The 71,149-nt window shown below is 37.6% G+C and overlaps 5 protein-coding genes and 1 long non-coding RNA gene across 11 annotated transcripts; all 6 read right to left on the bottom strand.

Moving 5' to 3' along the window:
- Positions 1–23,492: 23,492 nt before the first annotated feature.
- LOC113284326 lies at positions 23,493–26,546 on the bottom strand. The gene is made up of 2 exons (XR_003328091.1): positions 24,970–26,546; positions 23,493–23,673 (listed from the first exon to the last, which is right to left on the bottom strand). It is a non-coding gene; the product is annotated as an uncharacterized LOC113284326 (long non-coding RNA).
- Positions 26,547–36,439: 9,893 nt separating this feature from the next.
- On the bottom strand, positions 36,440–38,353 carry LOC113278465 (peroxidase 47-like). The gene is made up of 4 exons (XM_026527292.1): positions 37,789–38,353; positions 37,490–37,678; positions 37,220–37,382; positions 36,440–36,972 (listed from the first exon to the last, which is right to left on the bottom strand). The coding sequence occupies exons 1-4, from the start codon at positions 37,981–37,983 to the stop codon at positions 36,575–36,577; spliced, it is 945 nt and encodes a 314-aa protein (XP_026383077.1). The 5' UTR covers positions 37,984–38,353; the 3' UTR covers positions 36,440–36,574.
- Positions 38,354–39,330: 977 nt separating this feature from the next.
- On the bottom strand, positions 39,331–41,714 carry LOC113284324 (luc7-like protein 3). 2 transcript variants are annotated; one of them, XR_003328090.1, is made up of 5 exons: positions 41,429–41,714; positions 41,004–41,318; positions 40,683–40,892; positions 40,135–40,596; positions 39,331–39,950 (listed from the first exon to the last, which is right to left on the bottom strand). XR_003328090.1 is itself a non-coding variant. In XM_026533763.1 (4 exons), the coding sequence occupies exons 2-4, from the start codon at positions 41,199–41,201 to the stop codon at positions 40,213–40,215; spliced, it is 792 nt and encodes a 263-aa protein (XP_026389548.1). In that variant the 5' UTR covers positions 41,202–41,318; positions 41,429–41,714; the 3' UTR covers positions 39,331–40,212. The 2 variants fall into 2 exon arrangements, 1 of the variants encoding a protein (XP_026389548.1); XM_026533763.1 differs by having other exon boundaries at positions 39,331–40,596.
- Positions 41,715–42,970: 1,256 nt separating this feature from the next.
- LOC113284323 (luc7-like protein 3) lies at positions 42,971–45,354 on the bottom strand. 2 transcript variants are annotated; one of them, XR_003328089.1, is made up of 5 exons: positions 45,069–45,354; positions 44,644–44,958; positions 44,323–44,532; positions 43,775–44,236; positions 42,971–43,590 (listed from the first exon to the last, which is right to left on the bottom strand). XR_003328089.1 is itself a non-coding variant. In XM_026533762.1 (4 exons), the coding sequence occupies exons 2-4, from the start codon at positions 44,839–44,841 to the stop codon at positions 43,853–43,855; spliced, it is 792 nt and encodes a 263-aa protein (XP_026389547.1). In that variant the 5' UTR covers positions 44,842–44,958; positions 45,069–45,354; the 3' UTR covers positions 42,971–43,852. The 2 variants fall into 2 exon arrangements, 1 of the variants encoding a protein (XP_026389547.1); XM_026533762.1 differs by having other exon boundaries at positions 42,971–44,236.
- Positions 45,355–46,062: 708 nt separating this feature from the next.
- Positions 46,063–50,887, bottom strand: LOC113284322 (luc7-like protein 3). 4 transcript variants are annotated; one of them, XR_003328088.1, is made up of 8 exons: positions 50,707–50,887; positions 50,436–50,604; positions 48,592–48,667; positions 48,286–48,486; positions 47,965–48,174; positions 47,417–47,878; positions 47,050–47,228; positions 46,063–46,293 (listed from the first exon to the last, which is right to left on the bottom strand). XR_003328088.1 is itself a non-coding variant. In XM_026533761.1 (6 exons), the coding sequence occupies exons 1-6, from the start codon at positions 50,747–50,749 to the stop codon at positions 47,495–47,497; spliced, it is 1,083 nt and encodes a 360-aa protein (XP_026389546.1). In that variant the 5' UTR covers positions 50,750–50,887; the 3' UTR covers positions 47,278–47,494. The 4 variants fall into 4 exon arrangements, 1 of the variants encoding a protein (XP_026389546.1); XR_003328087.1 differs by lacking the exon at positions 46,063–46,293 and adding an exon at positions 46,695–46,939; XR_003328086.1 differs by lacking the exon at positions 46,063–46,293 and having other exon boundaries at positions 46,695–47,228.
- Positions 50,888–63,028: 12,141 nt separating this feature from the next.
- On the bottom strand, positions 63,029–65,449 carry LOC113284321 (axial regulator YABBY 3-like). Its single transcript, XM_026533760.1, has 7 exons — positions 65,076–65,449; positions 64,782–64,961; positions 64,533–64,668; positions 63,910–63,958; positions 63,732–63,807; positions 63,488–63,565; positions 63,029–63,392 (listed from the first exon to the last, which is right to left on the bottom strand). Exons 1-7 carry the CDS (start codon positions 65,166–65,168, stop codon positions 63,312–63,314), a joined length of 693 nt encoding a protein of 230 aa, XP_026389545.1. The 5' UTR covers positions 65,169–65,449; the 3' UTR covers positions 63,029–63,311.
- Between the last annotated feature and the right edge of the window lie 5,700 nt (positions 65,450–71,149).

Below are 71,149 nucleotides of genomic sequence, written 5' to 3'. Positions count from 1 at the left end.
AATATGAATAGAGGTTATCTAATTGGTTATATTGATCCATCAAAATTTATTTATCAACACGGGCTTCTTCAACAGCAGATTCAAATTAGTATCTCTCCAATATTCGTTTCTGGTTTAAAGTTTAACATACGAAAGAGGGATTTCAAGGATAGTTAAATATGGGAAGGATAAAACCATTAAAAAGGCAAATTCAAGACACAGATAAGAAAATTATAGCTCTCAATTCATCATTCTTCTTTCGAAGATTGTCACGATCCAGTAAAACATTCTGAAGCTTCTGATTTTCGAGACGAAGAGCATTATATTCTTTTTCCAAAGCTGTCTGTGAAGCAGCTCTATCAGAACCCAAATGCTTGCTCAGAATTTCGCAAACATTAGACTTGATAGGATCAGTAGAAGACTTCTTGACATCATCCAGAACCTCAGATAAGACTTTGAAGGCAATATCTATCCCTTCCACAGTTGCTTTCGAAAGAGGAAGAGACTGAGGTAGAGAACTGATAGAGATAGAAGGTTGAGAAATATTCTCAATGGGAAGAAAAGAGGTTTCATTCACAGCAGGGTCAACAGGGGGAGTTTCAATCATTAAAAATTCAGCTGAAGAAATGAAGTCTGAGGCAGCTTTTTCGCGAATTGGAGATAAAGGTTTATCTTGCAAAGATGTCGCAGAAGATTTAGAAGAGATGAGTAAGTGGAAGGGAACAAAAGTTGGAACAGTTTTAAGGTGGCGAGATTTCTTGATTGGTTTATTAACATCTTTATCACCCTGCGAATTACAATCCAGATAAGAAACAGACGCAACAATATTGTTATTAGAAAATGATAGTGTTTCTTACTACCTTTTCATTCACAGACTTTCTTTTATGCGCAACAACTTTATGCTGCGATTTGGGAATGCTAGGGTTCTGAACTGTAAATCTGGTGTTGGAGGCGCTTTTGCTGAAATAACAAGAGTATGTGAATCACATAAACAACATCAAATAAGGCAATAAACAAGATCAATTTCAGCAAAGGCAATAAACAAGATCAATTTCAGCAAAATTCATAAAGAAGAAAAAAGAAAACTAACCTTGATGAATCCATGGAAGATAATAGCAGGGAGATTGTTTCGAAGAAAATTATGAACTATGAAGATTTGCAGAACAAATAGTATGAAGATGAAGAAAAACTTAAAAAGGTTGAAGAAGAAAGAAGAAAAGTTGCAATAATGGAATTTGCAGAAGAACGATGAAGTTGCAGAGAAAATAAAAAGAAAGAAGAAGAGAGTGAAAAGGAATATATATAGACGAATTTCTCCTCGAGAAAATAAACACGATTAATACGGAAAGATATAAGCCGTTAAAAAGTAACGATTACAAAAGACGTATCGAGAAATAAATGGAAGAAAGAATACGTGTAATAAATGCAAAATATTAAGAGGAGAACAGCTGCGATATTTCTCACATTATTCTCTACTTCGCAGAAAAGATATGAGAAGAGGCAAGATGTAGGATCAGAATCTCGCAACAACAATATTTCAGCGAAATTATCAACAACATAATACAATATCGTCGCAGAACAATTTCAGGAAGAATATAATAAATGACATCACCTAAGATCATGAGAAATATGTGATAGTCCTGCGAAAATTAGAAAGCTTGCGAAATTAATATTTGTAAGGTTGCGATAATATCGCATACTATACCCGAAAATAAAGGACAGATTAGCTGTCATCCACTATATATTTCCTTATAAATAGTCGTTCGAGTTGTAAAGAGAAGAGAGATCTTTTTTGAGTAAGAAACAAGTAAATAGGAGAGAGAAAGTTTAGAGCAGAGATCATTCTTGAGTTCTTTATATTTTCTTGTAAGAACATCCAAAGATTAATCAATAAAATTAAGAATATAAACCTAAAATGAGTTGATCAATGATGAAATCACATGAAGAGTGTGGTGTAGGATTTCCTACAACTACAAGTTTAGTCTTTCTTTATGCAATATATGACCTCACGTTTTTAATCCTACCTGATATGTCTTATATTAACTATTTGGCTTAAACAGAAAACATACAATCCTAATTTGTTATTAGTTAACCTTGCAAGATTTAACCATAGATATACACTAATAATTTTCCACAGCTATTTAGTCGTAATCATTCTTTTATCGTTATACATTTGTTAATGAAATTTTAGTTAAAATTATGCTCAATATAGTACCAATTTAAATTCTAACAGTTTAAGTTCGTCATACTAATTTTCTATTTCAGAAGATGACTGAATCTATTTACGAAGAAGGATCCTATCAATATATGAATTTATTTTCTTTTAATTCTTATATTACACTAAGCATCCGGATACCATTATTACTACTTCACGAATATTTTTTTTCATTTTAAAGATTTACTAAATTATTTGTTAGCCCAAATATGATTTCGGTACAAGATTTCTAACAAGTATCTTTTTATCTTATATATTATATCCTCGCTTCCTTAAGCCTAATGCCTAATATGTATTATATTCATTATCTAATTTAGAAGAAAAATATATATCTCTAATTTATAATTAGTTTAATTTACTTAACTTAATCGTAAATAAGCGCCATCAAATTCCCATAACTATTTACTCATAATTATTACCTTTTTATCGTTGTATGTCTTCAATGAGATTTTAGTAAAATTATTTTCAATATAATACTAATTGATAAATGTTATTCATTACTTTATTAAAATTATTATTATTATTATCGTCATCTATAATTATTGTTTTAATATTCTTATTATGACATTGATGGTTTAACTATTACTCTAACTACTCTTACAAATATTATTGAGTCCCGAAAATATTAATAACATTTACGTAATTATAATTTGTTGACTCTACGTGTAATTCAAGGTACTAAATAAGTTTTTATATGACTTTCAAGATCTATCCATAATTCTAATCTCACAATTATTTATTTTTAGTATTGGATTGTCTACGTATTCATGCTTTTTTTAGACTTATTATTCTCTAAAACTTTATTAGCTAGAGTTATCCGTGTACCCTACAATTTTTACTTCATTACATTTACAAACAACCAAACAAACAAATCAATCAATCAAATAATTCTTTTAATTATTGATACTTTTAGTGATTAAGATTTATCTCACAAACCCAACCCAGTTCTAAAATAATCTATTTCACTAACTGGCACTGGTTATTCCTATTATTTCTCATATAAGATTTAATAGTGAGCTCTGATACCAACACTGTAGCGCCCCCTAAGCTAGCAACTGACTAATCCAAGAAATTAACTAAATAAAAGGCACTAAAATCTAAATAATTTACTTAAACATTAAATGAAGAAATCTGTTACAAAACTTAACCCAAAACTAGCCATGCTCAGAAATATATATATATATATATATATATATACATGTGACTACTCGTTTTCCCGTAGCCTACGTGATGTGTACATCTTAAAGGATCTGATACTAAGGAGTATCGATACCTCTGTTGAACTGATTAAGCTAAGCAATAAATGGTATCTAATATCACAATAATAACAAAGAACATAAGAGTAATGTAAAAGCCTCTAAGTTATCATGAAACACAAGATGTAACGTGGTTCGACATTTTTCTACGTCCACGGGGTAATGAGTGGTAGAATCGTATTAAGTATGTGGTGGTTACAAAGATCTTAAATGCCTCCCAAAGTAATAGAGAGAACTCAAGTTGAAGTAACTACTTAAGTTCTAAACATTAAAGAGGTATAATCTTAAGACTAGATCTTCTCTCCTAGATATTGAATTCCCTTAGTTTTTTGGTGAAGTTATAACCCCTTCCGCTCCTGGTATATCTTTGCTGCCTCTGGGTCCATCGTCTGCTGATAGACTTTCCGTACCAGTGGTACCTTCGTCCACCGCATGCTTCTCAAGTTGTATCTCGCCACCTCAGCTGACCCACGTTCCTTTGGGAACTACCCAGCCTCAGTGCGTGTTGTACCTTCGTTCACCGCTTGCTTCCGCCAATCGGGTTCTGACACGCTTCCTCTCTCCACGTGCTTTGAATCATGCGTGTAGATAAGAATCAGAGCATTTAATGCTGATTGGATGCGTCATCTACCTCTGTCCCTTTGCCAGCTGACCCTATGTAGACTAAGCCTTTTTCTTCCTTTATCTTGACTGTTCACGTCCTTTCTCTTGGGATGATATAAAGCAGATCTGTGGAGGTATCCCTTGCTACTCAGGCGTCTCTGTCTAGCGAAGGCTATACAGTTTTAGACATGTATGAGGCCACTAAGATCGTGACACGTGCTCTGCAAAATATTAGTATTCACAGTTTGCCCCTTTTCTTTCATCTTCTACCGTTTGGTAGAAGTGGAAGGAAACTTCTGTTACGCCGCCAATTTTGCATGTACCGATCGGGTGGCCCTACATGTCCTTTCATGCACTAACTTCCCCTTGAATTTCGGGAGATCCAAATTTTTTTGGATTTTCCAGCCGCCTATAAGAGGAGAACAAAGAGAAGGGAATTTCATTAACTCCCTTTCCTTCTTTTCTTCCGAACTGTCGCTCTCCATCACTTTCGTGGAGATGTTCTTCTGCTGTTAACTGCTCTTCCTCCTGTTTTCTTCTTCGATTCTCCTTGTACGTTGGCTTCACTGTGTCGATCGTACAAGTAAGTGATACTCACTTTCGATCATGATTTTCTTCTTGTAGTTATTGTTATACTTGCATGTGAGAATTTTCTCTCATTCTTAACTGCTTGTGATGATTGGGAACTTGGGTTTTGTTCCAATTTGGCTTTTGATGTTAATTTTGCCATGATTGTTTCTTCGCCTGCCAGTTTGGTTGTGTGGTCAAAGATTTTCGCTTTTGCGTCATGATATGTTCAAACGGGTCTTTTTGGTTGGTTTATAAAACCCATGCCCAAAATTTCCCGTTTCTGCCCCTTTATTTGCCTTTTGGAGGTACTGTAATTTTTCTGCCGCCATTGTTGATAATGAAGTTTTTCCTGATGGTGTTAGGTATAATGAGGCTTCCGAAGAAACCTACGTGTAAAGGGTCGAGAGTGTCTTCGTCGACTGATCCTCCTTCGCGGATGGATCATCCTGATGCTACGCCATCCCCTCTTCCTGAGGATACTGACGTGCCTGCGATTGCTGATATATCTACGGTTGTTGAGGAGGCCACGGAGTCTGGGGATGAAGAGTTTGATGTTGAAGATATTCTTCCTCCTCCTCCTCCTCATTATGAGCTGCAGAGGCTTCAATTACGTGACAAAGATGGCTACGGTCACTTGTCCCTTGCTGATATTGCAAAGAACTTTCGTCTTCACAAGTTTGAGATCTTTTTTTGTTAACGGCCCTAATGTCCTCACCGAGTCTCTCATTCGAGATTTTCCTTACGATGAGAACAACCTTTTGATTAGTGTTGGTCAGCTGGCCGCTGGTATGTTTCTTCCTCTTTATAGTAGAAAGGATTCTTTCTATTATGATGTCTTATCCACTAGGGATGACCCGGCGAACAAGACTCAAGTTCGAGGAATCTACCAGTATATTGGTAATTACTGGCATGCCCTTCGTGAGTGCTGGTACCGTAGTAGGGGAAAGACTACCTTGGAGTCTTATGATCTCTTTGCTGAGGGGAGATCTAAGCGAGAAGACTATACTCCCGCCAACTTCAATGCTACCTATGTTGATGCTATTCAAAAGACTAACCTTCTTCCTTGGAGCGTTGGCCCTCGTCGAATCCATGTTACTGCTAGGCAGATTAGGGAAGGTAACAGCCTTCGTTTGCTCGAGGAAATTGACAAGACTGGTTTGACTACAATCCCATACTCTGCTAGGCTGTCTCTGCCAAAGTATGACCGCATTCGTCTTGATCATGATAACCGCTGGGATCGTACTCCCCTTCGTGTGGTTGGTCCTTGGGCCTATGGTTTTACCATTGCAGACCCTTCGGTTCCTCGCTCAGCTCGTTTTCTGCCTGAGAAGTATGATGGTTATCAGCCTTGGGTTTTCAATCCTGCTGCTTCTCACGAGGAACCCTTGTTGTAGCGCCTTTTTCCTGCTTAGATAGCTTCGTCTCCTATGGTATCTTTGCTAACTTTAGCGTCTTTATTTCGATGGCTTCCAGTATGCCCCTGCTTCTTCTGCTGGGACTGCTCAAGGCTCTGCTGGTAATTCCCTGGCCACCAGGACTAGGAAGAGGAAGGCTTCGTCTGGTACACCTGCGGAGGTAAGGATCATACCTTTGTGTTTATATATTCCTTAGTACCTTTCCCATGATTCTTAGCTGTCGCATGTGTTTCTTTGCAGTTTTCTCAGAGGAAAGGAAAGCTGAAGATCGTGGTTGATCTTGATGCCTTGGACGATGACCCTAAGGCCGCCGTTGAGGAACCTGTTGACGAAGATATGGAGGATATCGAGGATACTGGCTTTAGTTCTCACTTGGATGACATTGAAGAGGATTTTTCCAAGGATAACCCTAGCCCAGTCTGAGCTGCTTCCGTTGAGGGTGAGAACCTCCCTGCTGGTGCCGGTCCTCAGTTGATCGAGCCTGTTAGTATTCAAGCGCCTGCGCCTAAGTTTTCTTTGAAGATGACTTCGCTTTCTTCTCCCTGCAAGGCTTTTCCCACCGTTTCTGCTACTGTTGGAGCTGCTGTTGTAGCTTCGAAGAGCCTTCCTTCGTCTCCCGCTACTTCCCTCTAATCTAGTGGTTCATTTGCTAAGGTTGTTGCCCCTTCAGCGAGGGCTGGTAGCTCAGATTCTCAGCATAAGAAGAAGGTTATGATTTCACTAGCCAGCTTCTCCTTCGATGCTGCTCCTGCTTCACTAGGGAGTGCTCGGTCTGTTTCTACTGCCCCTGCTAGCAAAGCTGTTGGAGTTCCACGTTCGTCACCAGACTGGGCCGTAATGGGAAATCTTCCTTCTGCTAGTGATATGGATTTGGGCGGCTCTCAGGATATTCCTTTTGTTCCTAGCTCTTCCACCATGCCATCCCTCCTTCGTGGTGAGGGTTCAGCTGTCGTGCCCCTTGCTCGCGTGTAAACGAACGAGGGTGCAGTTGTTGAGTCTAGCCAAGGTCGAATGTCGGAGAGCTTGATCTTAGGTAGCTCTGATGATGATATTCTTGAGGCCATCCTTCGTAATTCCAAGGGTCCCTTTGCTGTTAAAGTTGACCATCATCATCTTGGTAGTTCTTTTGAGATAGCTTCGCAGTTGGATGTCTTGTATGCTCAGTACCGTGCTGCCAAAGACTTGTTCTTTGATCCTGATTGTCTTCACTCTATTCAAAGCTTTGGTGAGATCCGCCGGGGTAATTCAAGAAATGGAAGCTTTTATGGATACCTACGCCAGCTTTCTCCCTCGTCTCTCGGCATTCTCGGTATGTGATTCTTACTTTGTCTCCTTTCTCCTTGATTTACTCCCTCGCCTGCTCTCATACTTCCTTGTTTGCAGCTCTGCAAGCAAATCGATGTTAGTTATACCTTGTTTAAGGTATATAGGGCTAAGTGTACTCATCTGAGTGCCCTGCTGGAGCGTGCTCGTCAAGACTATGCCCTTGCTATTGCTCAGCAGCCTTCGTCTAGTGATGTTGCTTCAATTGCTAGGATATGTTCGTTGGAGGGTGACTTGAGGAAGACGTAGAGGTCCATGGAAGCTTGCTTATTGGCTTTTGAGAGAGCTAATAACGCTGCTAACGTTGCCGAGGAGGGTCGTAAAGCTGTTGATTCTGCCTTAGCCACTGAGTCCTCCAAATCTATTGGTTAGTTTTTTCCTTCTCCTTAGCTTGTTTCTTTACTTTGTGGTTGCTTGGTTCTGAGACAAACTTCGTCTGCCAGCCAGTAGTTCTAGTGAACTTATATATCTCCAAGATCAAGTGGCTAAGCTAACCTCCGACGTTTGGTATTACCAAAAGAAGTCTGATAGGTTGATGAATGTGACCGTTCATAATGAGGCCCAGCTTTCCGTTGAGTCTTCCCATAATGCTGATTTAGTGAAGCAGATGGCTGCACTTCGTAAGGAGTGTGAAGAAGCCCTTAGATGGAAAGAAGGTCTTATTTTAAAGCAAAAGGAGGATATTGCCTTAGTTGAGAAACGTCTCTCTGCTCAAGAAGTTATTCGTAAGAAATATCAGGCTGATTTTGAAGATGCTTGCGCTTCTTTAGCCAAGGTCACTGCAGAGCGTAATGTATTGACTTCCGAGGTCTGCTCCCTTAAGAACATACTTGTCGACGCCGGCTCCGTGCCTTCTTCTATGTCTCATGCATCCTTAGTAAAAAGATTTGAAGAGTTAGAGAATGTGTACCGAGCTTTATCTTCTGAGAATGCGTCGCTCCGCATAGATGTTGGTGATCTTCGGACTGAAATGGATACCCTTTTGGATGATCTTGATACGGATGAGGTGGACCTTGCTGAAGCTCGGCATAGTTTAGAAGAGTCTCATATATGTGTCGGAGGTAGCTTAGGATGACTATTCCCTTCGTATTATTCCTCGTATCTTTAGTTGCTTTGCATTGTCTCTAATATCCTTCGTATCTGTAGGTCTCCAAGAGCAGCTAGTGGGTGAAAATGCTAAGATCAGCAACCTCGAGGGTCAGATATCCCAGTTGGAAATATCTCGCCAGTTTGATGTTGCTGCTAAATTTAATGATGAGTCTCTTCAGCGAGCTAACGATCAACTCAGTGCTCAGCTTAGGGAGCTTCGTCAGAAGTCGGCTTCTGACGAAGTTCAGGCTTCTGAGATGGAGACGCGGTTTAAGCGTTCTGCCATCAATTATATCAATAGTGCTTTTGCGGAGGCTGAGCTCCAAGCGAAGGGTGTCACCTTTCCTCGTCTTCCTTATCCTTGATTGTGTTATGCTGACTTCGTTTTTAACCGAACTCCTTTGTTGTACTATGCCCCCAGCTGAGGGGTCTTCGTTGTCTCCTTTCTTTTGAAACAATGGTCCGTTATTTGTAACTGTCGGACCTTTGTCACTTGCAACTTTTGGGGTGCGTTAGTCTTCTTTTGGTAACTCTATTATGGTACCTTTAAATTCATATATATATATATATATATAGAGAGAGAGACGTATTGTGTCTGATTATTTGCAAGTTCGAGTCATCACTAGGTGCTAAGGTATTTTTATCTTTTTAACTTTGGTGAAACATTCATCGTCCTACGTTAGTATCCTTTGGCCATAAGGTACCGTGGTGGCGAGGGTTCCTACGTGGTCAATATTTTTCCTTTAACCCTACGCGTTCAGCGTGATTGCTGCTTTACTTCGACAAGGTGGGATATATTGCTTATTAATTGTTGGAGGGATTCGTTTGCCCTTAGGATCCGAGATTGACACATGCGCAGTTATGTCGTGCCTTGTCTCATCGTCAATTCTGACGGAGGGTGTCTATTCTAACCCACTTTGTTTTAATCAACATAAACTTTCTCTTATCAAAAAGTTTCTTTCATTGATTAGTTAGGTTTATAATACCTTTGATCAGGGATAGAACATGGTGGGATTCCTCCCCTTCCCTTCTTCTCCTGAGTGATAACCATTCTCTTACGGGTAATACTTCTTTAGGTACATTGCGTTCCAAGGGTGTTGTAATACCTCCCCTTTGAGGTTCCTTAGGTAGTATGAACCTTTCCCAGCAATGTCTTGTATGATGTAGGGACCGTCCCACGTTGGAGCTAGCTTTCCCCATTCCTTCTTCCTTTGGTATGGTGGTGTTTGACGTGACACATATTCTTCTATCACAAAGTTTCTAGGGATTACCCGCTTGTTGTATTCACGAGCTAGCCTTCGCTGATAATTCACCATCCTTTGCAAAGCTACTTCCCGCCTTTCTTCGAGGTCGTCGAGCTTTTACAGCATGAGGTCAGTTGTTAGGTTCTTTTCCCACGCTTCTGTTTTTATCGTTGGAAGTATTATCTCCGTTGGAATGACTGCTTCGGCTGCCCTTCTTGTAGCGCGGTAGGCCCATAGGACATTGTGTAGCTGTTCGCACCATATCTTCTTGTATGCCCCCAGCTTCTTCTTTAAGTTCACCGATATCGTCTTGTTAGTGGCCTCCGCTTGTCCATTGCTCTTAGGGTATATCAGAGTGGACTTGTTTTTCTGAATGTTGAAGGCGTTAAAGAGCATATCTATATTCTTTCCCTCCAATTGTTTGCCATTGTCAGAGACTATGGCTGCTGGAATTCCGAACCTGCAGATGATTTGCTCGAACAAGAACTTGAAGACATCTGTGTCCCTAATTCTTACCAAAGCCCTTGCTTCCACCCATTTGGTGAAGTAATCCGTAGCTACAATAAGATATCTTCTTTTTGACGACCCTTCTATCAAAGGTCCAACGATATCAACACCCCATTTGGCGAATGGCCAAGGGCTGATGACTGAGTTAAGCTCCGTTGCTGGATCTGATTTTTCTTACATAGCATTGGCATCTTTCACAACGCCTTGCTACATTCTTCGTACATGCTCAACCAATAGTACCCTTGCATTTTAGCTTTTATTGCTAGTGACCTTCTTCCGCTATGATTGCCGGCCTCTCCGCTGTGTATATCATGCAATATCCTTTTACCTTCGGTTTGTGAGAGGCATCACATCAAAGGTCCAAGAATTTACCTTCTATACAATACCCCGTATCGCAAGCTGTACATTGCTGCTTTTGACGTGAGTTTTCGTGCCTTCTTGACATCTGCTGGTAAAGTACCTTTGTCGAGGTATTGGTGAATTGGAATTCTCCAATCGTCCTCAACTTTATCTTCATTGTTTTCATCTGACATGGGTTTATATTCGTCAGACTCCTCGGCTTCATTGTCTGGTTCCTCCATTCTTTCGTCTTTTTCTTTTTGCTGCTTCCCTCATAGCCCTGGTTTGGACAGCTAAGGTACCTTCGGTAGCGGAGGTTAATCCATCTATCGAAGGTTCGTAAATTCTCCCAATTTGGATTGAGGTAGTATTTTTTTCCTTCAGCATTGATGATATGAATGCTAAGGCATCTGCGTGTCTGTTGCCTTTTCGGCAGACGTGCCTAAACACGACGTTGTTGATCTTCGCCGCATGCTCCTGTGCCAGCTTTAGGTACGAAGATAGTATTGGATCCAAAGTTTGATACTTGAGTTCTATTTGTCTAATGACCAGCTGCGAGTCACTAGTTAAACGAACATCTGACAAGCCCAACTCCTGTGCCAATCGTAGGACATGTATGACTGCCTCATACTCCCTGATGTTATTGGTGTATTGCTCGAATTCTAACCTGAATGCATAGATGAGTCGGTCTCCAGTAGGGGTCGTTACCACGATCCCTATGCCTGCTCCTTCTCCGTTTGAGGAGCCGTCTACGAATATTTCCCACCTTCGTGCGTTCTGCGGTTCCAAGAGGTCTTCTGGTTCCTGCTTTTCTTCCTCCATTCCTGGAATGTCGTCTATATCCGCTTCGTCGTTTAGAGGTAAGTCCGCCAAGAAGTCTTCCAAGATTTGTGATTTCTCCGCTTTCCTGGTTTCGAAGATTATATGGAACTGTTTGATTATGGCATTCCATTTTGCCACTCTTTCGATCTTCTCCGTGCTGTCAAGGATTTGCCTTATCTGAGCTTTTGTGAAAACTCTGATGGTGTGCGCATCGAAATATATCCTTAGATTTTTTGTTGTTACTACTAAGGCATATATGAGTTGCTCCACCTTGGTGTAGTTACGCTCCGCCGAACTGAGTGTCTTGCTAACATAGTATATGGGCTTTTCTCCTTGCCCTTGGTCTCTTACCAACACTGCGCTTACAGCGTAGCTCGTTTCTGCTAGGTATAGGGTGAGTATCTCACCTGGTCCGGCTTTTGCAGGATGGGTACTGATGCTAAGTATTCATTGATCTTGTGAAGAGATTGCTCACACTCTTTGGTCCATGTAAACCTGCTTCCTTTCCTTAGCGTATCGAAGAACGCTTTGCACTTATCTGACGACCTGGATATGAATCTTCCCATGGAAGCTAAAATTCCATTTAGCTTTTGTACTCCTTTTAGCGTTTGCGGGGATGACATCTCCATTATTGCTCTGAACCTTTCAGGATCTACTTCGATTCCTCGTTTGGTGACCAAGTAGCCTAAGAATTTTCCTGAGGTAACTCCGAACGTACATTTGTCCGGGTTTACCTTCATGTGAAATTTTATCATAGCTTCAAATATCTCCCTTAGGTCTGAGAGATGGTTTTTTGCTTCTTTGCTTTTGACAAGCATGTCGTCTACGTAGACCTCTAGTATCTTGCCTATCCATGGCTTGAAGATTTTTTCTACTAATCGTTGGTATGTTGCCCCCGCGTTTTTTAGTCCAAAAGGCATCCTTATATAGCAATACAAGCCTCGTGGGGTAAAGAACGCAGTGTTCTCCTGATCTTCTTCTGCAAGGGCTATTTGGTTATAGCGTGAGTATCCATCCATGAAGGATAATCTTTGATGACCATCTGTTGCATTGACCAGTTGGTCAATATTTGGCAGTGGGTAACTGTCTTTGGGGCACGCTTTGTCAAGATTGCTGAAATCGATGCAAATGCGTACGCCTCCGTTCTTTTTTGGAACTATGACCATGTTGGATATCCACGTGGGATATTTGACTTCTCGTATAAATCCTGCTTTAAGTAACTTTTGAAATTCCTTTTCTACCCCTTCATGGTAGATGCGTATGCGTTGCTTGAATGGTGGTATCTCCGGTTTGAGCCGAAGGTGGTGTGAGACCAAGTTCGGATCAATTTCTGACATGTCTTCCGTTGACCATGCAAAGACATCTGTGTATTCCTTTAGTAACCTTTGTATTTGCACTTCCTTTTCATCTTCAAGCAACGTTCCGATGCTTAACATCTTTGGTTCTGCCTCCGTTCCGATGTTGATTTTCTTTGTTGGTTCAATTGGCGAGGATATGTGAGGAGTGCTTTTCTGTAATTTTTATTTGGTGGAGACGTCTACACCTGGATTAGTGGCAGTGTTTGCTTCTGGTGCTGAAACATCCTTGTGTGCGGGGGCGTCCTTGTGTGCGGAGGGTGCTGCGTTCTGCACTTCCTTAGTATTTACTTTACGCCTCTTTCTTTCATGCTGCAGAGCAGCAGCTCTTTCTTCGTTGAGTCGAATTTCTGCTAGATTGCATAGCCTCGCGTCTTGCTGGTCACCTTTGATCTCCATTTCTCCTGTAGGTGTGGGGAAGCGTAGGTACTGATGATACGTTGAAGCTGTTCCTCGTAATGTATGGACCCATAGTATGCCCACGATCACATTGTAGGGCGAAGGTGCGTCTACCACGCAGAAGTGTGTGCTGGTTACTAAGGGTCCTTCGTGTACCTGCGAAACAATTTCTCCTTTTGGTCTAGAGACTGCTCCGTTAAACCCATATATCGTGCAAGTGGAAGAATCCATCTGCTCTGCTGTCAGTCCCATACGTAGGTATGGTTCGTAAAATAACACATTTAACGAACTGCCTCCGTCAACTAGGACCTTCGTAACATTCCATCCATGTATTGGGAGGGTGATTACTAGTGGATCGTTGTGCATTTCCACTTCTTGGTTGACATCTGTTGTTGAAAAGGTTAATGGTGTAGCCATCCAGTCCTCCCAATTGCTAGAAGGTGGTCCGCTTAGCTTGAATACTCCGTGGGTTTCGACCTTCTTTCTGTTTCGAGCTAATTCGAGGATATCTTCGAGCATCTCTTCTTGACCTCCGTTGGAGAAGGTGATCATGTTGATGTATTTACCATCCTGGGGTAGTTCAACCCTTTTCTTTGGGATGTCCTCCGTCTCTGTTTGATGCAGTTGTACGTACTCCATGAATTTACCTTCATCAATGAATCTTTGAATCACATTGTGGAGGTGGTAGCATGAATCAGTGGTATGCCCATAGTATTGGTGGTATGCGAAGTACTCCTTAGATTCCTTCGTTCTGTCAGGATGCTTCCCCTTAGTATTAAGGTAAGGAAAGCCCGGCTTTGCTCCCTCCTTGCTGAGGATGTGAGAAAAAGTTGTGTTCAGCTTCGTGTACACTTTATCTGCAAATTCTTCTCTTCCTTTGCCTATTTTTCCATCTCCGTGTTTGGATCGCTTGTCTCGAGAGCTGGCTCTGCCCCCTGCTTCGTCGTGTCGCTTGGGTATCTCCGGAATTGGTTCCATAGAGTTGGTCCTTTGCGGAGCTGCTACTGTCTTTGTTTGTGCCCTGGGGTTTTCCTTCTGGATTTCTTAGAGTCTGATGTATCGGTCTTGGACAACTCTGAGCTCGCCTTTAGAATCTAGGTCTTTGTTGTGGAGCTCCACGAAGATGGCTGAGGTTATGTCAAGTCCGTAATTATAGCAGTTTATGCTTATTTATGGATTGACTTTCCCAAATTCTTGGCATGTCTTTTGCCATATGTATGTGTATTGCATCAGTGTTTCGTGGGGTCTGATGGATAAAGCAAATAGCCTATCTAACCCAGCCTTTGTTGATTTTTTATACATGTACGTCTCCAAGAAAACCGTGGACAATTGCTCTAAGGAGTCAATTGAGTTTGCTGGTAAGTTTTCATACCATGCTAGGGTTGATCCTGTTAAGCTTGCTGGGAAGTATCTGCAAAGTACTACCTCGTTTTTCTCCCAATGGGCAAGAACACGAGTGTAATACCGTAGGTGTGCTGCGGGATCAGAGGTACCATTGTATGCTTGGAACGTAGGTATATGGCATTTCGGAGGGATGAACTCCCTCAAAATGTGAAAGGATAGCAGAGACGTGGTTGCTTCCTGTAGTACCTTTTCCAATCGCGCGCCTGCGTGACCAATTTTTAAGCCTTGGATCTCCTTCCTCATTTTATCCATTTGTTCCATGACCATGTTCACATTGTGAGCATCTTTAGAAAATGCTTCGTCGTAGTAGTTTTGGGATGGCTTGTATGTTGAATCTGTCTCGTCTGGATCGTGATGTGCTTTATTTTCTCCTCTAGGTTGAGTCTCCTTTGGTGGGTTGGTATCCACCCTTCGTATTCCTGAGATAGCTTCGTTGTCACGCCTCCGTTGCGGAGGGGTGAGTTTGGGAACCTTCGATCTATGTGTTTAACATACCTTTGAGGTTCTGATTCTCCTGAGCCATATTGTGTATGGCATCTTCGTTTTCCTTGTTACGGAGTAACAAAGATGCTATTTGTACCGCCATTTGATCTTCATTGTGAGTTCCACCTTTCTGAGGAGTGTTGTCGTCTGGATTTTCGGAGTTTTCCACTCCTTCTTCTATAATTGGCGCGTCTGGATCTATCTGAATTGGATTTAGGTTTCCCAACCCTCGTCCCCTAGGGGCTAAGGTTCTGGACAACCCTGCGTTGGCCGCAGGTGGCTTTGTCGTAGTTGCATGCTCCGGTAACGGCATGCCGTAGATTGGTTGAGCTCCTGATGTTTGCCTCATCCCTTCAGAAGGAATAGGTGATTTGTTAGCAACTGTTCTTCTTGCTATTTCACTTTGGCCGTCCTCCGTTTCATTTCTTTGGTTTGCTTGAGATGGCTTTTGGGATCTCCCTCTTGTGATAGTTGTTCGTGAGTTTGTTGGTGCATCGGTTGGTTTCTGCATACCTTTGATTCTTGGTAACCTGCGGTGACAGAAAAGACGAAAAATTTCTGTTACTTGGGGCCTTCGTTAAAAGTAGAAATTAATGCTCTGACACAGAAGAATGTTAAGCAGCTTTTTCAGAAAAGGACTGAAATAAGGCTTTTGAAAGACGGGTATTAAATGCTTATGACACCCTTGGGAAAAACAACCTTAAAACGTCGAAAACCAATGAAAAAGGGGTGTCAGATCTTGCGAAAAACAGGGCTATTAAATGTGTTAGAAGATCTTTTATCCTTAAAATCTTACTGAGATTCCTCTGTCAGTCAAAAGTTCTCAGATCTGAAACGTGGTGTGTTGTTTTAGTAAAAAAACAAACATTTTGGCGTTTTGTGAGTGTGTTTTTTGTGGATCTGTAGTGTGGCACGGTTTTAGAGGCTATGAAATCTAAAAACATACACAAGAAATAGATGAATGAATCACTAGAGAGTGAAATTCATCGCTGAAACACAGACCCCTTCGTTTCAGAAGATATATAAGTAAAATATAAACTGTGTCTAAACTCGGTGCGTGAGCAAAACACGGTGGGCGCCAAACTGTGACTACTCGTTTTCCCGTAGCCTACGTGATGTGTACAACTCAAAGGATATGATACTAAGGAGTATCGATACCTCTGTTGAACTGATTAAGCTAAGCAATAAATGGTATCTAAGATCAGAATAATAACAAATAACATAAGAGTAATGTAAAAGCCTCTAAGTTATCATGAGACACAAGATGTAACGTGGTTCGACATTTGTCTACGTCCACGGGGTAATGAGTGATAGAATCGTATTAAGTATGTGGTGGTTACAAAGATCTTAAATGCTTCCCAAAGTAATAGAGAGAACTCAAGTTGAAGTAACTACTTAAGTTTTAAACATTAAAGAGGTATAAGCTTAAGACTAGATCTTCTCTCCTAGATATTGAATGCCCTTAGTTTGTTGGTGAAGCTTGGTATTTATAGCCCCTTCTTCTCTTGGTATATCTTTGCTGCCTCTGGGTCCATCGTCTGCTGATAGACTTTCCGTACCAGTGGTACCTTCGTCCACCGCATGCTTCTCCAGTTGTATCTCGCCACCTCAGCTGACCCATGTTCCTTTGGGAACTACCCAGCCTCAGTGCGCGTTGTACCTTCGTTCACCGCTTGCTTCCGCCAATCGGGTTCTGACACGCTTCCTTCTCCACGTGTTTTGACTCATGCGTGTAGATAAGAATCAGAGCATTTAATGTTGATTGAATGCATCATCTACCTCTGTCCCTTTGCCAGCTGACCCTATGCAGACTAGCCTTTTTATTCCTTTATCTTGACCGTTCACGTCCTTTCTCTTGGGATGATATAAAGCAGATCTGCGGAGGTATCCCTTGCTACTCAGGCTCCTCTGTCTAGCGAAGGCTATACAGTTTTAGACACGTATGCGACCACTAAGATCGTGACACGTGCTCTGCAAAATATTGGTATTCACAATAAAAGAACTCCTCTCAAATGATACATATACAATAGTCATTTGGTTTACAAATAAAACATACAATATAATAACATAGCCGAAGTTAATCAAACTAATAAACTCAACTCCTCGAAGCTTCCGCTGCGCAACTCTGATCCGTCTCTGAAACTGAAAGTGGGAATGGGTGAGCACATCATCCCTAAAAGGGTTACCCCGTAGGAATAACATTTAACTTTCATGCAATCATTGGAAATGAATTGAAAACAATTCTTGTTTTCCCTAAACACTAAACACAACCAATTCACATAGATAAACAATCATGTATATGGAACTAACTCCTTCTAAACAATGTAATAATATGGTGACTCGTCCCGCACCTAGATAATAATATGGTGACTCGTCCCGCACCTAGATAATAATATGGTGACTCGTCCCGCACCAGTAAATGAAGGATCCGTATCCTATATACCACAGATGGAAATTCTTATTTCCAAACAATCAAATGAAAATTCTTATTTCCCAAACAATTCATAAAGATGAACAAAGCATTACGATTCCTTTCCAAACAATGGAAAGATTAAAAGAAATAACAGAACTTTTGTAAATCAAAGTTAAACAATGCAGAGAAAGCACAACCAGACAATGCGTGAATTTCTTAAACATAAACTTTGGTAAAAGAAAACAACAATAATCAGAAAAGAGTTAAATAAAGATTCCCACCTCTTTTGATGACAAGCCACGCCTACCTCGAGATCCACGATCCACTGGTTCATCCTTTGAATCGATCGTTGTTAATAACTAACTGTTAATCACACAAGATCTCTAAGATTCTAGCCATAATAGCTCACACAAGAATCGTACAGTTTTATCTAATGGTTCTAGGCCCATTTAAGGTTCTACACATCTTCGTTATCCATCTCTTGCATATTTAAAGGTTTAATAATTCAATTAGGTTGTTTCTCTAGTCCACTAGATAAGTCTTATGAATATCTACAACTTTGTATAAGAAGTCAAAGTCTAATTCGGACCATAAGAGTCCAATTAACATTAATTGAGAATTCTGGCATAAATCCCAAAACAACTAAGCAAACCCATTAAACTAAGGCCTGGTCCATCTGGTCCTCTAACAGTCACTAACAGTCAACAGGGTCAACTAACAGTCAACGTCGGGTCAGAGTCCAAGGTCAATGGTCAAGTCTAAATCGGTCAACTGAGTCCGCTAAGTCAGATACTGACTAGGATAACTAATAGGTCTAAAAAGAAATACAGATTCACTTCAACTCTATTTCTTACAACTCTAATCTTCTTGTTTAACATTTCAACTTAAATCTATTTCATTACAACAAATCATTCATATAAATTTACAACTCTAAATTGATACAAAAGCAATACAGGTTACCTGAAATTGCAGTCCTAAGCAAGCCTCCACTGAGACCATCAATAACCCTACATTACCATTCCAAAACTCTAAGTACTCATCTGTACTTCACTTCAGACACACAACTACCATCACATACACCCAAACCAACTTTAACCCAGTTGTTCTTCTCCCACTTCCAGTTCAACTCTAATATCCTCAGCTATTACACAATGCACTTCAGTTAATCACCATCACCTTCAACATCTCATCATAGCAATACCAGCACCTATATCCCCTGCAACTACAACCGCACCCTGTAGATCCATCATACGTCATTCAACTTCATAACTAGTTCATGCCTTCAAGAACACTCTGATCCACTCATACATCTATAACAATTTCATTACCAACTGTAATTACATAACCACCTCTAGGGGTGCACATACCCTACCCATACCCGCCTACCCGCCAGTTTTTTAACCGTATCCTATCCTATCCACTATTTGGCGGGTAGGGTGGCGGGTAGAGATTTTCTTAACCGCTAGTAAACGGGTAGGGTGGAGGGTATAGGCCATATCCTACCCACCCTACCTATGGGTGCACATACCCTACTCATACCCGCCAACCCTACCCTACCCGCCAGTTTTTTAACCGTATCCTACCCTATTCATTATTTGGCGGGTAGGGTGGCGGGTAAAGATTTTCTTAACCGCCAGTAAACGGGTAGGGTGGCGGGTATAGGCCATATCCTACCCACCCTACCCGTTGTGCAGCCCTAACCACCTCCACCAACAAAAAGTGAATCTACTGCTCCACTAGAATTACAACAAACGCCACCATCCAAACACATAATAAAATATCTAAACACAGTTCACATGCAACTCACTACTAACACCATCAGTTCAATTCAAACAACATCTTCAATAACTCAATCCAATTATCATCGATTCCGTTTTAACTGCAACTGAAATAACAACTCAACAACATCAAATATTCCTAGCTACACTCCTAACTGAGATAATAACTTCATCAACATCTCATAGCCCATCTCAAACTCAGACACAATCACATATTCTCAATAATTATGATTATTCAAATCAAAATACCAAAATTGAGACAATTAGAGACTTACCCAACAATTAGTATTCTCTGAATTGCTAAATCACTCAACACCCATCTTCTATCTCCTTCATAGAACATTTCTTTTAACTTCTAATCTTCTCTGAATTCTTCATCAGCTTCACAACCTTCATCTTCACATCATATCAGTACAACCCAACCTTTAATTTCTTGTTATTTCACTCATTTACTTCATCATCAACCCACAGAAATCCTAACTCATAAATTGGGGAAGAACCGAACACCATCCCTGATTCACTGATTCATCACCGAATCAACTTCAAAACCTCAATTCAATCAAAAAAACCATCTTTAATTCATCACTTGAACTCTCAATTTCATCTTCCAGGATCTAGTTAACTCAAGAACCCTAAATCCTAATTCTGTTTAAGAACCCTAATTTTCAATTCTGCAATTCTTCATCCAAACAATCCTGAAATATCAATTCATCAACCCATTTATTCTCTGACTATCACTATCTCAACCTACTGATCAATTCCAAACAACTTCAAAACTAATTCTACAAACCCTAATTCCAAAATCATCTACCAAATCATCTTCTTCTTTGTTTGATTCCACCGCAGCCTTCAATGGATAATACCCTTCTCCTATTTCCTCTGATTCATCTATTTCTTCCCCAAATAAAACCATAAATTCAACTTACAGTAACCTAATTCTCTTCTCCTGGTTCTCAATCAACTTCAATACTAACAACTTCTCCATCGATACCACTACAAGCTTCTACGAATCACCCACATCATATCAATCTCGCTTCATCGACTTGAATTCGAGAGAAAGAAGAAAATAAGAAATAACAGAAGAGAAAAGAGAGAAGGACAAGATGAAGAAGGAAGAGAAAGAAATAAATGGAAATGGTTATCTCGATATGTTTGGGTAGACCAACGAATGACACGCTCAGCTGGATAAGGGAAGCCACCTGGCTAACTGCGAAAAGACTAATTTGCCCTTCAAACAAAGTTGATGATATATTCTTCATCTGGTATCCGAATGACAAGCTCGAGTAGTCCATTCTGCGTAACTTTTCGAGATCTAACTAGAGATACTAGTTTCGTATTTAAATCGTTGTTAGATTAATTTCTATTAATTAACATTCGTCTCTAATTAATCGATTCACTAGCGGCTAAATGTCTCTTGATCATCGCCAGACCAGTCAAATAGCGTTGACGAGCTTAAGGGTCCTTACATTCTCCTCACGTTATACATTTTCGTCCTCGAAAATCAAACCACCCTTCTGGTCTTTAAAAACTCCCTATCTTATAAAATAATTATATGCCTTGTCTAAGTGCAAATCAACAAAAACAAGACACAAACCTATAAGGATTTCTACAACTAAAATTTGTGGCTCTAGGTTCAGTAGATTAGTTTATATTTCAATAAGTCACTGGTTCTAATTACAAGAGAAAATATTCTATAAGCTTCTAAATAAAATTCTGGATCTATAAGTTCACTATCAGAAGCAATTTTTCCTTTTATGCCTAGTGATACAAGAATGCAGTTACCCTGTCTAGGTTCGCGACGCCTGACAATGGCTACCTACGTAACAAGTATCACCCGAACACATCATAATTACAAACCTCATTATTCCCAAGTGCTGGATTAACTAAATTTTAATTTATTAAGATTTAATTAGTCTCTAAACTTTTATCTTAACTGGTGTAATTTCAAAGTTCACTTCATAAACAGTTCATATCATTTTAAGCAATTTAATCCTCAAATTTTATTTTATTTTATTTTTATTTATGATTTTCATTATTTATTTCTTTTAATGAAATCAAATTTTAATTACAAATGAAACTGTACTATTATAACTAAATAAATTTTTTTTAATCATGTACTATTTAAGAACAACTTAATGTTATTACCATTATCCAAATATAACATTATATCTATTTGTTTATTTCAGTATCTGACTTGATATGAGTAAATAACCGCTAACAAATTTTCATAGTTGTTTGGTATTAACATTTTATTGTTGTATTACATTTATTTCTTATTTCTTAGACCGATAAACATTAATCGTAATTAATCGTAATTCCAAATTTAAATTTTATTAGTAATACTAAACTTGATTTGATCTAATTTTATTTCCTTAAATTTGTATTATCGTTAAATAATCCTTAAGTTGTACTATTAATAAAAATTACATTTTGCTATTATTATCCAACAATTATCATCTAAAAGACATTTAGAATAACTCTAAATTTTATAGTAATTAACATTATATAGTATTATTATTTGCGTATCTTATCAAAAATTATTGTCTTAATTATATTATCATTTTCATTATTCTTAAGTTTAATTAATCCAGTTGATACACTAAGCCTTAATCTTCTAAATATAACTCTCTATTTACGTAAAGATTTATATAGCAGATTTTATTTATTCATATTGAATTTGTATATCTTCTTAAATTTTGGCGTTGGTAATTATATATCTGAGCCTGCATAAAATTTAACATGTCTTGGATTTTGGTATTAACAATAAGTATCTTATTCATATGTAAATGTATTGTCCTGTAAGTCTAATATTGTGCTAAACATTCAAGTACTATAAATATCACTTTATGTGTATAATTTAGTGTTTAGTGAATCATTTACTGGACTAAAGATAATCCGGGTATAAGATCGTTAACTAGTTTAGTCTTTATTTTATGCAATATATGACCTCACGTTTTTAATCCTACCTGATATGTGTTATATTAACTATTTGGCTTAACCAGAAAACATACAATCCTAATTTGTTATTACTTAACCTTGCAAGATTTAACCATAGATAAACACTAATAATTTTCCATAGCTATTTAGTCGTAATCATTATTTTATCGTTATACATTTGTTAATGAAATTTTAGTTAATGTTATGATCAATATAATACTAATTTAACTTCTAACAGTTTAAGTTCGTCATACTAATTTTCCATTTCAGAAGATGACTGAATCTATTTACGAAGAAGGATCCTATCAATATATGAATTTATTTTCTTTTAATTCTTATATTACACTAAGCATCTGGATACCATTATTACTACTTCACGTATATTTGTTTTCATTTTAAAGATTTACTAGATTATTTGTTAGCCCAAAGATAATTTTGGTACAAGATTTCTAACAAGTGTCTTTTTATCTTATATATTATATCCTTGCTTCCTTAAGCCTAATGCCTAATATGTATTATATTCATTATCTAATTTAGACGCAAAATATATATCTCTAATTTGTAATTAGTTTAATTTACTAAACTCAATCGTAAATAAGCGGTATCAAATTCCTATAACTATCTCATAATATTACCTTTTTATCGTTATATGTCTTCAATGAGATTTTAGTAAAGTTATGTTCAATAATACTAATTGATAAATGTTATTCATTACTTTACTAAAATTATTATTATTATTATCGTCATCTATAATTACTATTTTAATATTCTTATTATGACATTGATGGTTTAACTATTACTCTAACTACTCTTACAAATATTATTGAGTCCCGAAAATATTAATAACATTTATGTAATTATAATTTGTTGACTCTACGTATAATTCAAGGTATTAAATAAGTTTTTATGTGACTTTGAAGATCTATCCATAATTCTAATCTCACAATTATTTATTTTTAGTATTGGATTGTCTACGTATTCATGTTTTTTTTAGACTTATTATTCTCTAAAACTTTATTAGCTAAAGTTATCCGTGTACCCTACAATTTTTACTTCATTACATTTACAAACAACCAAACAAACAAATCAATCAATCAAATAATTCTTTTAATTATTGATAACCATTAGTGATTAAGATTTATCTCACAAACCCAACCCAGTTCTAAAATAATCTATTTCACTAACTGGCACTGACTATTCATATTATTTCCCATATAAGATTTAATAGTAAGCTCTGATACCAACACTGTAGCGCCCCCTAAGCTAGCAGCTTACTAATCCAAGAAATTAACTAAATAAAAGGCACTAAAATCTAAATCATTTACTTAAACATTAAATGAAGAAATATGCTACAAAACTTAACTCAAAACTAGCCCCGCTCAGAAATATATATATACAAGAACTCCTCTCAAATGATACATATACAATAGTCATTTGATTTACAAATAAAACATACAATATAATAACATAGCCGAAGTTAATCAAACTAATAAACTCAACTCCTTGAAGCTTCCGCTGCGCAACTCTGATCCGTCTCTGAAACTGAAAGTGGGAATGGATGAGCACATCATCCCTAAAAGGGGTGCCCCGTAGGAATAACATTTAACTTTCATGCAATCATTGGAAATGGTTTGAAAACAATTCTTGTTTTCCCTAAACACTAAACACAACCAATTCACATAGGTAAACAATCATGTATATGGAACTAACTCCTTCTAAACAATGTAATAATATGGTGAATCGTCCCGCACCTAGATAATAATATGGTGACAAGTCCCGCACCTAGATAATAATATGGTGACTATTACCGCACCAGTAAATGAAGGAGACGTATCCTATATACCACATATGGAAATTCTTATTTCCAAACAATCAAATGGAAATTCTTATTTCCCAAACAATTCATAAAGACGAACAAAGCATTACGATTCCTTTCCAAGCAATGGAAAGATTAAAAGAAATAACAGAACTTTCGTAAATCAAAGTTAAACAATGCAGAGAAAGCACAACCAGACAATGCGTGAATTTCTTAAACATAAACTTTGGTAAAAGAAAACAACAATAATCACAAAAGAGTTAAATAAAGATTCCCACCTCTTTTGATGACAAGCCACGCCTACCTCGAGATCCACAATCCACTAGTTCATCCTTTGAATCGATCGTTGTTAATAACTAACTGTTAATCACACAAGATCTCTAAGATTCTAGCCATAATAGCTCACACAAGAATCATACAGTTTTATCTAATGGTTCTAGGCCCATTTAAGGTTCTACACATCTTAATTATCCATCTCTTGCATATTTAAAGGTTTAATAATTCAATTAGGTTGTTTCTCTAGTCCGCTAGATAAGTCTTATGAATATCTACAACTTTGTAGAAGAAGTCAAAGTCTAATTCGGACCATAAGGGTCCAATTAACACTAATTGAGAATTCTGGCATAAAGCCCAAAACAACTAAGCCAACCCATTAAACTAAGGCCTGGTCCATCTGGTCCTCTAATAGTCACTAACAGTCAACAAGGTCAACTAACAGTCAACGTCAGGTCAGATTCCAGGGTCAATGGTCAAGTCTAAATCGGCCAACTGAGTCAACTTGGGTCAAGATAGGTAACTCAGTGGGTCTATACGATTCAACTCAGTCAGATTAACTGAGTCAGCTAAGTCAGATACTGACTAGGATAACTAATAGGTCTAAAAAGAAATACAGATTCACTTCAACTCTAATTCTTACAACTCTAATCTTCTTGTTTAACATTTCAACTTAAATCTATTTCATTACAACAAATCATTCATATAAGTTTATAACTCTAAATTGATACAAAGGCAATACAGGTTACCTGAAATTGCAGTCCTAAGCAAGCCTCCACTGAGACCATCAATAACCCTACATTACCATTCCAAAACTCTAAGTACTCATCCGTTCTTCACTTCAGACACACAACTACCATCACATACACCCAAACCAACTTTAACCCAGTTATTCTTCTCCCACTTCCAGTTCAACTTTAATATCCTTAGCTATTACACAATGCACTTCAGTTAATCACCATCACCTTCAACATATCATCATAGCAATACCAGCACTTATATCCCCTGCAACTACAACCGCACCCTATAGATCCATCATACCGTCATTCAACTTCATAACTAGTTCATGCCTTCAAGAACACTCTGATCCACTCATACATCTATAACAATTTCATTACCAACTGTAATTACATAACCACCTCCACCAACACCAAGTGAATCTACTGCTCCACTAGAATTACAACTAACACCACCATCCAAACACATAATAAAATATCTAAACACAGTTCACATGCAACTCACTACTAACACCATCAGTTCAATTCAAACAACATCTTCAATAACTCAATCCAATTATCATCGATTCCGTTTTAACTGCAACTGAAATAACAACTCAACAACATCAAATATTCCTAGCTACACTCCTAACTGAGATAATAACTTCATCAACATCTCATAGCCCATCACAAACTCAGACACAATAACATAGTCTCAATAATTATGATCATTCAAATCAAAATACCAAAATTGATACAATTAGAGACTTACCCAACAATTAGTATTCTCTGAATTGCTAAATCACTCAACACCCATCTTCTATCTCCTTCATAGAACATTTCTTTTAACTTCTAATCTTCTCTGAATTTTTCATCAGCTTCACAACCTTCATCTTCACATCATATCAGTACAATCCAACTTTTAATTTCTTGTTATTTCACTCATTTACTTCATCATCAACCCACAGAAACCCTAACTCATAAATTGGGGAAGAACATAACACCATCCCTGATTCACTGATTCATCACCGAATCAACTTCAAAACCTCAATTCAATCAAAAAACCATCTTTAATTCATCACTTAAACACTCGATTTCATCTTCCAGGATCCAGTTAACTCAAGAACCCTAAATCCTAATTCTGTTTAAGAACCCTAAATTCTAATTCTTCATCCAAACAATCCAGAAATATCAATTCATCAACCCTTTTATTCTCTGACAATCACTATCTCAACCTACTGATCAATTCCAAAAAACTTCAAAACTAATTCTACAAACCCTAATTCCAAAGTCATCTACCAAATCATCTTCTTCTTTGTTTGAGTCCACCGCAGCCTTCAATGGATAATACCGTTCTCCTATTTCCTCTGATTCATCTATTTCTTCCCCAAATAAAACTCTAAATTCAACTTACAGTAACATAATTCTCTTCTCCTGGTTCACAATAAACTTCAATACTAACAACTTCTCCATCGATACCACTACAAGCTTCTACGAATCACCCACATCATATCAATCTCGCTTCATCGACTTGAATTCGAGAGAAAGAAGAAAAGAAAAAATAACATAAGAGAAAAGAGAGAAGGAGAAGATGAAGAAGGAAGAGAAAGAAATAAATGGAAATAGTTATCTCGATCAGTTTGGGTAGATAAGACCAACGAATGACGCGCTCAGCTGGATAAGGGAAGCCACCTGGCTAACTGCGAAAAGACTAATTTGCCCTTCAAACAAAGCTGATGATATCTTCTTCCTATGGTATCCGAATGACACGTTCGAGTAGTCCATTCTGCGTAAATTTTCGATATCTAACTAATGATACTAGTTTCGTATCTAAATCATTGTTAGATTAATTTCTATTGATTAACATTCATCTCTAATTAATCGAGTCACTAGCGGCTAAATGTCTCTTGATCATCGTCAGACCAGTCAAATAGCGTTGACGAGCTTAAGGGTCCTTACAGATAAGATAGACTTTTGAGTGATAGATGAGTTCAAGTCTGCACATACCTTTTGTTGATGAAATTCCACAAGCTCCCCTTAGTAGTTCTTCGTCTTCAATCGATGAACACCGTGAAGTCTAATGCTCAACTACACTTACTATCCTAATTCGAAACTTAGCTATAAGTAGACTAGAAATCAAGACTTATAGTTTTGGAAACTAAACTTGACAAACAAGCTTGAGATAACAACGCTTGCGAGTTCGACCGAGCAGTGCTCTAACACAATTGAAACAAAATCGGATTTGATTCATGATTGTACAAATTACTTATTCAAAAATCAATTCATCAACATTAAGTCATGGTTTACAAAGGTTGCATTCCTTAATTTATAAATGTATTTGTTCATGAGTATGAAATCATACTTAACCGATTTTAGAACTTTCACCACTTAATTTGCAAACGGATATGCAAACTCAAGTTCCGGACTTTGGTCTAGTCCGACAGTTCGCAAACAGGTATGCAAACTGTCGTCCCGGACCTAACTCAGTAGAACATCGCATACTGGTATGCAAACTTGGTTCCCGGACTTTAACAGTTAAAACCGTTCGCATACTGGTATGCAAACTTGGTTTCCGGACCTGAATCATACCAACACAATTTGTACACTAAGTACGCGTACTATGATGTTTTCCATACATGGGTTTTAGTTCTAAACTCCCATTTCAATCATTGAAACATTCTTAGAAGACGATAATGGCTGTCTCATACAAACCATTAGTTTATAGACAATTTTCAAGTGATCGAATGATCAATACGGAACATTCCAAGTCGACATCAAATGACAGTTATGATCATCTTTTAACTTATTATTTTGTTTCCAACAAATAATTTGTTTCCAACTAAACTCGTCAAGAATAATGATCAACGTAGCAAAAGCAAAAAGCTTTTCAACACCTATTTCGAGAAAGATATAAGCGAGTTAAACTCAACTCGAAATATGAAATGTGTATAATGTAAAAGTCTATATAGCTATACGACTTTGTTTGTTTTTTGGTCCGTTTTTCACGGCTCCATGAAAATTTTTTCCCATGGCGAAACCCTCTTCTTCAACTTCTTCTCATCCCCCTCAGCAGCATGTCAGTACTACTACCATTTGTCCATGGAATTTTCTCGATCTTTCTGATGATACAGGTAATGTGGTGCAATCTCAAAAAACAATCATAAACCCTAATAATAGTTCGCAAAACCCTAATATGGCTTCTGAGTCCGTTAAACAAAAATCATATGCTAGTATGGTTTCTTCATTTAAATCGTTAGATTTTGATTCATCAACATTGGCTAAACCACGTTTCAATGGTACTCATGTTTCCATATGTATATCTGAAGATGAATATCAACTTGGTGTACAAGATTGTAAGAATTGCTTAATTGGTAGATTAGTTTTGCCTAAGGGAACGACTCCAATAAAGATACCAGAGATTCAAACCAAGCTAAAGCAACTGTGGAACATTAAACCCTGGTTTATTTCTCCATTAGGTAAGGGTTTCTTCTGCTTCAATTTTTCCTTGAGGAAGATGTTACATATGTTCGATCAGCTGGAGCTTGAAATATTAATCACGGCATCTTTCATTTTCGCAAATGGATCCCAGACTTCAATCCCTACAAACAACACCAGACCCTAGCTCAAGTTTGGGTTCGCATATATGATTGGAGTTATGAATACTGGAGATCTAAAACTTTGTTTGAAATCGCTAGCGCTTTGGGTCATCCGTTATACATTGATAAAGCTACTTTGAACAGATCTTTTGGCTTATACGCGAGGGTTTTGGTAGAAGTTGATTTGTCGAAACCATTACTTTATGAAGTTCTTGTTGAGAGGAAGGATTTTTCTTTCTTTGTCTCGGTTGATTATGAAAAAATTCCCTCATATTGTGATTTCTGCAAAACTATAGGTCATGATCAAGCCTCCTGTAAAAAGAAGCAACAGAAAGATGGTAACAACATTGAATCTAGCAAGGATGGTGCGAATAGCAAAAAGGCACACTATATTCCTAAGAAACCTACTATTACTGCTACAGATGCTTCTAATGGTGATGTTATTCCACCTAGTATTCCACCTCTAGCTCCTGAGTTCTCTGCGGGTTCTGTCGAAGTTACATTACCGAACAGTACTGAGTTGATCCCAGATTCTGGTATTCCTCCAGCTGTGGATGTTACTAATGGGTCAGTCGTAGTTACTTTGTCATGTAACAATGAAACTCTCTCAGGTTCTGGAAATAGCAATGGTGTAGCTGTAGACACTCCACCAGGTAATAATGGTTCTCTTCCAATGGATAATTCAGAGAATGTCGTTCATAATATTTCTCAAAATCATCAAGCAGATAATGATGTGGATGATAATGCTAGTGCTGGTACTTTAGAAGGGGAGATTAGCAGTGACACAGAAGGTAGACAAATAACTCCATTTGAAGAGGTTCTAATGAAATCCCAGAGAAAACGTGCTCGTGCAAAAGCCAAAAAAGCTGCCAATGCAGACTCACAAAATATACCTTGGAACATGCGTCCAAGAAATGGTGCAAATCCTTCTCAATGAGGACACTTTACTGGAATGTGCGTGGCTTTGGTAACGTTGACACGCAATTAGTGTTCTTTAATCATTGTCGTAAATTCTCTACAGATTTTGTTTTTATTGCAGAGCCTTGGGTAGACTTTTATTCAGTTCCTAATAATTTCTGGACTAATCTTGATTTGAAGTTGGTTGCTCTCAATGATAGAGGTGTTCAGCAGCCGAATTTATGGTGTCTTTGTGCCAGACATATTAATGTCACTGTTATATCTAATTCCATGCAGCTGATTTCTTGTGAAGCCTTTTTGGGAGACATGAGTTATTACATTGCTGGTGTTTATGATTCCACTTTTTATCTCACTTGCAGAGATTTGTGGTTTGAATTGACTGCTTTAATGGATAATCATCAGGGTTCATGGTGTCTTATTGGTGATTTTAATGCAGTTTTAGGTGCTCATGAAAAATCAACCGGTCCTCCCCCTATTAAAGCTTCTTGTGATGATTTCTTGGCCTTCACAGAGACTAATGATCTTCATCATCTTGATACTAGAGGTGCCCCTTACACATGGACTAATGGTGGAACAGGTAAACATCATACTGAACTTCGTTTAGATAGAGTTTTGTGTAATGAGCAATGGCTTCTTTCTTGGGATTCTTCTGTTTGCAGCACCCTTGCTAGAGTAAAATCTGACCATCATCCTTTACTTTTTGAGGCTCATAAGGGTGACAAAACTTTTGCTTCCTCTTTTAAATTCCAGAGTGCTTGGCTTAATCATTCTGGGTTAAGAGATGTTATTTTTAATGCATGGCAGCAGCAATTCTTTGGCTGTCCCATGTATGTTCTCATTCAAAAGTTGAAGTTTTTAAAAACAGTGCTCAAAGTTTGGAACAAGGAAATGTTTGGTGATATCAATTAAATGTTAATCATGCAATTCATGTTCTTGAAGTAATTCAACAGAAGATGGCAGACGAAGGTTATTCTGACGGGCTCCATTTAGAAGAAACTGAGGCTTCAAGTAAGCTTATTGATGCTCTTAAGATTCAAAAAGATTTTTGGAGGGATAAGTCTAGGCTCAATTGGGTGAAAGATGGTGACGCCTGCACTAAATTCTTTCATACCTATGCGAAAATAAGAGCTGCTACTAATAAACTAACTCATCTTAAATCTAATGGTGATCTATTAGTTTCTCATGAGGATGTTTCTAATCATGTGGTGTCTTATTTCCAAGAAATGTATGCTGGCGCTACTGTGAATCCTTCTACTGATTTCATTTCGAAAAATATTAAAAGGTCTGTAACTCAGACAGATAATAACCATCTTACGGCCATGCCTGATGCGTTAGAAATTAAGGCTGTTGTTGACGATATGAATGCTAATGGGGCTCCCGACCCTGATGGCTTGGCGTGTTTTTTTCATCTTTTTGGGATATAGTGGGTGCAGATGTGATTAACTCTGTGCAGTTCTTCTTTCAGAATGGATGGCTTATTCCTAATGCTAATCCTAGCCATGTTAAAATTATTCCCAAAGAGCCTGGCGCTGATACCATTGAGAAGTTTCGTCCTATTGCGCTGGGAAACTTCCATTTCAAAATCATTGGTAAAATTTTGGCTAATCGTCTTAGCCCTATAGCTTCTAGAATAATCTCTCCGCAACAAAGAGCCTTTCTTAAGGATAGAAGCATTTTTGACTGTATTGGCATAACTTCTGAAGCAATTAATTTGTTGGATTACAAAGTTTTTGGGGGAAATCTTGCTCTTAAGTTTGATATTTGCAAGGCTTTTGATACTCTTAACTGGGATTTTCTTCTTATTTCCCTGGTGAACTATGGCTTTTGTGAGAAATTTGTTGATTGGATCAGCACTATTCTGCACTCAGCTAGACTGTCTATTTTCGTAAATGGCAAAGTCATGGGTTATTTTGGCTGTACAAGGGGAGTTCGTCAAGGCGATCCGTTATCTCCCATTTTGTTTTGTCTGGCTGAAGATGTTTTTAAGTTGCGCAATTTCTAATGCTTTCAGTCAAGGTTTGGTTCACTACATTGCATCTCCTAGAGGTACAGTTGCTCCTTCTCATGTACTCTATGCGGGTGATATTATGGTATTCTGTAGAGGTACTAAACGTGATGTGCAGCCTATTATGGCTATTTTTGAAGAGTATGGTCATAACTCAGGTCAATATATCAGTGCGGCAAAATGCACAATTTACTCTAGTAAGCATATTACAGAAAGAGCCTCCACCATTGCTGCGTCTTATAATATCCCGATGGGTTCTCTTCCTTTTTGTTATCTGGGAGTTCCTATATTTCAAGGCAAGCCGAAAAAATGTCATTTCAAGAATATCTTGGATAGAATCAAACTCAAGTTCGCTTCTTGGAAAGGTAAGTCTCTGTCAATGATGGGCAGAGTAGAGCTTGTAAAAACTGTTATAGCGAGCTCTGCCTTATATAGCTTTCATGTTTATAAGTGGCCTAGTTCTTGCATAAAAACTCTTGAGCAGTGGATTCGTAATTTTGTATGGACTAGTGACATCAACTCCACTCATCACACCTCGGTAGCTTGGGATACGGTTTGTCTTCCTAAGAACGAAGGAGGTTTGGGCATTAAATCTATGCAAAGTCTTAATAATGCAGCCCTAATGAAGATGACATGAAAGATAATGACTGAAGAGTCAGATTTTGGTACTTTCATTCGTGCTCGTTTTAGGAGTTCAGCTTACAAGAAATATTCAGTTTGGCATGGTTTTAAGGAAAAATGGAGCATCATTCAGGAGAACTTGATCTGGTTGGTTGGAGACGGCAACAAAATTGACTTCTGGAATGATGTTTGGTGTATCAATATGGATTCCTCCATTGCAGATTTTTTAAATCTGGATAATGCTAACTTACTCAACACTGTTGCGGATTTTATTGAGGAAGAAAAATGGTACTTCTCTCCATACATGCCTGAGCTGATGATAATGGAGACACCTTTTGCTCCACATAAAGCTGATAAACAAGTGTGGTCTATTAGTAAAACAGGCTGCATTACAAGGAAAGATGCCTATGAATTTCATAGACCTAGATCTTCTGAAACTCCTGCTTTTAAGGATTTATGGACTATTAAAATTCCTCCTAGCCGTGCTTGCAGTGTTTGTAAGTTGCTTCATAATAGGATTGCTACAGACGACAATGTGAAGGTTCAGGGAGTGGATACAGCAAACTGCTGTAATTTATGTCCTTCTCCAAATTGTAATGAAACTCAAACTCATTTGTTCTTCAATTGCAGGTTCGCTAATCATCTTTGGAGTTGGATTATGCAGGTGTTCCATTATCAATTGGACTGCGATTCCATTAGCTCGTTACTTGCTTCCGTTAGACTGTTTACGGGATGCTCTCAAACCAAGAATCTTCTTTGGGTTGCGGTGATCAGTTGCATTTGGCTTATTTGGTTTTGCCGCAACAAACTTAGGTTTGATCATTGTCTAATTCCTGTAGACCAAGTTGTTATTCGATTGAGAAGTCTAATTGCTGAGTCTGGAAAATATAGCGGTGGGTTTTCTTTTTATACTTCTGCAGACAAACCAATTCTTGATTATTTGCATATTCAGAGAGCTCCTCCAAGGATGCCGAAAGCTATTCTGGTCAAGTGGCAACCACCATCTTCTGGCTGGATTAAGGCTAATATTGACGGCTGTTCCATTGGTAATCCGGGTCCTTCGGGTTGTGGAGTGGTGTTTCGCGATTCTAGGAGCATGGCTAGAGGCTGCTTGGCTCAGAATCTTGGCGTCACCAACTCTATCATAGCTGAGCTTTGGGGTGCCATTCATGCTTTTAGATTAGCCCAATCTAAAGGAATTCGAAGACTTTGGCTAGAGTGCGACTCAACCTTTGTCTTGCAGGCCATTGACAATCCCAGTTTGGTGCCTTGGTCATTGCATACTCACTGGAGTAACTGTTTGAATTTTGTTTCTTCTATCCAGTTTATGTGCACTCATATGTACCGCGAAGGTAATTCAGTGGCAAATCTTTTGGCTAAACATGGTGCTCAGATTGAGTCTCGTTGGTGGATCGATCCCCCAGAGTTTATTAGACGGGTGCTTCTTATAGATAGATTTATTTTACCGTTGTATCGTTTTGAAATATGTAGTTTGATTTCTTTTTCTTGTTTTTCTTCTTCCCTTGTTGGAGGTAAGGCCTAGCCCCCCTCCTTTCTTTCTTTTTTATTTGATTTTAATAAAATTGCTCTCAGTGTGCCATTGCCATGGTTAGCTTCTTTAAAAAAAAAGTCTCGATAGGAGATAGATTAGAATAGACTTCTGAGTGATAGATAAGTTTTAGTCTCCACATATGTTTGTTGATGAAGTTCCTCCAAGCTCTCTTTAGTAGATCTTCGTCTTCAATTGATGAACGTCGTGAAGTCTAAAGCTCAACTACACATTCTACCCTAATCCGAGACATAACTATAAGTAGACTAGAAATCAAGACTTATAGTTTGGATCCCTAAACTTGACAAATAAGCTTGAGATAACAACGCTTGCAAGTTCGACCGAGCAGCGCTCTAACAGTTTCTCATCCAATGTTAATCAGAAGAAAGAATAGTATCTTCAAACCAAAGGTTTATAGTGTTATTTCTTCCGAGGATTTAGAGACTCACGCTACTTTTGTTGAGGCTAACAAGAAACCAGATTTGAAGAAGTCTATATGTGACGAGATTGATGCTTTTGTAGTAAATAAGACATGGAAGTCAGTTCCTTACAAACCCGGCATGAATATTGTGGGTTGTAAGTGAATTTTCAGGGTTAGGAGGAATGCAAATGGATTTAAGGCCATATTAGCAGCTAATGGCTGGACTATTTGGAAACTTGACGTGAAGAATGCATTTCTTTATGGTTTTCTTAATGAAAACCACATGGATTATTAGACAAGGAGTTTCCAAGTCATTTTTGTGCTCTTAAATAGTCTCGTTATTATCTTAAGAAGGGTTCTAAGGCCTGGTTTGAAACTAAGTCAGTTTTTAGTTTCTCAAGGTTTTGTCTCCTCCTAGATTGATACTTTTTTTACAAGGTCACCTCTATTATATCTTTCTATGTCATGATCTATGTTGATAATATCATTCTGATTGGTAGTTCTGCATTATCTGTTCAATCTTTAAGTGCATCTTTGAGTTCTGAATTTTCTATTAAGGATCTTGTCCCACTTCACTTTTTCTTAAGCATTCAAACTACATACAGCGGAGCTCGCAGCCAGCGTCAATATATACACATTTTACTTGAGAACGAATATGTATTGCAAAGCCAGTCTGTACTCCCATTATTTTTCATAACACTCACGTCACCCAAAATCCGTCTGCATTTGATGATCCACATCTCTAGAGAGCTACTTTGGGTGTTTTCCAGTACTTAAATATCACACAAGACCTAACGTTTATTTTGTTGTAGGAAAAGCTTTTCAGAAAATGCACTACCCTTCTATAAATGACTAGAGTTCTGTCAAGAGACTGTTGAGATATTTGAATGGCAATATGTCTCATCGCATTTAGTTCATGAAATAATCATCTTTATCATTGCAGGTGTTCAGCGATGCAGATTGGTGTGGTGATCTTATTGATAGAAGGTCCACTAGTGGAATGCCTTTGTATTGGGACCTAATCTGATTTCTTGGTGTTCTAGGAAACAAAAATTTGTTTCTTCCAGCACAGAAGCAGAGTATAAATCTACGGCAGAAGCAACTTCTGAGCTTTTTTGGATTCAACCTTTATTGCACGAACTTCATTTTTTTATCCAACATCCCTCATTTTTTTGAGGTGTGATAATATGGGGGATACCCATCTTTCTTCTAGTCAACATGTGGAAACATGTGGAGATTGCACTCCATGTTGTCTAGAAATTTGTAGATGCTTAACCTCTTAAGGTTAGGCATATATCCGATGCTCTGACAAAGACTTTAAGGTTAGTCATGTGTGTGTCTTCTAGTCATTTTTCAATCTTGGTTAAGGGGAATTCATGTTGAACGAGGCCTGTCTTGTCTTCTGTGTATAAATATGTCATGTCTCTCTTCATTGATATTAATAAGAAAGATAATCAAAGCCTTGTCCACCGATTTAGAGCATCTGACACAAATGAACTTCAATCTTAGTAACGTTTTTGAAACAACTATAATTCCAGTATCTCAAAACAGCTTTGGTTTTCTGCAAGGTTTTAGCAAGTCTATAGGCAGAGGATCCTATTACTAAGCCATTCCAATTATGCTGAACTAAGTTGATGATTAGGCCAGGACTTATTGGAAGCTAAACGGTTTATGGGTAGATTTTTCCATCCTATAAGGTGTCAAGAGAATTAGACAGTGGTTACCGCCAAGTGCAATGAGGTGGTAAACAACCATTCTAGGTATTGGTCAATCCAAGAGAGATAAGGAAAGACTTTATCTCCTATTTTTGCAAGTAAATGGATTTCAACCAAAAGGTCAGGTAAGTTGTGAACCATCTTTATAACTAAAAAAGAAAGAATAGTTGAGTCAGATTCAGATGAATTAGGTGACTTCAATAAGATTCAGACGAGTCGAAATCTAAGGGGGAAAACATGACGTAAGGAAGCGTCACTAGGAGTTAAGGAGATCGACATGTAATTAGAGTCCTAGATCGACATGGGGCCCTGTGAAATCTCATAAGGTACAAAAACTCAGGTTTCAAGAACAAATGCGCATTTTCGGCCAAAAGGATTTTGATTTGGCCAAGACTCAGCTTCTGCCAAGATTTTGTGCATAGAGAAAACGCCTTCTTTATCACTCAAAACTCAAAAACAATATCGTGTTTTCACTTTTGATTATGAAGATGTTTTAATTGTAATTTTTGTGTGACGTTAAAAGGATTAGTTTTTTTGTTATCCGAAAACTGTTTTAAGTGGAATTTTTACTTGTCGTCAAATAGTTAATTTCGAACTCAAATTACTGATATTATCACCACTTTATGAATGTATTATATCAACATCGACAATTTCTTCTATACTTTAAAGGTGGTTTTATTTAATTTTCGTCCTTAAACGAATTTAATTCAAAAAAATTACACAAAGCAAAATTCTTTGAACTTAAGCTTATATAACTAAAATAAATTGCATTTCATTCTCTGGCTTAATAAAATAAGATTTTATGCATCATCATCAATTAATTCGTTGACAATTTTGACGCACTTCTCCTTCGGAACCTTCTTTAACATCCATAAGACCCATCTTCACCATGGCTTGCTGGAAATCGGAGAAAAACCTAGTGTTGTTCATAGCATAAGCATTTACAATACTTCTTGTCCTTGGACTTGTATACAAGATTTGATCTGTGCTTAAAATACCAGTATTCCTTCTTAAGCCAGTGAAATAAGAATTGTCGAAAGAGTTTCTTGTTTCGTGAAAAGGCACCTCTGTATCGTCACCTGTGTTGCATGTTTTTGACAACTTACTTGCAAAACTTGAATCAAGAGTGGGATCAACTTCATGAGATGAGTTGAATTCTTTTAACCGTTTCTTGAATGAAGAACATCGTGCAATACCCAGTGTATGTGCACCTGTAAATAGTATATACTCGAACATTCAATGAATTACTCCTCATGAAAATTGTAAAACTAATCTGCAAAACTAAACATATAAAAGTTCCGCTTAAAATAGCATGACGGTTTGTGCTTCCTATTGTATCGTGCCAAGTTTTTGAAGATAAAACATTGAACAGCACTGCAAACTTAATTTTTGAGCACAATACAACACACGCCACGTTATCAAGATATGCCTAAAATATACTCTGGGTGTTTAAATTACCTGATAAAGAAACCATGTCCTTAATACTTAATCCATGCTTGGAGAAAATGCTAATGAGCTCTGAGCTATTCAAGACTGGGGCAGGGAGATTTCTTGTGTCTTCTATCTTTGACCTTCGTCCATCTTTCCTTCCTTTAGGTATGTCAAACAAAGGACCCCCAGCCTGGAGTATATTTGCAACAAAGCTATATGTCATAAGCTAATTTAGAAGACACAAGCAACATGAACAATATAATTACCAAACTCTGATGATGCAATTTATCTATATACCCAGAGGACTGCATCTCTAGCAGCCATAGCAACAATATCCGCACACGAGACAATTCCAGGGCAGTGACCTTCGATTAGATCCTTGGCGGCGTCAATGATTTCATAGCCAAGCAGGCTCAAATTTGAGGGAGAGTCTGTTTCAGCTGTGTTATCTTTTGTTGAGTTAAGCAGAATCGATGCATCACAACCCTGACGGATGACATTGATTAATAAGGATTAGTAGCCAGAAAAATCAAGGTGTTTGGTTTTTAGCAAAATGAAATGTAAACAACGTGAGTATGTTGTGCAAGTTAAACTACCTCTACGAAGCAGTCATGGAAGTGCATTCTGAGAAGACCAGCTGCAAGAGATGGATCAGAATCTAAAGCTCTATTGACTGTATTCCTCACCATCATTTCCACCATTGGGCCCCTCGTTCCATAATAATTCATACTTAACCCATGAAGCCCACTAAATCTTGAGAGGTACAGACAAAAGACTAAGATTGAAATCATCACTCGCTGTAATTTCTATACACATCCACAGAAGGACTAATTAGTTGTTTTACAAATGGAATGGGAAAATAAGAGAATTAGTGAAGAACTTGTATTAGCACATATACATTTATATAGGAGGTCGATCACATCGCATTTTGGAGAAGAACTGATAGTATATAAGATGGTGGAACAATATGCACTTAGTGGTCCGGGCACTATTCTCCACCTAATAAAACGTGGATCATACTGTATTATTATATCCCTAAACCAACCTTATGGACAGAATTCATTGTCTAGTACAGTGGAGATCATTAAGCTCTACTTTTCTTTGTGAAAAAAAAAATAATCGTTGGGGTCTGCGATCAGAAGTAACTGGCAGCGCAACGAGAGCTAAACATCGAAAAGCTTAATTAGTTAACTAACCATAATAGTCTATCTGAATTAATCATACTTTATTTGTATGAAATACCACTAGGCAGGTGTTTACTCTTGTAGACATGCATTGCACTATATGGAAATGGACAGGAAACACTGTCCATTATAAGACGCGTGAAATGCACTAGTTTTGAAGTGATCTTCTTACAACGGTTTTGAAATCAAACCACCAAACAGCTTAGAGATCCACAGCCACCAAGTACAATATGTGCCTCCGCTTTGGTGTTACCTGTTTTAGTAATGATGATGTAGGATTTGACAATGCTACAGGACCATTCAGGGTCATTTGGAGGCCTGAAAGGTGTAATATGGATGTTCCGAGTTGCTAGAAAGGGGGGATTATAAAAAAACAAATAAAGGTCACAGAAAGTAAAACAAAAAATTAAGATGCAAGTTGTACTACGTCCCTTTATTCAGCAAAATACAAAGTACATACTCCCCAGTCCAAACAACACCCACATACCCAAGTTGCCATGTTTCAAGTTTCATTTATTTCCTGAAAGCCTACGGGGTGACCAAAACAACCTTTTTACCACCAACATCCTTACTAAATAACTGGTTCCTTCCCGTATCAGTGCATAGTTTATGAAGTTTTAACTCCTGCGGCGCGGCCCTACATGGAAGTCGTCGTAACTAATTCAGCAGCCATTTTTGAATCGGGATTCAATGTCAGCAACAAAACCTGCCAGTAGAAACTGATACAAACATTCCAAGATTGCTAAAAGAGGCCCCAGAAAGTCATTACCAACGGATCATATTCTTAGGTTGTTACATTATGTGGCAGAGATGCCTACAATGCCATAATCATGAAAACTGGACACGTAGTTAAGTGATACTTACGGACACTGATTTAACATATACATATTACTGTCTTCCATCTACATAAAAAGGGGTTGACCATTGTTAGTAATGGTTGATGGCAACTCATAGTAGAGGGCACCCGGTAGACTTCCATTTGTGGAACAAAGTAAATATTGTGTAAATGATTTACAAATAAAAAATAGTGGACTGAAAAATCGAAGAAGACAACTGACATGTTAAACTGCAAAACAAACACCATTGAAAACAGAGGTCTAACTCATAGCTCCACAAGTTCTGCATGACATTGCTTATATAATAAGTATTCAGCGCGCTTCAAAAAATAAAATAAAACACAGTAATCAGCAGCAATGTCTATCTACCATCTCGCAGTCAGGTGTGGGTGTGGGTAGGGTGGGGATACGCATTTCCAAGTGTTTCGTTTGGAGTAGCAAATTGACAACTGCCACCAAGCAGGAGTAAATTTGGAAGTACATCAAACTGCAGCTAGATAAGTGCAAAATTCCCACTATGTGAATCCGAACAGTGTACAAGCCAAGATTTATGGGTTACCTTGCTAAAGTTTGAAATAACCAACATCTCCCTCTGCAGCAGCCTTATTGACGCACCATAGTCTACCACCTGCTGTCTAGTTACTCGGGACATTTGTTACCAACACTGGGCAAGATAAGTGCTCCACAACAAGTATGCCCATAAAGAACCCATGCAAAACTATTTAGCTCAACTCATACCTACATAAAATAATTAAAGTTGACAGCACAAATAGACCTACCTCAATCCCTTTTTCCTCAAGTATAGGCCCGACTAATGTCTCAACAGATGTGTGAGATAACAAAATCAAGTGTTGCCGACTACATTCGTACTTGAAACTTCACAAAATAAAATATTTAGATGTATGAGATAGAAAATGTCTACCTCTTTTAGGTTCAAACTTGGTCATCTAATTACAAAGTCCGACCTCAATATAGGCCCGACTAAGCTCCTTGATGACCTCTAGTGACCATGCCTAACAGGAGAGCGGGACCTGCTTCTGTCCCAACCCCTCTCACGAGAGATATCCCTTTTTCCATTTCTGTCATTGTACCGACCCCTGTCTGCATCTCTTCCATTTCTCCGGTTGTTATAATTCCAGTCTCTCCCTCTTCCTCCATCCCTACTACCTCTGCCACTCCATTCTGTTGACCTTTCCCTGTCACAGTCTCGTTCACGGTGTCTATCTCGCCCTCGATCTCGTTCACGGTCATGATACCTATCACTCTCACGGGAGTTGCTTCGTTTACTTCCATTCTCAATTTCCTTCTCCCTCTGCTTTCGCCTTTCATCAGCTTCTTTCTCCCTAGCTAGTCTTTCTTCTTCCCTTGCTTTCTCCTTGGCCTCCTGCAAATCATTACCCCATGTCTTTCTACTGAAAAAATAAAATAAAATCAACTTCAACATGTAAAGGAATCACTGCAAATAATTACCTTGTACTCGCTAATGAAATCTCGGACCATGCCATAACCAATGTGCTGCTTGCCGGTCACATGTGACTGTGTCCTTTCTGCCGCATCATTTGCTACAAGAAAAGAACCACATATCTCACACAATGCCATCTTCTTCTCCTGCGTAATCAAGAGCTTATCATTCTGTGGCAGTTGCGTCAAGGATGTCTTCTCGACATTTAGCAAATCCACCTGCAAGAAGTAGTCCCCAAAGGTTAGATAGCTCACTTTACTTGTGATTGTTAAAGAAAAACAAAAAATACTGCACACATGAGAGTGAGCAATTTATAAACCAGGCAGTACCTTCCTCATGAGTGCCTCAGCTTCATCCACCTTGCCAGCTTCACCAAGGGTCTCCACTTGCTCAAGAAGCTTCTTTATCTTCTCCTCCAGCAATGATAGCTGCTCAGATTTCTCCATAGAGACTGGAGCAGCTGGTGGAACTTCAACTTCCTGGGCTAGGCGCTCCCTGCCGCGTCTAACTTTTCTGTCCAAGTCCATTACCTAAGGTAAACGGAAAGTCAGTATTTCATAGCCAAGCAGGCTCAAATTTGAGGGAGAGTCTGTTTCAGCTGTGTTATCTTTTGTTGAGTTAAGCAGAATCGATGCATCACAACCCTGACGGATGACATTGATTAATAAGGATTAGTAGCCAGAAAAATCAAGGTGTTTGGTTTTTAGCAAAATGAAATGTAAACAACGTGAGTATGTTGTGCAAGTTAAACTACCTCTACGAAGCAGTCATGGAAGTGCATTCTGAGAAGACCAGCTGCAAGAGATGGATCAGAATCTAAAGCTCTATTGACTGTATTCCTCACCATCATTTCCACCATTGGGCCCCTCGTTCCATAATAATTCATACTTAACCCATGAAGCCCACTAAATCTTGAGAGGTACAGACAAAAGACTAAGATTGAAATCATCACTCGCTGTAATTTCTATACACATCCACAGAAGGACTAATTAGTTGTTTTACAAATGGAATGGGAAAATAAGAGAATTAGTGAAGAACTTGTATTAGCACATATACATTTATATAGGAGGTCGATCACATCGCATTTTGGAGAAGAACTGATAGTATATAAGATGGTGGAACAATATGCACTTAGTGGTCCGGGCACTATTCTCCACCTAATAAAACGTGGATCATACTGTATTATTATATCCCTAAACCAACCTTATGGACAGAATTCATTGTCTAGTACAGTGGAGATCATTAAGCTCTACTTTTCTTTGTGAAAAAAAAAATAATCGTTGGGGTCTGCGATCAGAAGTAACTGGCAGCGCAACGAGAGCTAAACATCGAAAAGCTTAATTAGTTAACTAACCATAATAGTCTATCTGAATTAATCATACTTTATTTGTATGAAATACCACTAGGCAGGTGTTTACTCTTGTAGACATGCATTGCACTATATGGAAATGGACAGGAAACACTGTCCATTATAAGACGCGTGAAATGCACTAGTTTTGAAGTGATCTTCTTACAACGGTTTTGAAATCAAACCACCAAACAGCTTAGAGATCCACAGCCACCAAGTACAATATGTGCCTCCGCTTTGGTGTTACCTGTTTTAGTAATGATGATGTAGGATTTGACAATGCTACAGGACCATTCAGGGTCATTTGGAGGCCTGAAAGGTGTAATATGGATGTTCCGAGTTGCTAGAAAGGGGGGATTATAAAAAAACAAATAAAGGTCACAGAAAGTAAAACAAAAAATTAAGATGCAAGTTGTACTACGTCCCTTTATTCAGCAAAATACAAAGTACATACTCCCCAGTCCAAACAACACCCACATACCCAAGTTGCCATGTTTCAAGTTTCATTTATTTCCTGAAAGCCTACGGGGTGACCAAAACAACCTTTTTACCACCAACATCCTTACTAAATAACTGGTTCCTTCCCGTATCAGTGCATAGTTTATGAAGTTTTAACTCCTGCGGCGCGGCCCTACATGGAAGTCGTCGTAACTAATTCAGCAGCCATTTTTGAATCGGGATTCAATGTCAGCAACAAAACCTGCCAGTAGAAACTGATACAAACATTCCAAGATTGCTAAAAGAGGCCCCAGAAAGTCATTACCAACGGATCATATTCTTAGGTTGTTACATTATGTGGCAGAGATGCCTACAATGCCATAATCATGAAAACTGGACACGTAGTTAAGTGATACTTACGGACACTGATTTAACATATACATATTACTGTCTTCCATCTACATAAAAAGGGGTTGACCATTGTTAGTAATGGTTGATGGCAACTCATAGTAGAGGGCACCCGGTAGACTTCCATTTGTGGAACAAAGTAAATATTGTGTAAATGATTTACAAATAAAAAATAGTGGACTGAAAAATCGAAGAAGACAACTGACATGTTAAACTGCAAAACAAACACCATTGAAAACAGAGGTCTAACTCATAGCTCCACAAGTTCTGCATGACATTGCTTATATAATAAGTATTCAGCGCGCTTCAAAAAATAAAATAAAACACAGTAATCAGCAGCAATGTCTATCTACCATCTCGCAGTCAGGTGTGGGTGTGGGTAGGGTGGGGATACGCATTTCCAAGTGTTTCGTTTGGAGTAGCAAATTGACAACTGCCACCAAGCAGGAGTAAATTTGGAAGTACATCAAACTGCAGCTAGATAAGTGCAAAATTCCCACTATGTGAATCCGAACAGTGTACAAGCCAAGATTTATGGGTTACCTTGCTAAAGTTTGAAATAACCAACATCTCCCTCTGCAGCAGCCTTATTGACGCACCATAGTCTACCACCTGCTGTCTAGTTACTCGGGACATTTGTTACCAACACTGGGCAAGATAAGTGCTCCACAACAAGTATGCCCATAAAGAACCCATGCAAAACTATTTAGCTCAACTCATACCTACATAAAATAATTAAAGTTGACAGCACAAATAGACCTACCTCAATCCCTTTTTCCTCAAGTATAGGCCCGACTAATGTCTCAACAGATGTGTGAGATAACAAAATCAAGTGTTGCCGACTACATTCGTACTTGAAACTTCACAAAATAAAATATTTAGATGTATGAGATAGAAAATGTCTACCTCTTTTAGGTTCAAACTTGGTCATCTAATTACAAAGTCCGACCTCAATATAGGCCCGACTAAGCTCCTTGATGACCTCTAGTGACCATGCCTAACAGGAGAGCGGGACCTGCTTCTGTCCCAACCCCTCTCACGAGAGATATCCCTTTTTCCATTTCTGTCATTGTACCGACCCCTGTCTGCATCTCTTCCATTTCTCCGGTTGTTATAATTCCAGTCTCTCCCTCTTCCTCCATCCCTACTACCTCTGCCACTCCATTCTGTTGACCTTTCCCTGTCACAGTCTCGTTCACGGTGTCTATCTCGCCCTCGATCTCGTTCACGGTCATGATACCTATCACTCTCACGGGAGTTGCTTCGTTTACTTCCATTCTCAATTTCCTTCTCCCTCTGCTTTCGCCTTTCATCAGCTTCTTTCTCCCTAGCTAGTCTTTCTTCTTCCCTTGCTTTCTCCTTGGCCTCCTGCAAATCATTACCCCATGTCTTTCTACTGAAAAAATAAAATAAAATCAACTTCAACATGTAAAGGAATCACTGCAAATAATTACCTTGTACTCGCTAATGAAATCTCGGACCATGCCATAACCAATGTGCTGCTTGCCGGTCACATGTGACTGTGTCCTTTCTGCCGCATCATTTGCTACAAGAAAAGAACCACATATCTCACACAATGCCATCTTCTTCTCCTGCGTAATCAAGAGCTTATCATTCTGTGGCAGTTGCGTCAAGGATGTCTTCTCGACATTTAGCAAATCCACCTGCAAGAAGTAGTCCCCAAAGGTTAGATAGCTCACTTTACTTGTGATTGTTAAAGAAAAACAAAAAATACTGCACACATGAGAGTGAGCAATTTATAAACCAGGCAGTACCTTCCTCATGAGTGCCTCAGCTTCATCCACCTTGCCAGCTTCACCAAGGGTCTCCACTTGCTCAAGAAGCTTCTTTATCTTCTCCTCCAGCAATGATAGCTGCTCAGATTTCTCCATAGAGACTGGAGCAGCTGGTGGAACTTCAACTTCCTGGGCTAGGCGCTCCCTGCCGCGTCTAACTTTTCTGTCCAAGTCCATTACCTAAGGTAAACGGAAAGTCAGTATTTCATAGCCAAGCAGGCTCAAATTTGAGGGAGAGTCTGTTTCAGCTGTGTTATCTTTTGTTGAGTTAAGCAGAATCGATGCATCACAACCCTGACGGATGACATTGATTAATAAGGATTAGTAGCCAGAAAAATCAAGGTGTTTGGTTTTTAGCAAAATGAAATGTAAACAACGTGAGTATGTTGTGCAAGTTAAACTACCTCTACGAAGCAGTCATGGAAGTGCATTCTGAGAAGACCAGCTGCAAGAGATGGATCAGAATCTAAAGCTCTATTGACTGTATTCCTCACCATCATTTCCACCATTGGGCCCCTCGTTCCATAATAATTCATACTTAACCCATGAAGCCCACTAAATCTTGAGAGGTACAGACAAAAGACTAAGATTGAAATCATCACTCGCTGTAATTTCTATACACATCCACAGAAGGACTAATTAGTTGTTTTACAAATGGAATGGGAAAATAAGAGAATTAGTGAAGAACTTGTATTAGCACATATACATTTATATAGGAGGTCGATCACATCGCATTTTGGAGAAGAACTGATAGTATATAAGATGGTGGAACAATATGCACTTAGTGGTCCGGGCACTATTCTCCACCTAATAAAACGTGGATCATACTGTATTATTATATCCCTAAACCAACCTTATGGACAGAATTCATTGTCTAGTACAGTGGAGATCATTAAGCTCTACTTTTCTTTGTGAAAAAAAAAATAATCGTTGGGGTCTGCGATCAGAAGTAACTGGCAGCGCAACGAGAGCTAAACATCGAAAAGCTTAATTAGTTAACTAACCATAATAGTCTATCTGAATTAATCATACTTTATTTGTATGAAATACCACTAGGCAGGTGTTTACTCTTGTAGACATGCATTGCACTATATGGAAATGGACAGGAAACACTGTCCATTATAAGACGCGTGAAATGCACTAGTTTTGAAGTGATCTTCTTACAACGGTTTTGAAATCAAACCACCAAACAGCTTAGAGATCCACAGCCACCAAGTACAATATGTGCCTCCGCTTTGGTGTTACCTGTTTTAGTAATGATGATGTAGGATTTGACAATGCTACAGGACCATTCAGGGTCATTTGGAGGCCTGAAAGGTGTAATATGGATGTTCCGAGTTGCTAGAAAGGGGGGATTATAAAAAAACAAATAAAGGTCACAGAAAGTAAAACAAAAAATTAAGATGCAAGTTGTACTACGTCCCTTTATTCAGCAAAATACAAAGTACATACTCCCCAGTCCAAACAACACCCACATACCCAAGTTGCCATGTTTCAAGTTTCATTTATTTCCTGAAAGCCTACGGGGTGACCAAAACAACCTTTTTACCACCAACATCCTTACTAAATAACTGGTTCCTTCCCGTATCAGTGCATAGTTTATGAAGTTTTAACTCCTGCGGCGCGGCCCTACATGGAAGTCGTCGTAACTAATTCAGCAGCCATTTTTGAATCGGGATTCAATGTCAGCAACAAAACCTGCCAGTAGAAACTGATACAAACATTCCAAGATTGCTAAAAGAGGCCCCAGAAAGTCATTACCAACGGATCATATTCTTAGGTTGTTACATTATGTGGCAGAGATGCCTACAATGCCATAATCATGAAAACTGGACACGTAGTTAAGTGATACTTACGGACACTGATTTAACATATACATATTACTGTCTTCCATCTACATAAAAAGGGGTTGACCATTGTTAGTAATGGTTGATGGCAACTCATAGTAGAGGGCACCCGGTAGACTTCCATTTGTGGAACAAAGTAAATAGTGTAAATGATTTACAAATAAAAAATAGTGGACTGAAAAATCGAAGAAGACAACTGACATGTTAAACTGCAAAACAAACACCATTGAAAACAGAGGTCTAACTCATAGCTCCACAAGTTCTGCATGACATTGCTTATATAATAAGTATTCAGCGCGCTTCAAAAAATAAAATAAAACACAGTAATCAGCAGCAATGTCTATCTACCATCTCGCAGTCAGGTGTGGGTGTGGGTAGGGTGGGGATACGCATTTCCAAGTGTTTCGTTTGGAGTAGCAAATTGACAACTGCCACCAAGCAGGAGTAAATTTGGAAGTACATCAAACTGCAGCTAGATAAGTGCAAAATTCCCACTATGTGAATCCGAACAGTGTACAAGCCAAGATTTATGGGTTACCTTGCTAAAGTTTGAAATAACCAACATCTCCCTCTGCAGCAGCCTTATTGACGCACCATAGTCTACCACCTGCTGTCTAGTTACTCGGGACATTTGTTACCAACACTGGGCAAGATAAGTGCTCCACAACAAGTATGCCCATAAAGAACCCATGCAAAACTATTTAGCTCAACTCATACCTACATAAAATAATTAAAGTTGACAGCACAAATAGACCTACCTCCTCAATCCCTTTTTCCTCAAGTATAGGCCCGACTAATGTCTCAACAGATGTGTGAGATAACAAAATCAAGTGTTGCCGACTACATTCGTACTTGAAACTTTCACAAAATAAAATATTTAGATGTATGAGATAGAAAATGTCTACCTCTTTTAGGTTCAAACTTGGTCATCTAATTACAAAGTCCGACCTCAATATAGGCCCGACTAAGCTCCTTGATGACCTCTAGTGACCATGCCTAACAGGAGAGCGGGACCTGCTTCTGTCCCAACCCCTCTCACGAGAGATATCCCTTTTTCCATTTCTGTCATTGTACCGACCCCTGTCTGCATCTCTTCCATTTCTCCGGTTGTTATAATTCCAGTCTCTCCCTCTTCCTCCATCCCTACTACCTCTGCCACTCCATTCTGTTGACCTTTCCCTGTCACAGTCTCGTTCACGGTGTCTATCTCGCCCTCGATCTCGTTCACGGTCATGATACCTATCACTCTCACGGGAGTTGCTTCGTTTACTTCCATTCTCAATTTCCTTCTCCCTCTGCTTTCGCCTTTCATCAGCTTCTTTCTCCCTAGCTAGTCTTTCTTCTTCCCTTGCTTTCTCCTTGGCCTCCTGCAAATCATTACCCCATGTCTTTCTACTGAAAAAATAAAATAAAATCAACTTCAACATGTAAAGGAATCACTGCAAATAATTACCTTGTACTCGCTAATGAAATCTCGGACCATGCCATAACCAATGTGCTGCTTGCCGGTCACATGTGACTGTGTCCTTTCTGCCGCATCATTTGCTACAAGAAAAGAACCACATATCTCACACAATGCCATCTTCTTCTCCTGCGTAATCAAGAGCTTATCATTCTGTGGCAGTTGCGTCAAGGATGTCTTCTCGACATTTAGCAAATCCACCTGCAAGAAGTAGTCCCCAAAGGTTAGATAGCTCACTTTACTTGTGATTGTTAAAGAAAAACAAAAAATACTGCACACATGAGAGTGAGCAATTTATAAACCAGGCAGTACCTTCCTCATGAGTGCCTCAGCTTCATCCACCTTGCCAGCTTCACCAAGGGTCTCCACTTGCTCAAGAAGCTTCTTTATCTTCTCCTCCAGCAATGATAGCTGCTCAGATTTCTCCATAGAGACTGGAGCAGCTGGTGGAACTTCAACTTCCTGGGCTAGGCGCTCCCTGCCGCGTCTAACTTTTCTGTCCAAGTCCATTACCTAAGGTAAACGGAAAGTCAGTATTGAAGAGAATTAGCGTCATTACCAAAGCCAAAACAGACGGTTACCAACAAAAAATAATAATAATAATAAAGCAAAACTTACCAATTTCTCACAAAACTGGCCAAGTTCAGCTTCAAATCTTGGCACAAAAGAGTCATGCCTGGGAGACTTCTCAAAGCTAAAAACAGAAGTAAGAACCTCTCATTAATATCCCATAAATGAGTCAAACAAAACGAATATTAGCAGTGACACTTGATGATGGAAAACAAGACAATTCAGTTAGCCACCTAGGTAAATCACATGCAAAAATATCTCGTTACATAACTCTTGCCCATATTAAATGTATGTATTATTTACCTGCCTGTATACAACAAACCCACACACTCTTGACACTAGACCATTACCTCGACTAGTACCAATTAACCAAGGACACACACACTCAGGCCATCAGTACTAAAACCAATCATGAAGAGAAGATGTATATAGACTGTTACTGCCGGTGGTAGCCTCTCTTTCTGGATTATGGAGGACTAGGAGTAGATGAGCTCTAATAAATGGAGTAATACATCCACCCAATCCCAGAGAGCATATATGATAATTCTGTACTTTGGTTGTACATTAGAAAAATCAATTTTCCTTCACTTCCCACAAGCTGACTTAATAATTTCACCACAGTTACCTTCATTTCTATAATCGAGATTGTTGCATGCAACCAGTGATGCACTAACATAAAACCAAAACCACTGGAGGAATAGATATTGAGTATATATAAACAACAATTAGTTCAAATTCTTTACAGACAGTGTTACAATATGTGAACCTTGATATCTTTCAAGGTTTCTACAAATTCTCTCTGGCAATAGATCTAAATTTTTCTCTTGCGTCCATCATTTTGTCCAACTAAGCACTCACTAAACTCTAAAGTCCATCTTTTCAAATTTATTATTTTGTATTTTCTCCATAAGCTCCAAACCTACCAGATTCCTTGTTAGGAGCCCGTTTCTGGATAGGATCTAGGTAGGAAGCAAAGGGGTGCGGATACTACCAATACTAATCACTGCCTTTTACCCTGTTCTGATTTCTATTGTCCAATAATTGGCCTCCTGGATATAAAATTGAGTGAACGGACCTATACATAATCCTGCCCACCTATGGTTATAGCATGTTGAACCCTAAACACTTACTCCACCTCCCCAAATTAAGCATATGCCTAACTTCAACAAGTATTTTAGACTACTTGACACTGCAAACTGAGAATTGGAATGTATTAAAATTTTCCTTTCAGGTGAAGCCCCAGCATAGCACTTTCAGTACTACATTGATTTCTAATAATAGATTGGAGACCCGTTATTACAAGTGCAAGTAGTCTAAGTCCAAAGAAAAAGGTCCAATATCATAATCATTTTTCCTATGAGAATTTTACAAGTTTCAATTACAGGTGCAGTATGTCAACTTATGCTTAAACTGCAATCAGTTTAACAAACTGATTAAAAAGTTTCAAAACACAGGGGAGGGTGTTTGTTTTACTATTTCAAGTCTTCAAGCAAGGGATCTGATCTCTGATCAAGAAGTTTTAAATCAGTTACCTCAAATGAAAAAAACCTGCAACAGCGAGAACTTCAAAATTCCAAACATCTTATTTAGCTTAGAACGCCTGTTACTCATATTAAGGTTCCATCCTACACAACATATAGCAGGTATAACTTTACTTAACACTTCCAACTCCGCAAAAAGAAAAGGGGAAAAAAATAAAACAAGGTAGTCGAGATTAATGGAGGGAATGTGGTCACTGGTCTAATATAAAGTATGAGTCGAACAAATCAAAACGCAGTCCTAAGATTATAAATTATCATCATCATCATCATATTCCTGTGCGCTTATCATACTTAAACCCTAGCAACCCAATCCCAATAATATATAAATCACAAAATTAAGATTTAGGTTACCTTTCTTTGAGTTTTGGATCATGAATTCTAGGGCATGGTCCAAGATCACTACGAGTATTGACAAAAAGATCATGTGGACAAAATCGAATCATATAAGATCCGCAAACCTCCTTATCATCCCAAGAGATTTCCTTGTATCCCTTCTTCTCCTCTTCAGTAAGATTACGAGCTAAAACAAAAGAACAAACAATTAAAATTATAATCAAATCCTTTCAAAATCTGAGACTTGAAAATCAAAATCGATATTGAGATGAATGATGAAATAGATTACCTGCTCCCATCAACTCATCGAGCAAAGCCCTCTGAGCATCCATGATTCAACAAAGAAAGTGTTAAGCAATGGATTTTGGATGAACCAAAACCCTAATTTCGAGATTTTGATGGAATTTTGGGGGGTTAGGGTTTTCTTTCTTCTATTTGACGAAGAGAACTAAAAACTCGACCTTTTAAGTTTTTTTGGATATACCGAGTTGGGTTGTACTGCGGAACTAGTTAAAGTATCTTTGGGTTTTACCAAAATAACCTTTACGGAATGGTAACGAGACAATGACATCTGCATTTGTTTATATTTGGGCAAGTGCACGGCCCATGCCCGGTGCATTCCTTGCACGATGCCTACATGAATAAGGATGGAGCCAGGACTCATACGTTATCGGATTAAATAAATTTTTGGTATGCACCAAAAAAAAATTAATAAATAAAATAAAAACAATCCATATTTGAACTACAATTTAATGCTAAAAGTTTATCATTTACGCGATAACCATTCGGAATACATTAGTCTCTGCAAAGAAATTGACACATTGATACCAAGAACTGATATATTATACATGAACCCCATACTCTGTACAAATTTTAGTTTTATTATTATTGTTTGCACCAACGAGATACTTAATCCAAAAATCCGAAACCTTTTCTTATTGTACATGGACACCCTAACAATCTCTCTGTTGAGTGAATAATTTGTCCATCAAATATGCGAGATTATAAAGAGTAAATGGCAGAAATCAACGGTGAAAAATGCCATTTTCATGTATTTTTATTATTTATTTTTATTTTATTATATTTTTCTTTTTGTATAGCAATTAATGTATATGTCGACTTTGCTGCAAAGGCATGTACGGAACATTTGGATCAAAATCTAACAAGAAAGGGTCTGATAAAATATTTCAAAGTGTTAAACGTGATGTCAAAATATGCTTTCAAATAAAAAAAAAACTAAACAAAAATTGGGCCCACTCTGTGTAATAAATTCTTTTATGTATATGGTTATCACAAAAGTAAGAAAGAAAACATAAACAACGATAGTATGCCATTATATATTATTTTAAGACCCTCAATATTTACTTGATCCGATTCTATCCATTTCTGAGTTAAACTGACTTTGGAAATAGGTTCTAACGTTTTCCAAACCAATCCTCACCATTCCAAGAGATTTCACGCCTTGTCTTGCACAACTCAATAAAATTCTCACCATTTCATTATTGGATTGGACGTTGATGAGGTTGAAAGACCAATTATGAACCTAAAGCATCCAAAAGAGAACACATTGTTTCTGACAGTGCTATGCTAATTACCAACGATCAAAATAAGAGAGGAAGTATAGAAAATTTGAGAAAAGCACCTTTTTTTTTTTTTTCAGATTTCTTCCATGGATCTAACTTGATTTCATCCTACACATACATCGGGTTTTGATTTCTTTTCTCAATTTTTGATTACTTTTCTTTTTTTTAACATTTTCTTTAATATGTTTTCTATTTCGATTTGTTTTATTATGGGAACTAAAGTCTTTTGATCTGCAAAATTTAATTGTTGAAACAACAATATATTAGTGGTGATATAGTGGAAAGCAGTGGTGTATAGGATCTCCTCTTCTGATTAACAGTGTTGTCAATTCATGTTTTCTTCCATGGATCTAGTGCATGTGATTTTGAGCTGGGTTATTCTGGTAATAGTGATGTTCGATATTTCTTTATATACAAGTTGTAAATCGATCAGAACAGTGGTGTTCTGTCTAGTCCAATACCATGTTCCTACTTCAACCCATTTCAATCCTCTGTTACCAGATTCAACCACGAATAGATTCAATGGAGTGTTTCACAATTCTAAGGTTATTTTGGGAAACTGGAATTGTGCAAGTACGAATATTCATGGATAATTCAAATTTCGTTTATCAAAAATGAAGACCTATTATCATGGAAAAATATTTAAATCAAAAATTCATTGTAGCTGGCATATCTTAGATGTCACATATGTTCATAACAGAAACCCTAATCACAAGTTTTCCCTTCATCTATACCTTATCAAACTAGGTTGTAGCCGTTGTGTGTTATCAAGAAACTCTAAGCATCTTCTTAATTATTTCCCTTACTCTATTCGTCTAGATTGTTCCTTAAGCAAGTTCCCAATTCACATCATGTTACAATCTTCTCAACTTCAACTTTCAAAAGTTAAAAGGAGAATGAGAGAAACTCATTTAGATGCTAGTGGAGCAGGAATGAGGAGAAGAAGGTTAATCTCTTCTGAAGAAATTGATCTTGCTGCAACTAAGTGGTCCAACTGTTAAATTAGAAAAATCTTCCCAAAAGATTATGATTTTGAGTATAAGGATGTTCTCACTGAAGTTAACATAATATGGAGAAAATACAAAAGGGTTCTGGTGAAAACCATGGGAGTAAACTTGTTTTTTTTCAATACAAGAATGAGAAAGATATGAGAGATGTTTTAAAATGAGCTCATTGGAACATCAAGGAATGTCTGGTGGTTTTGAAGCCTTATACTAAGATTGAACTGAAGAAATATGTAATTTCTCATCAAACCTTTCCAGTTTTATTCACAGGTTTCAACTAGAACATTTAGATAAAGGTATAATTGGCAAGATGTGTGATGATGTTGGAAAGAAGATTCCCAAGAATAACAAAACTGCGCATATTATAAGGGTTAGAGTAGTTTCAGCTAACATCGAAGTTGGTCTACGCAATCCTATGTTTAAAGGAAATTGGTTTATAACTGCTACTAGACAGCATGTGTGGATCATTGTTGAAAAAGCGGAGATATAACAACCACACCCAATAATTCGTTCCACAATCTGTATGGACTAAACTCCAATTTAATTCCGAGAGTACCAACTTAAAAGCGAGACTCAATTAAGAATTATATCAAAGAATTTATATCTCTTTCCCAATACAATCAGCAAATCAAACAGATAGAAATCCGCGAGCTTGATTGATATGAGAAATAACTTGGACGGTACTAGAGACCAATATCCAAGTGTCAATCAAGTTCTATCCAACAAGCAAGGCCGGATTTATCAACTGATTGAACTACGCACAACTTGTGATGTTCAATTATATAAAAATATAATGCGGAAAGTAAATAACACAGACACCAGAATTTTTGTTAACGATGAAACCGCAAATGCAGAAAAACTCCGGGACCTAGTCCAGATTAAGCCGCTACAGACTCTAGCCTAATACAAGTTAACTTCAGACTGGAATGTAGTTGAGCCCTAACCAAGTCTCACACCGATTAAGGTACAGTCACGTTCTATATGCCTCTAGTTACACGCCGGATTCTGCGCAATTGATTCCCTTAGATGATCTCACCCACAACTAAGAGTTGTTACGACCCAAAATCTAAGACTTATAAAATAAATATGTCTCCCACATATATGTCTATCCTTTATTTTGTTTTTGTTCCGTCTTTTGATACAAAGATCAAGGTGAATATGAACCAATAATACGGTCTATACTCCCGAAGAGTAGCCTAGAAATATTAGTTACCTCACAATAACCTAACTGATCATAAGGAAAAGTTATTGAGGAATCACAAGAGTCTGAGACGAAGAACTTTTGTGATTACTTTTTATATCTTACATATCTGAGATAAATCTCGAGTAAATCCTAGAGAAGATAAAACTCAATACGATAGAACAAGTAAGATCAGAATACGCAACTACAGAGAAAATAGTTGGATCTGGCTTCACAAATCCCAATGAAGTCTTCAAGTCGTTAACCTAATAATGGTTTTGGAAAAACCTAGGTTAAAGGAGAATCAACTCTAGATTACAACTAGGAACACATAGAAGTGTGGGGATTAGGTTTTCCAGTTGATAGAGTTCTCCCTTATATAGTCTTTAAAATCAGGGTTACAATCAAAGCTAAGATAGCTTAGTAACAAAGCATTCAATATTCACCATTAGATGAACTCCTGATTTAAGATTCAAGCTAAGTATGCTTAGAAATAAAGCAAACATTCTCCACTGTTAGATGGTCTTAGCTTGTAACACACAAACGAAAAATACTTATATTTAGATATGGGTTACCATACCTAAACGTGTATATTGAGTTGGCTCAATAACAATTAACGGAAGTTAGCCATATGAACACTTTTGTCTTAGCTGTATTCATCTAAAAATTCTAGATCAATTATGATGATCAATCAATCATGAAATATACTCAAATGAATTTAATTGTGTTTCAAATAGAGTTGTTCAATTGTTCACTATATCATAGAAATATATATGAACAAATTGAATCGAAATCGGTTTGATTCGTAATCATACAGATTACTTATACAAGAATCAATTCATGAACATTAAGCCACGGTTTGCAAATATTGCATTCCTTAAATCATAAATGTTTTAGTTCATGAGTATGAGAATCATACATAACCGAATTTTAGAACTTCACCACTGTGTTCGCAAACTTGGTACGCGAACATCAGCTCCAGACCTTGGCCTAGTCAAGTCGTTTGCAAACCTGGTTCACGAGAAACTGTTCCGGACCCAACTCAGATAAACCCGTTCTCATACTAGGTACGCAAACAAGAGTTCCGGACCTTCTCAGGTAAATCCGTTCGCATACTAGGTACGCAAACAAGAGTTCTGAACCTGAATTATCACAATACAGTTCGCATACTAGGGATGTATACCATGTTGTATCCATACATGGGTAATTGTTCTAAACTCTCATTTCAATCATTGAAATATCCTTGGAAGACAATAGTGGTAATCTCACACATACCATTAGACTCAAGTAATTTTCAAGTGGTCGAATGATCAATATGAAACTTTCCAAGCTAACATCAAATGACTGTCTCACACAAATCATATAAGATGTTCAAGGTGATTTTCACATTCATATTTTGACTTAACATTTAGTTTCCAACAAATAGATTGTTTCCAACTAAACTCGTCAAGAATACGATGAACATAGATAAAGCAAAAAGCTTCTAACACGTATTTCGAGAAATAGACTTCTGAGTGATAATGTAAAAGTCTATATATATAGTTGTACGACTTAGTCTCATTACAATATAGAATAGAATAGAATAGAATTCTGAGTGATAGATAAGTTTTAGTCTCCACATACCTTTTATTTATGAAGTTCCTCCAAGCTCCTTAGTAGATCTTCTTTTTCAATTGGTGAACACCGTGAAGTCTAAATCTCAACTACACTATAAGTATACTAGAAATCAAGTATATAGTTTTGATCAATTAAACTTGACAAACAAGCTTAAGATAGCAACACTTGTGAGTTCAACCGAGCAATACTCTAACAATTATGAAAGGAGGCCAAGAAGTATATGCCAGAGATGTCTGGTGGTTGATCACAATGATGAAAAGTGTGAGGAATTTGACTATCAGCTTTGGGTGAAGGCTGTTATCTGAAGAAGCATACGATCGAGTTTGTGTTGAGAATCGGGAAAAATTGAAGAAGTGCAGATATGTAATAATGCTAATCTTGTGAGTGGATCAAATTTGCAAAGCTCATTAGAGATGAATGAGGAGGCTAATGGACCTGGTGTAGCAGATCCAGTTATGAAGATTAGACAAAAAAAATGGTTTCATAATGATAGTGACGATCTTATTCCAATCGTTTCATTAAATTCCCAATCCCTAATCGTACCACTTTTCCTATTCAGGGTAATGAAAGCTCTAATCATATTCCTTCATCTTCACTTGAAAACAAAAATCCTTCAGCTGATAATTAACTGAGGGAACGATTGGCTACTTGTGAGAATTAACCCAACATATAGTAATGGTGATCTAAACATGGAAGGAGATGAAAAAGAGTTGAGTGCAGAGAATCTCAACCACCACGCTGCTGCTGGAGATCAATCTCGCTCTGCAGAAAAGGTTTTTCTATCTTTGTTACATTAATTCAGTTTTAATTTAATCTTACTTTAATTTATCGTTTGAAATTTATAATTTGAATTCTAGGGTTTCAGTATGTTTTCTAGATAAATTGTGGGTCCATAGTGGTTTTCAGAGTAACAATTTTTTTAGAATTAGTATTTATCTTGTTCTTTCTATTAGCCCCAATTTTAACTCTATCTTAATTATTGATAGATAAAGAGTTTTTTGGAAGAGAAAGAGATTTAGGGTGGTTTGCCATTATCTCGAACTCAACTTGATTACTCTGGAAATCTTGTGGGGTCTGTAGGATTGTCAGAATCAGTTATTCAGGTAATCCTTTTACTTGGTCCAATAAACGACATGGTAATGAAGTAATATTAGAAAGACTGGATAAGGTTTTGGTAATGATATTTGGTTCCAATTTTACCAAAATTTTATTTTTTATGATTTAATATCATTTGGTAGTGATCATGTCCCCATTATGCTAGCTAGTACTTAATTTTCAGATGTTGCTACGAAACCTTTTAGGTTTAAATGCATGCTTAGGGATGATAATTGTAAACAGGTTATTGCTAGGAACTGGATGCATAGCACTCAAGGGTCATATGCTTTTAAACACACTAAATCTCTTTTCTATGCTAAAAATGGTCTGAGAGAATGGTGTTGTAAAAAGATGAGAGATTTTAATGTGCATATTAGAGATACTAAGGCTGAAATTGAAAGGGTGAATAGTCTCCCTCAATCAACAACTAACTATAGGAGACGGAATACGTGTATGATATTGAGCATGATTATTGGAGTCAAGGAGGTCAAGATGAAAACTTGTCCTCTGGTGACTTCAATACTAGATATTTTCATGAAAGAGCGAACTATAGGAGACGGAAAACGCATACAGAAACCCTTTAAAACACAATGGGCATTTGGTTGATTGAAAGGCGTGAAACTGCATGTGAATTGACTACACATTTCTCCAAAATGAGTAAATCCACTAGACCCATTATTACTCCTGATTTTATGGATGATATACATGCATGTGTTAGCAATGAGGATAATATAAGGTTATTAGTTATTCCTAGTAGTGAGGAAATCAGAAAATGTTGTCTTTAAGATGAAACCATGGACCTCCCCATGTACTGATGGCTTCCCACCTGTTTTTTACCAGAAAATATGAGACATTGTAGGTAATGATACGGTGCATACGGTACAAGATGTTTTTCACATTAAGTACATTTTTAAACAATGTAATCATAATTTTATTTCATTAATCCCAAAAGTTACTTGTCCTAGGAATGCCTCTGAATTTAAACTTATAAGCTTATGTAACATCTCCTACAAAACTGTGTCAGAAATTATACCCAATCGTCTAAGGCCTATTCTGAACAGAATAATAAATATGTTTCAAGCAGCTTTTCTGGAAGGTCGTCAAATGTCTGATAATATAGTTTTAGCACATGAATTTGTAGATACTATGGAAAAAATAAAAATAAGAAAAAATGGATGATGGCTATAAAATTAGATATGTCTAAGGCTTTTGATTATGTTGAATGGTACTTTGTTATTCTCCTTACTTAGCTTGGATTTCATGAAAAATTTTGCAGAATTATTGAGAAATATATCTCAACAATCTCTACCTCCGGTGTTGCTTAATGGATCACCAGGTGATATCTTTTATCCAGATAGAGGTCTTCGTCAGGGAAACCCTCTGAGTCCATATCTTTTTATCCTATGTATGGAGGGTTTTTTTTCTCCAAATATTTGTTGTTTGCTGAGAGCAAGGTTCTTTTGCATGCCATTAGAGTTACGCCTGATTGTCCTTGTATAAGTCATATTTTTTGTTATCAAATGATTGTCTGATTTTCTAAATGCTAGGTCTAGTACTGAAGCTAGAGTTTTACATGATATCATAAGAACGTTTAGTCAACTGTCTGGACAATCAATTAACTTTGAAAAATTAGGTTTAGCTTTTATTCCTAAAACTGATAACATGATTAAGAATGACATTGCAAACATATTAGGCATTAAGAGAATGGGATTGCAAGATAAATATTTGGGAATCCTATTGCTCTTATATAGGAAAAAATGGAGTCATTTAAATCATTACCAGGTAAGTTCAAAGATAGATGAGGTATTTGGAAACCAAACATTTAAACCTAGATGGAAAAGCAGTTATTATGTCTCAAAATGTCCTAGTTAATTTAGCCTAACATCATATGGCTTTCTTTCCTATGCCTAAGGATCTGACTAGGAAAATGGATTCTTATCAGACGCGTTTTTGGTGGAATGCAAGATTATGAGTATAGAGGTTTAGTCCTTAAGAATTGGGATTATGTTGCGAATTTAGAGGTCTGAATTTTAAAAAAATTGACATTTTTAACATTGCTTTGGTTGCCAGGATAGCTTGGAGGATGTTAGAGGATGCTCCTTAGGAAGTTATCCTAAGACATAAATACTTCGTGAATCTTGATCCCCTTACGGATGACCTAACTACTCAAGGTTCCTGGATTTGGAGACGTATTAGGGAAGGTCTAGAGATAGTGAAGTCCAACTATTGCTGGGAAATAGGAAATGAATCTAGAGTTAGTGTATGGAAACATAAGTGGGATACCTAGGTTAGATGGAACAGTTGATTCTATTAACAAGGTCAGTCACTTGATAAATAGTGAAACTAAATCTTGGAATGTTGATCTATTAAGTGATGTTTTTAATGAGCAAACTGTTAATCAGATCATTCAAACTAAGAATTCCACTTCATGGAGTTGATGGGATTAGATGGACTCTGTATAATAATGGGTGTTTAAGTGTGAAATCTGCTTATATGTTTATAATTAATAGTATAATTGAGATGTCTTCTATTCATAGTAACCAATTTTCATGGATTAGGTTTTGGAAGGTGCAACTTCCTCAAAAGATTCGATTTTTTCTATGGAAATGTGTCTAGGAATGTATCCCAGTTAGAGATCATATTCATAAGGTCATATAAACAGTACAAATAGTTCTTGTCCTTCTTGTAGGAACTGTTCTGAAACTACTCAACATTTCTTTATTGAGTGTAACTATGCTAAGAAAATATGGATGGGTCTTGATCTTGTTTTATATAATAGAATTCAAAATAAAAATTTGCTTGATTGGATTAGAGAATGGTTTGTAAGTCTCCCATGTGGAAGTGCTCAGAGGCAGAAATGCATTCAATTTGCAGGGATAATTTAGGTGCCAACTAGTATTGATAACGTTCATATGCCTGTTTTAGCTCTGATTGTACAGGTTAACAAATTTTTTTCTGACTCGAAAAAGATTCTAGTTACAATGACAAAAATAAGAAAAATGCTCAGGGGCGGGACTGCCATAAGTATTAGATGGACTATACCTACAAATTCATATGTGAAAATTAATTTTGATGCCAGCTTCAAAGATGATTGTAATAAATGCGGACTTGGACTTTACACGTGAATGTGGAGGTGCAGCAAGCATCCCCCTAACTGCTTTTGATGAAGAGCATGCTGAATCTCTAGGTGCTATGCAGGTAGTAATATGGGCCAAAGAAAATAATATCGAACATCTTCATCTGGAAGGAGACAACCTAAACGTGGTGGCCGCGTTGAATGATTCATCTACGACAGTGAAGTGAAATACGAGTTCAGTTATTGGTGATAATTTAGTTCTTCTTTCTTCTTTCATCTCTTGGAAATGTAGCTATGTTCCAAGAGAAGCAAATAATATGGCTCATTTGTTAGCAATGAAGCTTATAATGCTACAAACAGTCTAGCTAGACTAGTAGTTGATTCTGATTTTCCTATTTGGTTAAAATCCTCACTAGAGGAAGACATTGTTCATTAATCTTTCAATCAATGAATTTCTTTTCCTAGTGAAAAAAAGAGTCAAAAACCAACCCTAATTGTACATTATGCACCCCTAGTTGTTATATAGCTCCAACGTGAAAAGAAAAAAAAATGTTCTGGTGTCTCTAGGTTATATTTCGCCATGCGTACTACTAAACCTGAGTTTTTGGATGAGGCACACGTGGTTTTTTATGACCATCTTAGACAGTTTCTTAGGCACTTGGTTACGGGAGACGGGCCAGGTTTTGGATTACTGCAGCAGAGACTAGTTACGCTTCCCATTAAGGATGGTGGTTTGGGGGTGTATACTATGGAGGACACGAAGCAATATTGTTATGTTGCTTCTTGTTTTCAGACAAGATCCCAGTAGGGGACCATTCTGAGGCACTCTGGGGTTTCGGGTCTGAGCTCCAGTTTTGAGAACGCTTTGACACGCTTCAAACAGGTATGTGGTGTTGGTGATTCTTTTTTACGCATTGAGGATATTGCCCCCCCACTCTATGAGATCTTTGGCAGTCAAATACTTTGATGCTGTGAAGAAGAACATACCTATGCAGTTCAACATGTCGAAGCGTGATTCAGCCCTCTGGCAGAGTAATAGAGTCAATCATGCGCAAGAATTCTTGCTGGCGATGCCTATTGACGGGCTTAATCAGACAATTGGTGCTAGGCAGTTTCGTGCTGTTCTTCAGTATAGGCTCGGAATTCCCCTCTTTGAAAATGGAGACTTGTGCTCTATTTGTGGTGGTTGGATGGATATCTTTGGGGATCATGCATTGCATTGCAAGCACGGGGTCGGGATCAAATACAGGCATGACCTAATGTGTGACACCTTTGCGGACATTTGTTATCGTGCGAGTCATCCTGCCAGAAAGGAAGTAGATTTGGGACTCCTTTCGGATGATGGGTCGGCTTTACTCCCAGCGGATATCCTTGTGTATGGTTGGGATAATGGCCATGATATGTGCTTGGATGTCACGGTGGTTTTCCTCTTTCACTGGCGCTTGGGAACGTAATTTTGATCTTGGTCGGGCTATGGATAATGCGGTGGCGAAGAAGAGGGCCAAGTATTTGGAGAAATGCAAGGGTCAGAAGCTGGGGTTTGGAGTTCTTTCCTTCACAACCTTAGGTGGGTTGGGGAGTGATACCGAGGAGTTCCTGAATAGGTTGCGAAACTATATGGCTAGTCATGATGAGAATGTCTTTATCGGGGATTTTCTCTTTCATAGGATAGGTGTGGTTCTCAATAAAGGGATTGGAGCACAACTTGTTGCAAGGCTTCCATCCAATAATTGTAAACTCCTTGTTGTTGATTATGATTAAAAAAAAACGCGATATCATTACTATGTTGGTCTCAACTAAGGATATTTTATAATTTGATTGACACGAAGAAATCGAAAAAAAATCGCCCAAAAAGAAAAATGGTTAGACATCCATAAAGATTTTTAGTAGATAAAATTACCTTTATAGAATAAATCCGTGGCTTCGCTTTTCAGAAAGATTAGAGATGTATTACTTAAGCAATAGCGCTTCAGATATGTTGATGAATATCGTGTGTTTGTTACAAGGGATATAGGCAGGAAAAAAAGTTTAGATACAGCTAAAAAAAATCAAGAAGTAGAGAATTTACTTATTGTTTGTTGGGTCGTGGTTATTCCAGCATGTTTGTTTTTTGCTGACTCGATGTACGAATCTTACGCGACAGATGTCAGATTGTTTATTTTTTTTAGTTTGAATCGAATCTGACTCGCAGCTTGACTCAAATTTAATCTTTGAGTCGGACTCGTTTGAGTCAGAAAATAATGTACCCATCACTCGTACAATCAAACTACTGACTCGTATACTTTTGAGTCGGTATAATCATATATAGCGCAAAAACAAAATCTTTGAGACCTATCCAGGTGATTTCAGTTCCAGACGAGTGGGATCCGAAAAAAATAAGAGCATAATGTAAATCAGCAATCCAAAAAGTACGTTGCAACCCTCTTCAAAGAACTTTTCCTTCTACTAAACTTAGAAATTACATCAGCTGTACTATTACTATCACGACAGACATAAGTTATTTTGCAAGAAAAGAAACCAGTAACCTAAAAGCTGAATATCAGTAGTATATTCTCCGTTCTCCCATCTATAACAGTCGGAAGTAGCTATAATATTTGGCACAAAACGGTTTTCTCTACCGGAATGGGAAGTTGACCGAGCGAGATTGGTATGTGCGTGGGGCCAGACCACGTGTCTTTACTTTCTGCCCCGCAAAGAACAAAAATATCGAGGAGTATCATCATTAGTATATTTACCCTCGTAAAAGTCAGGATTTTCCACAAAAAATAAATAAAAATAAAAATAAATTTACCCTGAGGTAGGTACGTCTAGTCATCCACTTGTTATATGAGTTGTTTGACGCTAAGGTAGTTGTTTTCACCCTCTACGTACCATTGTCAAAGTACCCGTTTCATTTAGATTCCATGGTGTGTAATGTAATGAATGAATCCAGACACGAGGTGTTTGGATGGCATTCTGAAACCATCATCTATCCAAGCTGTTCACGAATGTTTGTTAGATTAAAACGTACACCACATAAAGCCTTGCTCTAGAATGATGGTTGACATAAATTTAAGCAACATCCGGAACTGAAAATTAAGGTTGAAAATACACAAAGTCAATTAGTCCTCGACCCATTTGCAGATTTGCTGATGAGTTCATGAGGGGAAATAAGTAACAGTTACAGAGACACCATGACTTAAAAGATCCTCTTCCACCCTCTCTAGGAAAACCAGAAAAACCTAAGGAAACTAAAGAAAGACTTGTTAATAGTTCTCAACAGAAGGGACAAGATGAAAACGAAAACAAATACAGAAATTAACCCTAGCTAGATACATAGTGATTGGTGATGCTGTTTTCTTAGTAGGGAGAGACTCCCAGCTGCTGGTTATTATTAGCTGCAGTGAAGAACCCATCTTTGAATGGAACATCCTCTCCATCCTATACACACGAAAACATACATAGAGATTATTCAGTAATATATTAACAAACCAATGAAGATGTATATAAAGTGAGTAGAGGAGTGTAGAGTTTACCTGCTGGCGCACGTTATTTTTCTTTCCAGCAGTTTGGTCTGGCATGAGACCAAAATGAATGTGTGGGAAATGTGCCCACTATTGAAGAAACAAGAAAAAACAAAAGCACAGTGTGAGACCACCACACAAAAAAACAAGAAACCAAAACCACACAAACCCTAGTTGGTTTTGAAACCCTAGCTGCTAGTTTGGTCAGTACAGAGAAAGATATTACTAAATAATTGAATGGATCTTGGAATCGTACATTCTTCGCAGCGGCACTGAACGCTTGTCTATGAGTTATATCTGGATTCCCAGCTTTGATGCGTTGGATCTCGTCCCTGCAGCAAAATTGATTCATGTCAAGATCATCCATGAATGTTCTTAATTAACATATCTACATGATTATTAAAAAAAAAAAAAAAACGATTCTGATTACTCACTTGATGAAACGGTTGTACGCAGAGGGGACTCTCTGTCTCTTCTCCGGAGCTGAAACCAAAAGCACAACCCCGGCCAGGCACATTATTATAACAACAAACTGAAAAGTCTGTAAAAAGAAAATCTCTGCTTTTCAAAATTTCTTTGTTTTATTTTGTCTTTTCTTTATCTTTTCAACTTTATCTCTTCATATCTATCATTACTTCATCATTACCTCAATCTGTTTATCTATCTATGTCTTCACTTTTTTCTGTCTAGACCCCTCTAATATGTTTATTTGTCTTTATGAGATGTATAATCAACGTACGTTGCATAGATTTGTGGTGGTGAAACAATCAATCATCCTAATGTAACTAAACTAAAATCATGGTTCATTATGAAGAACATAATAAGAAGAAATTGGAAATGATTCAGTATGCCATATTAGTATACGATAATTAAGGTAGAGAAGTTCTTATCCTGGAGCTTTAAGTTGTAATACTACTACAGCAACTTACAAGGCAAATGCTAGGGTAGAAAATAAATAATGGAATCAAAAGTTCTTCATCCTTTTTCAAAATCACAAGCAGAAACAAGTGAATGAATAAGACGCAAATCAAGCAATTTTGAAGCAAAAGATACTTACGTTTGTTAGCAACGGGCTGCCTAGGGAGATCATCCTGATGAATTCCTCCTCTTGGAATTGTTGATTCATTATAGTTAGGGTTATGTTGTTGCTGATCCATCAACAAGTTAGGTGGTTGTAGGTTTGAGATCTCTTCCTGAAGGCCATACAAAACCAACCAACAAAGTCAACAATAAGAATGTACTAATAAAGTAGATTTTCAAAAAGGGGGAAAAAACATGAGACAGCAAGGTATATATATATATATACCATGAGATTGTGATGAGTAGGAGGAGGTGGTGGTGGTGGAGGGAAGAAGGCATGGCCAAGGTGAAGTTGATTAGATGCAGCAGGTAGAAGCAACCCACGCATATTGACAGAGAGAAGATTGGTGCAGTGACCGCATCTAACCGTAACTGTCTTGTACAAACTGCTACAAGGAACGCTCACCTATACACAAAACAAAATCAAGAAAATGTAAAGATAGGATTAGGGTTTCATTTCATTTGTGAAAAAATAAAAATGAAATAAGATGAAGTGATGTTTGATTATCAGTGGTTATACCGCAAGAACTGTATCACAGAGGTTGCAATGGACATAACAGAGCTGCTCGGAAGGAGATAGGTGGTCCAGAGAAAAGGCAGAAGAGGATGACATTTTTCCTTCTTTCTTCTTGGCTTTTTTGGTTCTGCTAAACTTTGACAAGCACACACACTTGATACTCTTCCTACTACTTTGATATGATTGATTGATTGACTGATTTGACTGATAGATTATAACCACCTTACCTTGGATCTGCTTTTCTTCTCTTCTTTCTCCTTGAAGTGATGATGATGGGGTTGTGTGAAAGATGAGCAGAGACAAAGGTTATAAATACTATAAATGAGACCAAGATTGAAAGAGAGAGTAAGAGAGAGATCTAGTGTATTCTTATAATATAGAATAACTGGTGCGAGTGAGTAAATACTATAGTAAAGTAGTTTTTGAAGAACTTAAAAGAGAAGCAGCTTTGTCTTCTTTCTTTTTCTTTACTTGTTCAAGACAAACTCATGTACTATAGTTTGATAGTTATTTAACTCCTTTTTTTTTCTTTTCTTTTGTCAACCATCTGGCATCATTTACAGCTACGTTTTTATTATTTAGTCAATATTTATGATCCTTTCAAAGGTTATTTTGAATCGTATAGGGATAGATTTGGTGATAATGTTAGGTCGATACTATCTTGATATTTTGTCGTGCAACTGCACTATAAACTAGCGAAATTAACATCATGTTTGTTTTTTCTGCTAGCGGAAAATCTAAATTCGACTCGGGATTATGACTCCAATCAAATGTTAGATCATTTGCTTTTTTCATATTTCTGATGTTTATAACTCAAATCTACGATTCAAAGGTCTTTTATTACTCAATCAAATAAGAAAATAAAACGAACTCCCTTTAAAATATAGTTGTATGTTATACAAGATCGCTGAAATCGACACTATGTTTTATCAATGACTCGAAATCTAAATCTGACTCAAATGTCTAAGCTCCAGTCGTATGTCATACCTTCTTTTTTCTTTCATTTTTATGGTGCCTATAGCTGAAACCGACACTATGTTTTATCAATGACTCGAAATCTAAATCTGACTCAAATGTCTAAGCTCCGGTCATATGCCATACCTTCTTCTTCTTTTTATTTTTATTTTTATGTGCCTATATCTCATAACCTCTGGCTCGGTCTTTGTTAAGTCAATTGAGTTGATAAAAAAAAAAACGAATGCGCTATATGTTTTATCAACGACTCAAAAGCTGGATCTAACTCAATATCTGACTTGGCTCTAGTCATGTGCCAGTGTTTTCTTTCACTTCGTTTTTATGATGTCTAGCTCATACCTCAGACACGGTCTTTGATAAGTCAACTAAGACGGGAAAAGAAACGAATGCCCTTTACAATGGGTTGTATGGTACATATACAAGATCAAGAGTAATGCAGAGTTAAGTTCAAAATGGTACCAAGTTGGCCATTGCTTGTGTACAAACGGTCATTGTATGTACAAACCCTAGACACATACGTACATATCTAATGGTTTATAATGTGGGGACGATGATCATCCTTAAAAAGGAGGTCAACAAGTTGCTCAAAAATCAAAAATGTGTGGTTGGCAACGTGGCATTCCCTGTGATAGAGAGAAACAGCAAAAAGATAGAGAGAAGGCAGTCAGTCAGTCAGGCAGGCATGGCAGCAGAGGCAGAGGCGGCAGAGGTGGGGGAGAGGAAGTGGGACAAAGACATTTGCATGGCCTATTTTGCTTTCCGTCATTCATATGTTGTTTTCGTATTTATTAGGGGCTGTTTTTTTATTTGCTTTATAGGTGTGGGTGTTAGACTTTAAACCAGAGACCTCCTCAGACTCTAGCTAGCTCTTAGATATCTCTTGGCTCTTCTTCTTCTTCACATTTTCCTCTGGGTAATCGACCCAACTCTGAGCAGAGAATGCATGCCTCATGCTGATAAACTTCCGCCTCCTCCTCCGCCTCTTTAGGGGTACTTATATAATGTTATTATTATAATGTTTGGATTCGACTACACAGGAAAAATATTAAAGTCAGTAAAGACAGAGATCCTCTCTGTTATCTCGATTTTTGGCTTATATATAATGTTTGTATGTGTATGTGTGTCTTGAATGAAGGCTACTAATCTTGTAGCTAACTTAGGCTTTCCTGATCTATTGCAATTCTAGGCTTTCTTTTTTGGTTTCAGGTTTCTGGAAAGTTAATACTTCACCATGTTTGGCCTGCTTTATTCATACTTGGCTGGCATTCTACTTGTAATTACAACGACAATTATTTAAGATTTGGAATACAAAAACATCACCATCCATGAACAATTAGAACACATGGAAGCAAATTATTTTTCTTATCCAAGTAGGCAAATTTGTGTTTTATTTTGATAAACGGGCAGAAAAATAATACTAACGAGTTTTGAACTCAGTTCACCGTTATCATCACATACCAACTTCCTCATATTATAATATAATACTAATGAGTTCTGAACTTGTATCGTCAGGTAACAAATTTCTCATTTTATTAGAAATATGCTGCTAACGACTTTAGAACTCTATTCATCGATATCATAACTGAACAATGTAATCGTTTAATTAGATAAGCATTTGTAGTGTCATATGTATATAGCAATTTAATCGAGCTCCAGTGCACAAACTAAAAACTACAAAGTCGACACAAAAGTATGTCTTTTTCGGTACAATTATCCTAATTAGTAATTCGACGAATTATATGTGAATGATTCGCGAACGGCGAACTTACGGACGAACTACTTCAACTCCGAGCTCTGTTCACGCATTTTGTGGATCTCACGAATATATTGAGAATTATCTACTAGATACACTGTTTGTCGTTTTTAATTTAATTTTTTCCATATTTTGTACTTAACGCGTATATCCCGTTAAACTTCTCACTAATTATACATTTATGTAATTAAGTTGCTTACTTCTTGATACATAATCACTCCAAAATGATTTTTTCTACATTATATATCCTATATATATGAAAAAAAATTGTTTCATAAGGCTATTATACTTATCAATTTATCACGTATGTAAGCCGAATTTCAGATGCCGAACTCACATTTCTAAAACGAATATACACATACTATGTCGTTCTGAACTACTACCCGAACAACGAACCGTTGGCCGATTTTTGACAGAGTCCAAACCGTCCCAAATCCGTAATTATTCATATGTCTGTCGTTCTGAACTCCTTTCTGTATCCCGAATTTCTAACTAGGATACCTACCAGCTTTTACTCCCACTCTGTGTATTTTTCATTCTGACCCTTGCACAAAACTAGAATATTGTTTATTTATTTTGATACGAGTGCAAATTCTTTTATTAAATTAAGAGTTGGATATGTCTGAATAAATAAATTCCTTTAACGGTTATGGCAAGGAAGTATTCAAATATGTGCTACAAGATACTATTGCATGTTTGGCTATTACATGAGTCGTGTTATTTGCCTCTATTGGCATATTGGAACTTTCCAAGAGTCAAAACCATTTAAAAAATAAAAAATACATTCTACTGTATTTACGAATGCACTTCACAATTCTCATGTTTCCCTTTAACGCTAAGACAACGTTGTTGCAATCTCCCTTCAGATGAATCTTCCGAAAAACCATTTCTCTTGCGCATAGCCTCGAACATTGTCATAGCTTCCTCTTGCTCTCGTTTTATTGCCTTTGTAAAGACACATCGAGCTCCATAGCAAGTACCCGCATAATCTCTACATATTAGTTCATTTCTAGATAATCCTACATTTATTAAGAAAGGTTTTACCTATTTACCACCTATGCTTTTCCTAAATGCCACCCACTCTACATTTCCCTTTCAATTGTAAACCAAAGTTGTTACGAGTAACCATAACCCAACCTAGTTATGTTCTTCCTTGTATAGCTAGTGTAAAAACCTGTAGAAGCATCCCAACTATTGATCTGACCATTGCCGTCGCTGATTCTGTTATTAGACTTAAAAAGTGGTGGTAAATGGGATGTTTATAAATGAAAATTCCATTAGGTCGTTTGCATAGAATGGAAAAGGTATTGTGCACGATTGATTCAAGTCAAATCTTTGGTAACTCTTGATTTATTGAAGTCAAAAATCGGATAGGATCTCACGAACACTTTTCGTATACAAATCAAACTAAAGAACGAACAAGATTATTTATCTGATCAAAAAACTAATGGCATGAGTTGTAGGAAAATTCTGTTTACACATATAGCTTATAAACAACCTGTTTTGTACAGATCTTGTCTAGATTAGAATCATGATTAAACATAAGGGATTGAGTTTGAACACATACCCGAAGCAAATCTGCAACTGAAACAGCCACTTATCCAATCTGTAACTGCAATTGTATGAGAATCAACAATTAGCTTTGAGAATTGAGTCTTCTCTTCTCTATCAAATCTGCTATATATGGGATACCTTTTTTACGCAAGTTAGACGAGAAGAGGGACTCACCTCTTTATAATAAACTCCAATCCTTACCCATTACGGAAAATTAGAGATAGAGAACAAACCCTATAAAATCGCCAAATAGCCTGGAACAACTAACAGTTTCCTCAAACTAGTTTTCTTATTTCTTATGATATGAAAGACCCCTGTGACCAAATCTATAGTTTTAGTGAAAACCGTGTTTAGTGTTGACCACTTAAAGGAGTTTTGTTCGCATAGAAACTGAACTACATCTTGCATTCTCCCACTGGTCAATACAAAACACATTACAAAATTTTAAGATAGCACTGGATCAATTTAGAAAATGGGTGGCCACCCTTTATATTTGAAAACCAGTCACATAGGGAAACATACAAGAGAATACTGTCTAGTCAACCTTTACCTAGATAAAATAGCACCACTAAGCTGGGTCAAGAAGACAATGCGTTCTATAAGATGCAAGGTCAGTACAAGGTCACAGTTTTAGCATTGTTATAGTCCCTATGACATTTTTATACTTTACGGCGGTGATTGAGGTGTTGTGAATGTTTAACACAAAATTTACTGCAATCCTTTATATGTCATTCACATTAGTCCATGCTTCATGCAACAAAATGTTCATGTTATCTCAATATTTTACTGCTTACGCATGTAACTAACTGTTACCAACTATTCAAGACAAAAGCTCATTAAGAATGGTGTTTACCCACGTTAAGCTCAAGCAGATAAAGCTTATGCGAAGCTTTCTTAGGCAACTGTATAGTATATATTCATACTCATAACATATGCATATTATGCATCAAGAGAAGTAGCTTAATAAAACAACACTCATTTTACTGGATTAAACTGTAGCATATTAGATGATATATATGAATTTCAATATAATTTACTGAACCAAAACAAGATCACTTTACTAGGATCCATAGAAAACTATCAGAGTGTTACTGAAATCAAAACAAAGCTACTTATAAGTTTAAAGTACTGAAAACAAGGGAATGGAAAGCTTCCTCCCACTACAAATAGCATCATATGAACTGTAATACTAAAAACAAAACAAAAAGAAAACAAGCTACTAGTTTACTATAAATCCAATACTAGAAACTGGAAATCTAACTCCCACTAATGAACAACATCAAAAGATTCTTGAATTCCCGTACGAAATACATGCTCCTTGAAAATACGGGATGGAAATCCCTTAGTTAAAGGGTCAGCAATCATGTAATGAGTCGAAAGATGGGAAACTAAAATAATTCCAATTTCATACTTCTCTCTCACAGATAGATACTTCACCATAATATATTTGGTGCCGGTAGTTGTACTATCATTTTTCACATAATTTACTACACCTTCATGGTCGCAAAAATTTTAATTAGCTGGTTTATAGAATCCACAACTGATAACTCGGTAATGAAATTCTTTAACCAGCCAGCATGTTGGGTAGCCTCGAAACAAGCTACATATTCTGCTTCCATAGTTGAGCATGTTTGCAGTGATTGTTTAGAACTCCTCCAAGAAACAACACCACTAGCAAGCTTAAAAATGTACCCTGAAGTGGATTTGTAACTATCTCGACATCCAGGAAAATCTGCATCCAAAAATCCACTAATCTCCAAAAAATCTGACCTTCTATACACAAGCATATAGTCTT

The sequence above is a fragment of the Papaver somniferum genome, chromosome 5, assembly GCF_003573695.1.
Source record: "Papaver somniferum cultivar HN1 chromosome 5, ASM357369v1, whole genome shotgun sequence".
NCBI classification, from domain to species: domain Eukaryota; kingdom Viridiplantae; phylum Streptophyta; class Magnoliopsida; order Ranunculales; family Papaveraceae; genus Papaver; species Papaver somniferum.
The sequence above is the reverse complement of the archived record's forward strand: the minus strand, read 5'-3'. Positions and strand labels throughout refer to the sequence as shown.

Excerpts from the sequence above, each read along its gene's own strand:
- LOC113284322 (XM_026533761.1), bottom strand. The coding sequence starts at position 50,749 with ATGGATGCTCAGAGGGCTTTGCTCGATGAGTTGATGGGAGCAG. Across the intron at positions 48,668-50,435 it reads GATCCAAAACTCAAAGAAAG|CTTTGAGAAGTCTCCCAGGC; the intron begins GTAACCTAAATC and ends TTCTGTTTTTAG. Across the intron at positions 48,487-48,591 it reads GCCAGTTTTGTGAGAAATTG|GTAATGGACTTGGACAGAAA; the intron begins GTAAGTTTTGCT and ends CGTTTACCTTAG.
- LOC113284323 (XM_026533762.1), bottom strand. The coding sequence starts at position 44,841 with ATGGACTTGGACAGAAAAGTTAGACGCGGCAGGGAGCGCCTAGCCCAG. Across the intron at positions 44,533-44,643 it reads CTGAGGCACTCATGAGGAAG|GTGGATTTGCTAAATGTCGA; the intron begins GTACTGCCTGGT and ends TACTTCTTGCAG. Across the intron at positions 44,237-44,322 it reads ATTTCATTAGCGAGTACAAG|GAGGCCAAGGAGAAAGCAAG; the intron begins GTAATTATTTGC and ends AATGATTTGCAG.
- LOC113278465 (XM_026527292.1), bottom strand. The coding sequence starts at position 37,983 with ATGATTTCAATCTTAGTCTTTTGTCTGTACCTCTCAAGATTTAGTGGG. Across the intron at positions 37,383-37,489 it reads CTAGAGATGCAGTCCTCTGG|GCTGGGGGTCCTTTGTTTGA; the intron begins GTATATAGATAA and ends AATATACTCCAG. Across the intron at positions 36,973-37,219 it reads GGACATGGTTTCTTTATCAG|GTGCACATACACTGGGTATT; the intron begins GTAATTTAAACA and ends TACTATTTACAG.
- LOC113284321 (XM_026533760.1), bottom strand. The coding sequence starts at position 65,168 with ATGTCATCCTCTTCTGCCTTTTCTCTGGACCACCTATCTCCTTCCGAG. Across the intron at positions 63,808-63,909 it reads GCGTACAACCGTTTCATCAA|GGACGAGATCCAACGCATCA; the intron begins GTGAGTAATCAG and ends ATTTTGCTGCAG. Across the intron at positions 63,393-63,487 it reads AAAATAACGTGCGCCAGCAG|GATGGAGAGGATGTTCCATT; the intron begins GTAAACTCTACA and ends TCGTGTGTATAG.
- LOC113284324 (XM_026533763.1), bottom strand. The coding sequence starts at position 41,201 with ATGGACTTGGACAGAAAAGTTAGACGCGGCAGGGAGCGCCTAGCCCAG. Across the intron at positions 40,893-41,003 it reads CTGAGGCACTCATGAGGAAG|GTGGATTTGCTAAATGTCGA; the intron begins GTACTGCCTGGT and ends TACTTCTTGCAG. Across the intron at positions 40,597-40,682 it reads ATTTCATTAGCGAGTACAAG|GAGGCCAAGGAGAAAGCAAG; the intron begins GTAATTATTTGC and ends AATGATTTGCAG.